This window comes from Telopea speciosissima, chromosome 2 (assembly GCF_018873765.1).
Source record: "Telopea speciosissima isolate NSW1024214 ecotype Mountain lineage chromosome 2, Tspe_v1, whole genome shotgun sequence".
Taxonomy (NCBI): Eukaryota; Viridiplantae; Streptophyta; class Magnoliopsida; order Proteales; family Proteaceae; genus Telopea; species Telopea speciosissima.
In genome coordinates, this window is record NC_057917.1 from 26466378 (window position 1) to 26538466 (window position 72089).

At 42.5% G+C, this 72089-nt stretch overlaps 1 protein-coding gene and 1 long non-coding RNA gene across 3 annotated transcripts; one reads left to right on the forward strand and one right to left on the reverse strand.

Annotated features, from left to right (window-relative positions):
- Positions 1-9652: 9652 nt before the first annotated feature.
- On the reverse strand, positions 9653-12639 carry LOC122651297. Of its 2 annotated transcripts, none has more exons than XM_043844633.1 (5): positions 12523-12639; positions 11945-12202; positions 11309-11520; positions 10925-11195; positions 9653-9993 (listed from the first exon to the last, which is right to left on the reverse strand). In XM_043844633.1, exons 2-5 carry the CDS (start codon positions 12194-12196, stop codon positions 9673-9675), a joined length of 1056 nt encoding a protein of 351 aa, XP_043700568.1. In that variant the 5' UTR covers positions 12197-12202; positions 12523-12639; the 3' UTR covers positions 9653-9672. The 2 variants fall into 2 exon arrangements, with proteins under 2 accessions (XP_043700568.1, XP_043700569.1); XM_043844634.1 differs by having other exon boundaries at positions 11945-12198; positions 12531-12539.
- A 4644-nt stretch (positions 12640-17283) lies between these two features.
- Positions 17284-42979, forward strand: LOC122651298. The gene is made up of 3 exons (XR_006331432.1): positions 17284-17295; positions 32724-32727; positions 42888-42979. It is a non-coding gene; the product is annotated as an uncharacterized LOC122651298 (long non-coding RNA).
- The last annotated feature ends 29110 nt before the right edge of the window (positions 42980-72089 follow it).

Here is a 72089-nt window from a genome sequence, read left to right on the forward strand (position 1 = left end):
GGTAACCAGAGCACCTGATACCTGTGGAGAGTTAGAGAGGCCAGGTCAGGGGTAGTAATGGTTATAGGGGGTCTGTCTCTGGGTGGTGATAACTATGGCCAGTGCGGGCTCCAATGTGGTAATTGAGGTTACATTGTGGCATCGAAAGGAAGAACCCACAGTGTATTCCTGAATTACCATTGTAGCATATACCTATCAACTTAGCATTGTGTGTCAGGTGGAAATTTGATTAATAATGGTATACGTTATGGACTAGTTGTGTTGTTGTGTGTATGTGCATCCCCATCCCCTCACTAGCTTAGTGAAGCTAACCCCCATGCATACAATCTTTTTTTTAGATGATGATACAAGTACTGGCTATCTTGCTGGTCTCGAGGTAGAGCCCTCAAGATATGATGATATTGGCATTGAGGATCCAGAGACTGTGATCGAGGAACACGACGATGGGTGCCTATGTGATGAATGTGCCTATAGGCCTTGGTGATTCTTGGGACGTGGTCCCCCTTTTATTGATTTTTTGGGCCTCGGGCCTTGTATAAACATTCATGTTATACTATATTTTATGTAGTTATGTCATGGTCAGTTGGTGACGGTAACAGAACTGTATTATGTATCATTAGCCGGTTGAACATACTATAACTACTACCCTTTTTAAATGCTTCCGCTAATACATTTGATGATTGGGAATGTAATATTTAATTTCTTTCTGCACTCTGATATTGATGTGACATTGATGTTAGTTTATGACTGTGGATTAGGACACTGTATCTGTGATCCTGGTAGTGTTTGGGATGATGTGTATCGTCCCAGTCATCTCTTTATTTATTATTTTATTCCTTATTGGAATGGGGGCATGATAGCATGGTATCGGAGCGTGATGCTCTGCATCAACCACAATCTAGCATAGACTCTTGATTTACTCCACATAACTAAGGTTAATTTAAAAGCTTTCAAAGAAAATAATTGATGTGTGTGCGAACATAGGAAGAAGACTAGCTAGGTGCGAAAGCCGATAACTATAGCAGATAATAGGAGACTACATTGAGAATAAAAGACCATATATACATATCCATTCCATTTCAATCCAGCTGATTACATGAAAACCTCCCTTGGAGGTGAGTACATCAATCCCGAAACCAAAGCAAGATTACAAAATTTCAGCTGATATCATGAGCCCATACACAAACTAAGAAACAAAAGTTGAAAACAACCACAACACTAAAATAAGAAAAGAAAAAGATAACTCTAACCCTATGGAGCCTAATCCTCCATGTATTCATTGTACTCGTCGTCCTCCTCCTCATCATTGCCTTCGTAGTAGAGATAGGCATTAATGTCATGGATGTCCTTCTCGATCCTCTCAAATCTCCTATCATAAGCAGTGAACTGACCCCTAATGTCAGCAAGTTCCTGTGTCATGCTAGTGTTGAGTTGGGCCATACTGGTACCCAACTGATCGATAGCAGCAAGAAATGTACCCATGTTAGTACTCCCTGAGTTGGAAGCCCTCGTCCCTAAGCTGGAGGCCCTTGCAGTGGGCTGTATTGTCTCCACATGCTCTTCTTCATCATCCTCATGCTCTTCCTGATCATCCTCACCCTCTACCTCGGGGTAAACAGGCTCCCCATCACTGAAGACATCATACTGTATGTGCATCCTGGAGAGATCATTATAACCAGATGGCTCCTCAAAGCTATCAGATGCAGCCTCACTGCCCAGGTCCATTTTGACAGTTCACCTATACACAAGGAGACAAAAGAAATAGAGAATGTTGAGTTAGTATAGTAGACCATGAATCATTAACAAAGAGAGGATGAATTACAGGCTATATGGAGTATAATGAGACCTCAGAGGTTTAACATATAACCACTCCCAAGTATAACACAACCAAAGGGGATTCTAGATTCCTTAATAAGTTTAAACAAGAGTGAGGGGCAAGCATTGGGGGTAGACCAATATATGTGTTTATGCATACCCTCAACCCCCCAAAAGCTAGCACCTAACTTTAGGGTATAAACAAGTACTTTACACAAACAAGTAAGCAAGACCCCAATGACATACACTGTACTTGGGGGTATACCTAAAATGGAGAGAAGATTCACCCTCACATGTACATGTCAATCCAAGGCAATCAAAGAAGGAATTGCAATGGAAACACCCAATGCATTGTTGCTGTTTTCCCAAAATAGCGGGAGAATGTCAATTTGGGCTTGGTTCTTCCAAGCCCTAGATGATTCTGACATGGTGGAATTAGGGCAATGTGCACTTTGGATGACCATCAATTAAACTCAAACAATTATTTCATGAACACCCAAGAACATCAAGAAGAAAAGAGCAAACATTTAACCATCTTGATTATTTTCCCCAAAACAATCCTATGTTTCGGTTTTGGGACTTGGTTCACCCAACCCTAGAAGGGATTGTTAAGGATGATACCATTGGGGGTGAACACTTGATTTAACTCTAAATTGGACTAACTAATCATGCTTTTATCACCCATTCACACCCCTTGAGCATAGCATAAGAAAAGAAGCAAATGAATAAAAACCTAGACCTAAGAATAGTGAAAACAGAGAAGGAAGAAGGGAGGAATCATACCTGACAGATTTTGGAGGTGTAGGGCGATAAATTGAAGCTCCCAAGTGTAAGGATTTGGGAGTGGAAGCATGAATGGACACAGTGCTCCTCTCTTCCTCTACTCCCTGTTCAAACCCAAAAAGCCCCAAATGAGTTTGACAACTCACGACTGGGTAATTAGTAAAATTTTCTTGACGGACGATCGAACGGAACCAGTCATCGTGCTTCCATCCGATCATCCATCGAGTGTAATGGTTGAGCAAATCAAACTTTTGAATTGGGCATATGCTTAGAGACTCTCCACAGCCTCGATGGGGAGGCCCTACTGCTGCTCTTCCTTCCAAGGCTTCCCAGGGACTGTGAGTTATCCACATCTTGTTCCAACTGCAAGTCGGACTCAAGGACATATCTACTCAATCACTAATGAGGAGGCCCAGGCTGATCCGAACATCATTACAGGTATCACAACTCAACTCTTAACATGGTACACATACGGAGGTCTTATTGCTATGATTGGTTGATAATGTCATCTCAGGTGTAATTTATGTATAATCACAACCCGCATATGTGTTATTCAATTAGGGGGCTTCTCACTCATTCATCTCCCCATCATTGGTTGAGAAGGTAAGTACAAAACCAAGATAGTTATCTCAAGGCTTAAGGGTTAGTACGCCTACTTGCGGTGTCATCGAACCTCAACCGGATGTATGAATCCTGCCATGTTCGGGTAAATGATAGAGGGATGGTAGCCCGCTTGATAGAACTAGATATGAAAGATTTTGATGTAATTCTGGGGATGGATTGGTTGTCAGTGCATGGAGCCAACCTAATCTGTGTGGAGAGGAGGATACTGTTCGAACCAAGGAAGGGTGTAAGGTTTGAAATCAAGGGTGATGAACGCAAGAAACCCAAGATGTTCTCCACATTGCAAGTACAAAAATTAATAAATAAGGGATGCCAATGCTATTTAGCGTCAGTGATAGATATTGAGGCAAGGGTTAAACCACTCAAGGGGATCAGTGTGGTGAAAGAATCCCAGATGTCTTTTTGAAAGACCTCACACAGTTACCACCTGACCAAGAGACAAAATTCATGATTGATTTGGTGCTTGGTGCAGCTCCAGTGTCTAAAGCTCCCTACAAGATGGCACCATCTAAGTTGAAAGAACTGCAAGCACAACTTCAAGACTTGTTGAAGAAGGGCTTCATCAAACCCATTGTATCCCCGTGGGGAGCACCGGTGTTGTTTGTGAAGAAGAAGGATGGCAGTATGCGAATGTGCATCGACTACCGTGAGCTTAACAAGTTGACTATCAAGAATCGATACCCTTTACCTAGAATTGATGACTTGTTCGATCAATTGCAAGGTGCCAAGGTGTTTTCAAAGATTGAACTCCGATCGGGGTACCACCAGTTGAAAATCAGAAGTAGTGACATAAGCAAGACAGCGTTCAGATCTCACTATGGTCATTATGAATTCCTTGTCATGTCCTTCAGATTGACTAATGCCCCGATAGCTTTTATGGAGTTAATGAACCGAGTGTTTTATGATGTCCTAGACAAGTATGTCATCGTGTTCATTAATGACATCCTGGTTTACTCCAAGAGCAAAGAAGAGCACGCAGACCATCTTCACCTAGTACAGCAGAGATTGAGAGAGAAGCAATTGTATGCCAAGTTCAGTAAGTATGAATTTTGATTGCAACAAGTGGCTTTCTTGGGGCATCTAGTTTCCACTAAGGGTATTGAAGTAGACCCCGGTAAGGTGAAGTCGGTGGTTGATTAGGAGATACCCAAGAATGTAGCAGACATTCGCAGTTTCCTAGGCTTAGCCAGTTACTATAGAAGATTCATTAAAAACTTCTCGAGAATTTCAGCCTTTATGACTCGATTGACTCGAAAGGGAGTGAAGTTTGAGTGGTCTAGTGATTGTGAAAAGAGCTTCCAGGAATTGAAGCAAAGGCTAGTTTCCGCTCCAATACTCACCATTCCTAATGGTACTGGATGTATGGTGGTTTACAACAATGCGTCAGAAATGGGCCTTGGCTGTGTACTAATGCAAGACGGGAAAGTAGTAGCCTATGCCTCATGACAACTGAAGGATTATGAAAAGAATTACCTAACTCATGACTTGGAACTTGTGGCTGTAGTCTTTGCCTTGAAAATCTAGAGGCACTATCTATATGGAAAAAAGGGCGAGATCTACAGTGACCACAAGAGCCTCAAATACTTCTTCACACAGAAGGAGCTCAACATGAGACAAAGGTGATGGTTGGAGCTAATAAAAGATTATGGTTGCACTATCCACTACCACCCGGGTAAGGCGAATGTTGTAGTAGATGCCCTAAGCCAAAAATCTCAGACCTTGTCGCTGGCATCGGTGGCTGTCAGCGAGAAACTCATTGAAGAAGCAAGAAAGATGGACCTGGAGTTATCGGTAGAGGGTGTTACCCTATCCGTAGAAGCCCTATCAGTACAGTCAACATTGGTGGGAAGAATCCAGGCAGCCCAAGCATTCGATGAAGGCTTTCAAGAGATTATTGAAGCTATTCAAGAAGGCACACAACGGGAACTAGACTTCACACTGACCGAGGATGGCATTTTCATGTTCAGAGATCGATTGTGTGTACCTAAGGAGGAGTAGCTGCGAAAGGACATTATGGCAGAAATCGATAACTCTCCCTATTCAATCCATCCAGGTAGCAGCAAGATATATCAAGATTTGAAGGGGCACTACTGGTGGAGTGGAATGAAAAAAGATGTGGCTGAGTTTGTGGCAAAGTGCCTTACCTATCAAAAAGTAAAAGCTGATAGGCAGCGACAACATGGTCTACTGCAATCCTTACCTATTCTTGAGTGGAAATGGGTGCATGTTACCATGGACTTCATCACCGGGCTACCCCATATGCCTAGGGGTGTTGATGTCATATGGGTGGTCGTAGACATATTGACAAAGACAGCCCACTTCATTCTTATCAAGGTCACGTACTTGATGGACAAGTTGGCTCGCTTCTAAATCGATAATGTGGTTCGCCAGCATGGAGTACCTGTTAGCATCATCTCTAATTGGGATCCCAAGTTTACTTCAAAATTTTGGGGTGGCTTTCAGAAGGCCATAGAGACCCTGTTGAACTTCAACACCGCATTCCATCCTCAGACGGATGGACAGTTGGAGAGGACCATACAGACATTAGAGGACATGCTCCGTGCCTATGCCATAGACATGCAGGGTAGTTGAGATGAGCACCTCTCGCTCATCGAGTTCGCATATAATAATAGCTATCGGGCTACTATTGGGATGGCGCGGTTTGAAGCCCAGTATGGGAAGAAATGTAGGACACCATTGTATTGGGATGAAGTTGGAGAGCATCAGCTTTTGGGATCCGAATTGATTTAGGCAACTTGTGAGAAGGTTGATCTGATTCAGGAACGAATAAAGGCTGCTCAGTCCAGATAGAAGGTTTACGCAGACCAAAGGCGTAAGGACTTGGAATTCACTATTGGGGACAAAGTATTCCTCAAGGTATCTCCTACCAAGAGGGTGATGCGATTTAGCAAGAGAGGGAAGCTAAGTGCAAGGTTTATTGGCCCGTATGAGATTCTTACAAAGATCGGGCTGGTGGCGTACTGATTAGCTCTTCCTCCTTCCTTGGCAGGTGTACACAATGTGTTCCATGTCTCTATGTCGCAGAAGTATATTCATGATCCGGGCCACATCCTATCACAAGAACCATCGGAGCTTGCATCTGACATGACCTACCCGGAATAACCCAAAAGGATACTGGATAATAAGGTGCTTTACCTCCGCAACCATCCTCTCTCTCACTTGAAGATTAAGTGGTGCAATCACCCGATTGAGGAGGCGTCATGGGAATCCGAAGTGGAAATGCGGGCGAAGTATCCCTCCTTTCTTGATTTACAAGGTACATCAATTTTGAGGACAAAATTTCTTATAAGGTGTGGGGGATGTTATAACCGTACCCAGAACCCTAATATAAAATTGTAAAGGTGTGCCATGTAGGTGAGGTAGTAGCGTACGTCGGTGAATTATTTACGATGGTCGTCAAGCCAACTCATAAGATCGCTGACCAAAGCACCAAACTCCCGGTTGAAGAGAGGTTTCCTTAATTGAGACTTGGGAAGATTTATGGATGGTGATTTTCTAGATTACCCTCCTAGCACTTGTCCCAAAAGCAAAGAGGATCGCAAGGAGAACCCAGTGGCCGCTGCATCAACAAGTGGTGCCTCTGTGCTGTGTGCATCAAAAAGAGACTGTTGTTTGGGGTCTGAGAACTGACTTTGGATGAAAGGTGAGAAAATACCATGGGCGTGGTCCTTACCCCGACATTCACGGGGTTGGACCCTCCTCGAAGGCCTTGAAGTGCAGGTCAAAGCCCATGACATTTCTTGGCTTATTCAGCCTTGACAGCAGGAACAGAACAACAAATGGAACCACTTTTGGTGAGTCCGTTCGATCGTCCGTTTGAGTTGTCAGGGTTGTTTTGGGAATTTAAGTGTGTGGGACCCACAACCCTGCACTTTGGACATAGTGTCCATGCGCCCGAGTGTGGTAGGCTCCACCATTGGCCTTCACTTACTTTGTTGGGTCACATAGGTGGGCCCATAAGGCTTAACTTAGACAATAAGTGAGCTTCATGACTTGGGGCAGCCAAATAGGGCCTTAGGGCCATTTAGTTGAGTAATAATTAAAGGCATGCCTTAATGGCTCATTCATTGCTACACCAACCAAAAATGTGGAAGGCTTGGGTTTGGGAAGAATAAGGTGGAGAAGGAAAAGGGAAGGCCAAGGCTTGATCGATCGGTGGTGGCTGCCCTCAACTCCCACATTGATTGAGGTAGGCCCTCATCCCATCTCTTTCTTTCCATTTACTTTATTTTGGGTTTTGGGATCTTCTAGGGAGTGGGTTTCACCTAGAGTTCCACTTGGAACCCAAGGATATGAACTTAGATGTGCAATGGGTTCCACTAATGGGTTCTACACCCCAACTACAACTCTATGAAGTCCCATTTCAACCTAATTGTTGTCCAATGGCTTCCCCAACTCTAAAACCCTAGAAATAGACAAAGGGAGTCGAATGCTTGTGAGCCCTAGAATCAATTGAAGGTTAGGATCATTGAGACCCTAGGAAGGCTTATGACACCCTGTCCTAGCCCTTATGGCTGATGGACCCAAGGAAAAAGGTTGGGAGATGGAAGCCTACGAAATCCCTGTGTTGCCTCGCACGAAACAACGAACAGAACCAGTTATCGTGCTTCCGTTCGTGGTTCTTTTCCATATAATTGGGTAACATGGTTGGGTGGAACAACGAACGTATCCAAGGAGTGATTCCCTCCGTGGTTCCGTTCCTCCCGGCTAGGCCTCAGTCCTGGGTGGAACAACGAACGGAACCATAAGAGTGCTTCCGTCTGATGTTCCATTCCCCTATGTTTGGTCTCAGTCATGGGCGGACGGACGAATGGAACCAGTGGTAAGCTCCGTCCGATGTTTCGTTCCACCTATTTGAGCCCAAATGCCTGGGCAGATCCAAGGACAGACTCACCCTACTGCCTCCGCCCCTAAATCTGTTCGTGCTTGCATTATTGCATCTATCTCTTTTTGGATACTGATGATATGGATTATGGAATGCATGTGATGTGACTTGAATTACACTGGTATGTGGGTTTCGATGTCGGGTCAAACCGACACTGGGATCCAGGGTTGAGAACTATTATTGCATCTCATGATGGCCTGTATGCACTATGTTGTGCTGGTGCCCAGATGTTAGATGGAATGGGATGTTGATACACCCGGAATCTCTCTCGACACGATCGAAAGCATGTAGTATAGGACTTCATTCCCTATGCTACGACCCTTACCGATAGGAGTTTAGGTGTTGGGTAACCAGAGCACCTGATACCTATGGAGAGTTAGAGAGGCCAAGTGAAGGGTAGTAATGGTTATCGGGGTCTGCCTCTGGGTGGTGATGACTACGGTCGGCGCAGGCTCCAATGTAGTAATTGAGGTTGCATTGTGGCATCGAAAGGAAGGACCCACAGTGTATTCCCGAATAACCATGGTAGCATATACCTATTGACTTAGCATTGTGTGTTAGGTGCAAATTTGATTAATAATGGCATACACCATGGACTATTTGTGTTGTTGTGTGTATGAGCATCCCCATCCCCTCACAGACTCAGTGGAGCTAACCTCCGTGTACACAATCTTTTTTTTAGATGATGATATAGGTACTGGCTATCTTGCTGGTCTTGAGGTAGAGCCCTCGGGATATGATGATATTGGCACTGGGGATCCTGAGACTGTGATCGAGAAACACGATGATGAATGCCCGTGTGACAATTGTGCCTACTGGCCTTGTTGATTATTGGGACATGGCCCCCCTTTTGTTGGTTTTTGGGGCCTCGGGCCTTGTATAAACATTCATGTTATACTATATTTTGTGTAGTTATGTCTTGGTCAGTCGGTGACGGTAACAGAACTGTATTATGTATCATTAGCCGGTTGAACATACTGTAACTACTACCCTTTTTAAATGCTTCCACTTATATACATTTGATGATTGGGAATGTAATATTTAATTCCTTTCTGCACTCTGATATTGATGTGACATTGATGTTAGTTTAGGACTGTGGATTGGGACAGTGTATGTGTGATCTTGGTAGTGTTTGGGATGACATGTATCGTCCCAGTCACCCCTTTATTTATTATTATATTCTTTATTGGAATGGGGGCGTGACACATTCACCTCGGGGTAGGAGAGGGCAGGAAAGTGTATCGGGAGGGTATTTTGGAACATACTAAAACCCTAGGAGGGGTTTGTGCACCCTAGGATGGTGGATAAACCATCCTCTATGGGTGGAGGAAAACTTCGTCCACCTTTTTTTTAACAAAAAAATAAAAAATAAAAAATAAAATAAAATACAAGAATCACAGGGGGCAAAAAAAGTTCCTCTTCCAACAAGCTAGGATGGTTGTACCAGGCAGAGTCTGCAGACAGAGAGGGAAAATTGAACTTCCTTACTGCCATGAATAACCTGCTTAACTTCCTTTCTTAATGAAGCAAGGATTACTAGTTAACTAGGCATTTATGGTGGAGGGTTCTTCTCTTCCAAGGACAAGTGCCCTCAGGATATCATCGGAAAAGCTTGTGTTTAAGAAAAAGAAATGTCCATGATCTGGAAGCTCATGATACCTGATCCAAGGCAACCTTTTAGCGACATAGCGCTGCAGCGGAAATGGAATGAGCCTATCTTCGTATCCCTGCCAGATGTGAACAGAAGAGCCCTCTTCCAGAGGGAATGGGTTATTTAGATCCATCAGATCAAAGTCCCAAGAACCAAAACCAACCATTAAGTCTCGGTGCAGAGATTCGAATACACCCTGCTGTGTTACTTTGTCCTGAAAATTACAAACATAAAATCTTAACCTTGAATCTTTAAAATTCTTTTATTAAGGGAAATTTTTTAGAACTAGGTGGTGGGTATATAACTATAGGATTTTCTTTCCCATCACTAAGTCTAGTGAAGTATAATGCTTCAACATTTGTCACATGGTAGTACATGGATTAATCCATGTGATAGAGGACTAGGAATGTATCTCATTGATACAATTTCAGCTTAAAATGAGTAGAAGAAGTAGCTAAAATTGCAAAAGATGCTCTTTAATTTATATATTCATCTCCACTTGATAGCATTTTGGTAATTTTATTTCAACTTTGAATCAGAGTTTGTGCAACTTTCCTTGCTAACTTTGTACTAAAATTTGACCATTGAGATGTATTTGAAGTCCTCTATCACATAGACTAACTCATGTATTGCCAAGTGTTAAATATTGCAAAGTTATATTTCACTAGGTACAATGACGCATAAAAGGACCCCATTACTATAAATCAATTCAACTGAAGAAAAAGGTGCAGCACAAGTTTTCAGTTTTCATATGAGACTTTGGGTACTACTTAAATTTTAGAGTGGTTGAACATATTTGGCATCCATTTATCTATATATCAATATAATAAGCATCAAAGTGAATTAGTAATAACAGCAGATTTTTTTTGGAACTTTGCTAATTGGTTAAGGCGATGCTGATTTCTGTATCTACTATCGGTTGTAACTTTCTTGTTTTTAGCACTTTGGTTGATGCGGGGCCTATCCCATATTAGTTAGGGGCCTCACATTTCCCTCTTTAAGCCTATTTTAAAGGGGTTCTAAGTGACTTCCTTTTTTTTTTTTTATATTTATTTTTTCCTTTTTTTTTTTTTTAATATAATTTACTTGTCCAAAAAAAATAATTAAATAACAGCAGAATTAAATTAAGACAAAACCGAACTTACTTTGAACTGCGGTTCAAAGGCTTTAGACATCTGGCTTAAGATCTCTAGGTCTTTGCTACTGAGAATCCCTGGGTTCCCCTCCACTAGACTTGATGAAGGGAACCGTTTCTGAGTCATCCACCAGTATAGCAGCCGAGGGGCGTAATGTGCGATCCCAAGTGTCCATTGGTCCTGCAACAGCTGCTTCCTATAGGTCTCTATTGATAGTTTGGCAGGAAAAGAAGACCACCAGTAGTTGATTACAGGAGCTACTAAGGATACACCTGCCAGCCTGAAAACATGATAATTTATTTTAGTTTTGATTTTGAAGTATAGAAAAGAATTAAGAATGCACTTCCAGTGTGAATGAGCCCATAAATAGAAATCAAAGGATCATAATCATGCCTGTGTGGTATGTATTTAAGGCAACTCCAAGCCGGGTAACCTCCCATAGAGACACCAATCACATAGAACTTTGATCCAATCTCCAACTGGTCCGCGAGTTCTTGAATATCAAATGCTTCACTTTTTACTGACCTCTTTGGGTTTGGATCACTTTCTCCATACCCAGCTCTATCAAATGACAGAAAATATATTCTCAGCTCTTCTATAAGTTCCTGCATACAATTTCATTTAAAATTCAATCTGATATACCAAAAATTAACCCATTTATTGCAAGCTAGAACTCGGCACTCAATTATTGCTATATAGATTCACTAGGTCAACACTGTAGACACGCCACCCACATACAGAAAAGTCTAAGCACACCACCCACAGTTAGAAAGGCCTATAAACTCCACCGCTATGCTAAGAAGTCAGATTAATCCAATACTCTTATCCTGTTGCTCAGATTCTGACATAAGAATCTTCTGCGGAGTCCAACTGCGTCCCTCTCTTAAGCTCACTCTCTGGTTTAAGGTGTGTGTGTGTGTTCGATTTCTGGAGAGGATTTAATCCGGAGGGATTAAATGAACGAAAAACCAAAATTTGAATCATCAAGACCTAAACAATCACGACGACCAAATAACAAACCAATATTACTTGAGATGAAGGTAAACTGAAATCTTTGGAGACGCCAAAGCCATGAACGAATAAGATTCTGTATTTCGCCTTGTCCTTGGGGACTCCACTCTCTCTGTAGGCCAGATGCCTTCCATCACTGAGCTTAATTCTGGGTGATGTAACAGAAGGACCACCTGGGGATCCACATATCTTAGGAGGGGGAGGTTGTGTGGTCTGATAAGCCCATCCCAGAAGACCCACCAGCAACACCACTGCTATCCTTGTTAGCATCCCTGAGAACAGCAAGACATTATTTGACATCTAGTACCTGGAATTAACGAAGTGAGTCTATGATTGAAATCAAAGGAAGGGAGAGTTGGAAGAATGGAATTTTTCTCCACTCAAGTTCCTTGCCCAGTCAGGTGCGCAAGTTCCTCTCATAGGAGGGACAGAAATGACGACCTCACCACACCCGGGCAGTGTGTTTGGGCAGGGGTTAGGTCATCATTTTTGCCCCTCCTATGAAAGGAACTTGCGCACCTGACCGGGCAGGGAACCTGAGAAGAGCACGATCAATTGGAATGGGGGTTTTATATGTTGGAAAATTATAGATTTGAAAGCTCACCTGAAGAATCACCTTTGAGACATTGAGGTCTCAGATCCTCACAAAAGCATCCATAAGAAATCAATCTTCTTCTCCTTCTAATGGTTCGAGTTGGAGCCTGGAGGTCAGGATTTAAGCTCCCCACCGGGAGAGGGAAGGTGAGGTTTGTTTGGGTTTGTTTGGCATTTTGACTTTCTGGTAGACACTTGAAGCGTGGTCTTCCAGAGAAGAGGAACTGTATAAGGTTTAAAATTGATAATTGTCAGATTTTTAATGAGCCCAATGACAGAATTGCATAAAAAGTAACAATGTTCTTGTGCTCACATGGTTTAAAAAATTGTATGGTATTCGGGTGAATCGGTTAATTTGAATCGAATATATGGATATAGGAATCGGTATTGCTGGATACTAATACCTAGTCGATACGAGGTCAAAATACTTTAAAAAAAAAAAATAGACATAAGTACTTTGACCTCCCCTGACCTTTTTGACAAATACACGAACCTCTGCTGCCTTTCTGACAAATAATCAAATCTCCCCAACTTTACAAACTTAGTGTTTTGTATTTGGCTCTCCTCCAGCCGTGATGGGAGCTGGAGGATCCAACCCAGCAAAAACAAGGGTGTTTTATGAAATGACCAAAACCCTCCTATTTTTGCTGGGCTAGATCCTCCAGCTCCCGTCATGGTTGGAGGAGAGCCAAGTCCTAGTATTTTAAGGTTAAGTAATGGCTTAATTTAAAAATTAGATTTTTATTGAACATACTACCCTTGATAAGGTTGAAGTTACCGTTTTACCCCTTAAGGAAGTTATCCTTTTGCCCTTATGTTTACCCTTACCTCCTCCACCTTCTTCTTAGAACACTACCGCCCACCCATCCTCTGCAAAACTGTAATCCCACCTCCACTCTTGCAACCCAGCCCCACCCCCAACCCGTGTTCTTCATCCCAATCCACGGCCCCACTTCCACCCCCACAACTCGGCCTCACCCCAACCCTTGTGTTACACCCATACCCCAATCCATACTAATCTACGCTTGTGAATGTTGTAGTCTAGTATGGGAAGCTCCCTTCGCTGGCGAACTATTCAAGTTGACAATCAAACCAATACATAAGATATATCACCCAAGAACGGGAGAGCTGGTAGAAGAGAGATTCCTCAACCGAAAGTGGGGAAGGTTCGTTCATCGTAAGTTCGTAGATTATCCTCCTAGCACTAGCCCTCGAAGTGAGGAGCACCGAAGGAGAAGCCCGGTGTCGTGTAATATTGACACTTGGTGTCTTTGTGAGGTTTGCATTGAAATGAGAAAGTTATTCGAAGTCCCAGAAGAAGACTTTGACTAGGTGAGTACTAACCCTAGAAATCCCATAAATTATATACTTGTTTGTATGACCAATTAATCAACACCTTGATTCATGATATGTACGATGAAACATGCCATTTATGTCTATTAATATCCCCCACATGTGCATAGTCATCCCCGAGAAAACCCCTCCCCATTTGACCCTCAAAATTTGCAGGATTAGCTCCTGCGGATCATGCTTGGCAAGCCTGTAGATTATGTAGCAACATGAGTCGCAACATGATCTGCAGAGACTAAAATGGCCCAGATCCAATTGGATTTGCCTTCGACCACTTGGGCTTGCACCTTGGGCTCCACCCTGGGTTAATCCAACTTATTTAAGACCTAAAGGGTCCAGCTAAACCCTAAGATCTAAACCCTAAGTTCTACTTAGGATTCCATGAGTTTTAAAACCCATTTCATTCCCAAAAACACCCCCAACCAAACACACCCCAAGCCACTTACCTAAACTAAGCCGAAACCCTATCCCTCCCATCATTTTTCTCATTTCCAAACCTTAGAGAAGAAAGCAAACGTGGAGAGTTGAGCTTGAAGGGAGAAAGAGGGAAAAGAAGAAGAAGAGAAGGAAGGGAGGATCCCAACCTCCATTTGAGCTACCCTTGAACTCACATCACTTCCCCAGCTAGATATAAACTGACCTTGGACTTGGATCTCATGGAAAAGGTGGATTGGAGCTTAAATCTAGCTGAGAATCTCACCCTCTTGCTGTCCTAGCTGAATCCCATTGTAAGCTATCACCTCTACTTGATTTCTATGCAAACCTTTGTAGATTTTAAGTAATGGTTTCCCAATTCATATTCAAACCCTAGGATTTCTTTATTCATCTAATTGGATGCTAGAAGCATCAAAAGGTAGCTTGAGATGACCCTTTCCTAGTCTAATGGCTTAGTTGCCATGAAACCCCATTGAAGAACCCCAAATGGAGGATTCTAGGCAATGAACCCTATCCTCTTTGATCAGATTCCAAATAGGATGACCCCATGGGTTAATTAGCTTCAGCTGGGGATAAAAGTACTCTCCATTCAATCTCCCACAAGCCCCATTGGTCTAGACCAAGAATTGGCTTGGCCATTGCTGAGAAATAGCAATTTTGGCTTAGCGGACGATTCACAGTCCACAAGATTGTTCGCTCCAATCCAAGCAACCTTTTGCCTACATGATCTGCTAGCCTGCGGATGATGGTGCTTAGTCAGCAAGACATAGTCCACTGAGACTAAATTAGTGCTAACTTGGAGTTTTGAGTCTGGATTGGATACTTGGACCTTCTCTCACCTATTATACACTTGTGGACTGACATACGACATCATGTACCCTGTACAACACTGCCAGGCGACCCCGCAAGCATCCGATTCCCTTATCTCCATCTTTTCCGGCCCTATCATATGGTGCCGCACACTCCACCACGGTGCCGCAGAGCCCATTTTTGCTTATGAATAGCCCCCTCACCTCCACATTTGTAGATTCCAAGTTTTCAGGAGAGGGGACCCCCCAAAGCACCAACTTTCCAATCTTTCCCAGTTTCCCTACCCTGGGGCCCTTCTCCGACCTGTTTCCGAGCCTTCGATCCTTGTCCCCCTATCCGAGTCTAGATTACCCAAACCCAACTTCTTTGACTCCCCTTTTACACGAATCCCAGAAATCCATTATGACGTAGCAACTCTACCTAAGAATCGAGTACTTAGCTCCCTAAACCTCGTGACACCATTATTATGTCAAAGCCCCAAAAATCCGACACTTGTAAGCCGTTACTCTGTCCCATAGAGGACAAAGTTAGTCATTTGTCTCCATCTGAGCTGGGGGACGGTTTTCGTTTTACACTTCCCATAATTGCATTGGTTTAAAGTGTACAAGTATACATTTCTATCGTTAATCTTTTATTTTAGCTCAATGTAATCCTTTAAGTATTCATGTGTAGTGTGCATAGTAGTTAATATAATATAGTTTAATTTATTTAAGTAGTTTGTGAATCATTATTTAGCCATAACAAGCATTAGGTAGAAAGACCGATTTACCCAGACGAGGTGGGTGCCTAATACCTTCCCACTCACGTAACCTGACCACTTATCCCAAATCTCTGACAGACCAAACGGAATCGTGTACCCCTTCACAAGGCTACACTAATGGGTCCTAGGTCCTAATCCTAGGTGGTGAGTCCATTTCATATGAATTGCATGACCTCCATACCCTGATAATCATAACCTTGAGAAGACGCCTTCCTTCTCTCTTCATCGAGGAGCAACATATCCCCTGTCGCGGGAGCAGATCCTCACAGTGGCAACTTCACTGGGGATTGATGGTCAAGCTTTCAATACTAGATGCTACCGTTGAACGTAAGAATTTTCCCCCTCAAGGGTTGTTTGATTGATGACATGTTTGGCTAACCCCTTTTTCTATAGTAACTGCATCATACATTGTGTTCAAAGTGAAATCAAACAACGAGGGTACTCCCTGTTGTGCCTCTACCCCCAGGGAGGTGGGCCATATCATTCTAAATACTCTGAGATCGGATGATACCCGCTTCTTGCACCACTATCATGCACACACACACGACATGGGAACACACTTAGCCCCGTGGTTAGTCGTTGGACTCCATGTGTAGTCATGGGTAATTAATTCATAGCGAAGCCACAACCCTTGATATTTACTGTACAGGTCTAGAATCATCAGTGAGGGTATTCACTAGTGTGCCGTGGGGTACTTCGCTACTCAAAAAGGGCACTATAGCTTGTAGCTTGATTACTCTGAGATCGCATGACTTATTCCCCAGGTATATCAAAGGAACCATGTACTCACAATTCGCTATCATGAGCAATAGGTATATCAGTTCTGTCAATGGTGACCTTATTCTGTCCTATCAGCCCACCTATTGCATGCATCATGTAGGAAAGTAGACCATATACGACTAGGATACGCCACAAACAAACATATTCTATTCAGGGCTATAAGCGAGATTCTGAGTGGTATATCTCTCCTAATGTGGATTGCCTGCCATGGAAAAGAGTTCTATTTGTCCCTCGATAGTCTCTCATCAAAAGTGATGTATCTATCTGGATTAGTGCATAAAAAATGTAGCCTCAATTGTCCCTTGGAGAATGATACACTACCCAGTATAGCACGTCAATGATGGAGCTTTGATTGTCCCATAATGAAAGGCACTCTATATTAGCAAAGGGTAGACCGCCAAGAAATCCTCAATTAGGCCATTCTGTCTGTTGTTGTGTGACGATTCAAATTTAACCTTAAAAAACCATTGAACAACAAAGGGTTTATGGTGTCAGTACATCAATTTCGAGATTATAAGGGTATTCCCTGATTAATCCTGGGTGCCGGTGAAATTACACCATAAACTACCTGATTAAGATGGAATCAAGAGGTCAAGAGCGAATTGTTGCACGAACTAACCTTATTTGTATGTATTTGTTTGTATATATATTCTGGTGTAAATGATGACAAAAGATTGAAAAAATAAAAAAAATTTCTCAAATCCTAAAATAATTTTTGTAAAGTACAATTCACTTCAAGAAAAATTCATGTTACCCGTGTGGGCTCGTCATGACAATGGGCTAACCCGAGTTGGTCTGTCCTGATCCCAGAGGTCTTAAGTACTTCCATTCCTCCACTTAGGTAGAGTGCAGTAAGGTCATTACCAAGTGTGGGCACCATGGATCCATCAGATGTCGGCCCATCAGAAGAAGTATGGAGTCAGCAGATGAATCGCATACAGTAAGAGATAACAGAAATGAAGCAGTTAACGAAACAAATTTTGCAGAAAGTGCATGCCCAATCCCAAGGAAATGCAATGCACACTTTTGAACAGCTGAGGCACACTCAGCCTATGACCCCCAAGGTAGCCCTAGTAGTGTCTAGGGTATCCGCCAAGATTGGCTAGAAGAGAAGGAAGCCAGCACATCCCAGAGGAATCCTGAGACTAAAAAGGAGCTTAGACAGGAGAGCAAGTTGAGAAACCTGAAGTCACTATCAGGGTACGACTCGTGAGAAGCTTGGAGATGACTTGGTGTATTGTCCAGAAGAAAAGATACTAGAGGATTTTGAATGGGAGCATGCTCAGTTTGATGGGACTGGAGACCCTAAAGTCCATCTCGAGATTTTCACAACCATGGCCAAAACATGGAATCTTATAGAGAATCAGATGGGTCAAGCTTTTCACTATTCTTTGGCTGGGCTGGCTTTAAGATGGCTGACACAACTAGACCAGGCTCAAACTCAAACTTGGTCAGCAATTGTGGAAGCATTCATCAAGGAGTATTCATATAACACTGAAGTGGATGGCACACGGCAAGAGTTGGAGACAGTAAGGCAAGGGCCAAATGAAGTACTCTCCAATTTCATCACAAGGTTAGGAGAGAAGGCCACAAAAATGCAGAGCCACCTAATGGAAGCGAAACAGGTAAAAATGATCCTAGAAAATCTATATGAAGAATATCACGATTATCTCTACCCCTGGCCCCCCACGATTCTCAAAGCATCCACACGGAAGACGGCTCAAGGTGCAGTGAGAGAAGTTTCCAAGAGTCGCTCAGGCAGAGACTTTGAAGGAGGGAAAGAAAAAGGTCAAGAAGTGAACATGATTGGTTCCACCCGATGCACTAAAATTCAAGACAAAAGAGTCGTCACTCTCCCTCTAGTAATTCAAGATGGACGAAAACTCCCTCAAAGAGAATTCACTTTTAGCAATATTCCTCCTACCTCCTTTTCTTTAGATTAAAGAGGAAAGGATTGCTGAACACGGTACCACCTTGATATGTGGATATGGCTAATTTATCCACTAGGTACAAGCCCTGCGGCATATTACTGCTACCATGAACAAAATGGTTATTACACTAACAAGTGCATACACCTCAAGCATGCAATCTAAGACCCGATAGATGCGGGGCAAGTCGAGATTGAGACAAAGCCAAAATCTGATGATCAAACGATCAATGTCCTCGAAGAGGATGCAGAAGGGATTGTTTCCACCTTCTTGCTCCGAATTTTGCCGGTTCTTTCAGAAGAGGTCATAATAGAACAACCATCAATAATGGTCACCCAGGATGTGCAAGGGTTGTCAAAGGAAGTTCTCAAGATTTCTCAAATGGAACAAGGGTAGACACTAATTAAGGACATCACTATTGCCCGAAGGCATTAAAATATGGTCATTAATTTGATGCATATCAGTCTCACTGGTTAACTTAAAATGGATCCAGTACCCAGCTCTGGTTATAAGGGCACTTTTTGATGATACAAACTGCAAAGTCCGATGGCGGAGCAGCGACAATACTTTATTCTTGTGTAGACAGGAACACACTGAAAACCTCATTGGGTCCGCATCTCTTAGGTCTTTAGTTCTTTCATTCCGTCGAATTTCCTTCTATAATCTCATCCACAGTGTATTGTCCATTAGCTATCAATGAACATGTTTTCATTTTCATCTACCCAATCTCTTTCTTTTTACTTTCATTCAAATAGTAGTTTATGATGATCTCATGACAGCTAGTAAAAAAAAAAAAAATCCATTACCCCTTTTCCCAATGTCAAAGTCTTGATGATCAAAGATCTTGAGCTTTCCATACATCTGATCCCCTTCCAATGTGTCAAACCTGCCCCAAACTAACTAGGATTTTGAATGAAGGACAAGAACCTGTGACCAGTCACCCAAACACATTGTGGAGCATCACTCCAGTGGTTGAATTCAGTGGAGAACCTCCGAGGATGTCATCCTATATGCCTATTAGAAGGTGGGTCGCTGACCCATGCAACTGCACTACTCATAGTCTGATGTACAGCTCCAGCTCCAGGTACTCTCTCTCCTACCCAAATATATGGGGCCCACATCTATTTTGATGTGTGTTTGACCTTGCAAAAGGTGTTGGTGCAATGCCCAAGAGATAGGCTTAATACCTGTGCAAGCCTAAGGCTAAAACATTAAGGTTGCATTCTCTAGGCGATTGGCCCAAAGCCTAGTGAAATGCCCAGAGTGTCTGAAACTATTTTAATGGACTCCAGACACTAAGGGAGCATGCATACAGCCTATGAACACCCCCTAGAGGTAGATGAGAATTTTAAAAACTATTACCCACCTCTGGAATCATGTGGACCCCACCAGTGCAGCCAGAATGGCCCAGAATTCACTCTAAAATGCATTCTTGGGAAGTGGGACCTAAGGCAAAACAAGCCTTAGTCATCCTAAGGTTATAAATAGGGAGGGACCAACTCCCATTTTTGTTCCCTACTGCTATTACTGAAATAGGAAGAGAGAAAGAGAAGGAGAAGAAGAAGAGAAGGAAAGAGAAGGAAAGAGGAGGAATGTGAGATCTGAGTTATCTATGGCACTGAACTAGCCTGCATACAAGACCAAGGTAATGATCTCAGCCTCTGTATACTGCCGTTTACCATGATTGACCATAAATCTCGGGTCTGATTGGTGTGTCTCTGACCTATAATGCTCAGAACACCACTAGGATGCATAGGGAAACTTGGGATCTTGCATGCATGATCATTGCATGCAAGATCTAATCATCAAATAGGATAATATGTTGTTGTTTCTAAAGCTGAGGCTGAAGTCACTCTCTGTGCTAAGTTACACTACAAACTTGCACCCTGTGTATGCAATCTGGGCATGGATCCTTGCATGCAATGAGATCTTTGCATACCTTAGCATAGGATCAATGTTATTTCATGTAAATACATGTAAAACAAGCCATGCATGCAGCCAAAGTTGGATCCAACAGCCTGAGCTCAGCCTGGACAGCCTTTCCCTGTGCTGTCAGAGCTCCCCCAGCTTCCAGATGGGAAGACCAAACTTGAATCCACTTGGATCAATGAATTTTGCTTTATTTATAGTCCATGATCATCCCATTTGCATCCTTGATCGAAACCATGGCAGATCCTACTGTAAAATCCAAGAAAAAGAGCTTAAACTCGTGTTAAACAGGCTCTGAGCGATGCACTGGGCGATTGCCCAAACGCCCAATGAAATGCCCAGAGATGGCATTTGGGCTCAGATGTGAATTCTGCCTTTTGGACCCTCACCAATGAACCTAGGGCAGTGTGGGGAGGATGTAAATGACCAAAATATCCTTCTCTACTAGTCCTTGCTGTCATCCATACCTTGGATGCTCAACTGGGCCCCACAGGGCCAGGTAGCCATGCCTAGAGCTGGTTTCAGCTAGGCTGTGGACTTTTGTGTTGGTTTGAGGGGTTGATAAGGCCATGCATAGGCAGGCTATACCGTGGAAATTCCGAGGCAAGTGAATCCTTCATCTCTGGATGATGCACAGGGAGATAGATTCAAAAGCCCAGTGCAAGACCCAAAGGATCCTAGGTAACACCTGTATAAATATAAAGTCAGTGTAATTATGCCTAGACCAACTCTAGGACATTAATGTAATCTTAAACAATTTATGTTATTTTATAATTTATGGCAAGTGGCTTAAATGTCTTAAAACTAACACAAAAAACCAATAATTCTATTCAGATAATATTAGAATATTAATCTGTATAGGACTAAAATTCTAACAGTTTCTTCATGCCTTTTGATTTTATTCTTTGATTTTTTGATGTAAGGGCTTCGGGTTTTTTGAGTGTTTGAGAGAATTGTCTCCATTGGGATTGGGGTAAGGCGGCTATGTCCTCCCCTTGTATTGACTCTTATTTCCACTTTCATCAATAAAATTGTACGGACCTCCCTGGGTCCTAGATAATATTCGGGATAAAAAAAAAAAAAAAAAAGTGAAGATTAAACCACAAATCACTGCTAACAAATGAAAGATGTGAGATAACCTCACCAAAACATAGCAGTGCCAAAAATAGAGTAGAACTAGATACAAAGATCTCCAAAAAAGAAAATATACCAGTTCAGAATGTATAACCTAAAGTCCCGAACCTGCTGACAAAATTTCAACTTAATCGGACCACAGATCAACCTCCAATCACCTAGTTGATCGTTGCTACACAGAGCACATCAAAACTACAAACTTCTCTTTTTTGCTTTTCCTTAATCCTTCCGAAAAACACACCCACACCATTAGGATGTGGCTAGGGCTTGGGGGGAATAGCATACATTCGTAAAATTACCATTATGCCCACTCTACAAAGAAAAGAACCCCAAAAATTCTAAAAACTTGGGCTGACATGTTTATGGCCCAACAAAATTATATTTAGAATTTAAATAATAGCTCAGATGTTCTAGAGAAATAACCATTCTCTAGATATTGGTATATATCGAGAACTGATTGTTCCAACCTTAGTTATAAACAAAATGACAATTCTCTGGACCATCTTGTTCCCCTTGTTATTCGTCTTTTTTCACTTCACTCTCTTTATTATAATTTTTTTTTATGGACAAGAGATCACTGCATAGTCGCATAGCCTGCATAAGCATTGGGGCCAATGAGAGTGTGTACAGGGGCATATACATGGCGGGGATTTTTTATTTCATAGGGGGTGAGGTGGTAACTTTGTATGCTCATGTGTTTGGGCGTAGGGACTACCTGACCAGACAGCATTCTTTTTCTCTTTTTGGGAAAAAGATCATTACCTGATTGTGTGGCTCCTATGAAACCAAAAAATCCCACCACCGTTGATGCCCAATAGATAGTTTGTGGCATTCGAAAAACTAATATATCTCTCTTAATTAAGGTAATAATTCACCTTATAATACATGTCTACATAGTATATATGGGCTATAATTAGCTGAATGCCTTCTTTAATTAATCAAATCAAGTCCTTTCACTAATAAATGGAAATCTTTTTTCTCTAGGGTGTATTGTCTTGGAATGGTATCAGATCAGGCATCCAATCAAGCATTGTGATGAGCCCAAATTCTCACCAACCAATCAGGGGCCGCCACATGTCCAAATCCAATAAGGAAGATCGGTTCAGGACAAGAACCTAAAAATGAAGAACCAAGTAAGGATTTGACCCAACCCAGCATGGGCACCTCGGGTGAGGACCCGGACTTGGGCATGACGTCCCCGGCACACGTCAGGCCCACACACGTCAACTCCAAGCACAAGCTCCCTTGGATCGCCATCAACAAGACAACATCGCCAAGGACTCTAGGCCACCGCCTATCGAGTCATGTGGAGTGAACGGACTCATACACCATGAACTCCATCTACCACGTAGATGAGTCTATCCATCAAGATTACTATGGCCACTTGGACACTACGTCCCACAGGAAGGCAACCTCCAAAGACACCATGTCTCTAAGGAAGGCGACTACCTAGTCTACCAAGGACACTACATCTCCCGGGAAGACAACTACCTAGTCTATCAAGGACACTACATCTCTCGGGAAGACAACCAATCAGGATATGCCCTGCTACTCAGGGACTCTATCACCTACAGCAAACACTCTACATCAACTGGGGCTCTCCACACCGCCAGAGACTACTATAAAATGCAAGGTACATAGCCCCATTAGGGGACATCTTAACTCATATTGAATACTATTATTCATCTGTTTGCTCAGAGGGATCTAACTTAGGCATTGGAGAGTCCTAGGTCGGAACCACACTGGTTCTCCTTTGTCACCCAGGGTCTTTTGCAGGTTATGGCACTCGAAGGACCGCTGAACGATTTCTTGAAGCAACAGATTGGCGTCGTCTGTGGGAACGACGCTGGCCATTACCTTCACTAGCTTGTCTCCATACTTGTTCAACCATGGCACGCAGGAAGACCGTTCCCTCCACCAACAATTCCCCGAGGGAGGGGAACGGATCACCTCTTCCAAAGAGTTCACGTCGCAGGGTCAATGACCATGTCTCTCATGAGGAGGAGATCCCAGAGAACCAACAGGTTGAGGCAGCCAACTTCAACCCCGAAGCAACCGCTGAAGGAGCAGAGCCAATACTTGATCCCAATGCACCAGCCATTGTGGGTCAAATTAATGACCTGCAGCATCAGATCCTCGACGACCAATGACTCTTTCGCGAATACCTCAGGCAAAAGGCGGTCACCCACGGTCATAGGCAGGAGTAGAGACGGGAGCAAAGCCCTAGGAGATCACCTCCCAGGGGTGATATGTCCGAGAGGCACACTAGGCAACCGGGAGAACTCTCCCAACATCCAAGGAGAATGGCGGACCTCCCAGCACGGTCAGGCCGGGGGAGAACACCATCACACCGATCCATGGTACCTTACCCTGAAGGGTCCATTCGGAGGTCGGTGTTTGATGGTCGACTAGAAGGAAGTCATGTACCAGAGCGAAGTCGGACTTACCGTGAGGCAAGCTCCTCATGGTCAAGGCAAGATTCATCATGACATGACCCTTCCCCATCTCACCAGTAGTCGAGACGGGAGGGGACTTCCAGGAGAGGACTAGCTCATAGTGAACGACCAATAAGGCGTGAGGAACAAGCACAGGATGAAGAGTTAGACAAGAGACTCCAAGAGTTGGATGAGAAACTGGAAGGGTTGAAGAAGAAAACCAAGGGTGAGACACACTCAATCCCTGACCAACACCCTTTCTCAGAAGAGATCATGTCAGCCTCACTGCCCTCCAGGTTCAGGCTGCCTACCTTTGAACTCTACAGTGGCACCACCGACCCTAATGACCACATCAACTATTTCAATGGCATGATGACACTATATGGTGGATCGGACGTGGTGTCCTGTCGAGCATTCCCTGCATCCCTCAAGGGTGCGGCGACTTTATGGTTTTCCAGACTACGACCACAATCAATCGAATCGTTTACAGAGCTATGTGAGCAGTTCGTGACCTACTTCCAGAGCATCAAACAGAAGAAGATCACAGTCAATTTGCTGAATGTGATCCAAAACCCTAGGGAGTCCCTCAGGGAGTATGTCAACAGGTTCACCAAGGAATCCTTGGAAGTGAAAGACTTGGATGACCAGACCCAGCATGCAGCCCTAGCAGGGGGCATCAGAGACAAGGAACTAATCAAGGACTTGGCATGTCATGAGACTAAGACCATGAAAGAGCTCCTGGAACAATGTAATGAGTTCGTCAACATGGCCGAGATAGTACAGTCACAGACAAAGGCAATTGAAAGCAAGACCCAAGACAATAAGAGGTTAGCACTAGATGACCGCAAGGAGAATAAAAGATTAAGGACTGAGCGATAACAGGAGAAGGGCGATCGCCCATCGGGAAGAAGTGATCGTCGATCAGAGAGAGGTGAGAGGCCAAGCAGCCCAGAGTTCACACCCCTCAACACCACTAGGTCATAGATCCTCATGCAAATCTAAGACCATGACCTAGTCAAATGGCCACGATCCATGCTGGCAGGACCTGAGAAGCGCAACCCTAACAAGTACTGCTTCTTCCATAAGGACTATGGGCATGACACAGAGGAATGCTATCAACTCAAGAGAGAGATAGAAAACCTTATGAGGGCAGGGAGTCTGAACAAGTACGTGAAGGGGAGATGTGATGGCCGAGGAGATCGAGGACGTGACCGAGAAAGAGGACCAAGAAGGAAAGAAAGGAGAGCGGACCAAGATAGAGAAAGAGACCACACTGACGAGAGAAGAGATGCAATAGAGCCAAGTGGCACCAAGGGAGCCCCCATCCTCACCATACTTAGAGGATTGGGGCAAAAAGTCTACCAGAAAGGCCAAAGCCCATGCCAGGTTCGTGGGAGTAGCAGAGAAGCCAAACAAAATGGCGAAGACCGAGACGGTGATCTCCTTCTCAGATGATGACTTGGAAGGTGTGAGATTTCCACATGAGGATGCCCTGGTAGTACAGGTGGAGATAGCCAACCGACCCATGCATAGGGTACTGATAGACATAGGGGCATCCATGGATGCACTCTCACTGGACTCCTACCGTCAGTTCGAATTTGGAGACCATCAACTTAAGCCAGAGCCCACCTACCTCCATGGATTCTCGGGCGCCACCGCCTCCATCAGAGGCACTATAGAGCTACCCGTCACCTTCGGAGAACACCCTCGCCAGGTGACCATCATGGTGAACTTCATGGTGGTCAGGTCCATGGTGTCATTCAATGGCCTCCTAGGGCGACCATCACTGATGGCCCTCAGAGGCATCGTATCTCCATTCCACATGAAGATGAAGTTCCCCATCGACAATGGTGTGGGAGAAGTTCGAGGTGATCAGAAGAAGGCCAAAGAATGCTATGCCCCCTTTGTGAAGAAGAACAATGGCAACACATGAGGAATGGCACTATGCATAGAGAACCTGGTCAGTAATCAGAGAGACAAGCTGACATAGAAGAGAGGAAGAATGGTGGAGGACCTCATCCCCTGTCCACTCAGCAAAGATGACCCTTCCAAGGTCATACAGATGGGCTCACTACTGAGCAACAAGTAGAAAGAAGAACTGGGGTACCTCCTCTAGACTAACATGGATGTCTTCACATAGTCGATAGCAGACATGCCCAGCATTCCAAGATCCATAGCAGAGCACAAATTGCATGTAGACCCAACCAGGAAGCCTGTCCAGCAGAAGAGAAGAAATTTTACCCTCGACCGATAGGCAGCCATTAAAGAAGAGGTCGAGAAGTTGAGCCGAGCAGGGTTCATCAGAGAAGAAAAGTTCCCTACCTGGCTCGCAAACGTGGTCATGGTACCCAAGCCTAACAAGAAGTGGAGGATGTGCATCGACTACATTGACTTGAACAAGGCATGCCCCAAAGATGAGTACCCACTACCCAGGATCGATCTGTTGATCGACGCTACTACAAGACATGAGATGCTAAGTTTTATGGATGCCTACTCCGGCTACAACCAGATCCTCATGCATGAGGATGATGAGTCTTACACCACCTTTTGAATGGACAAGGAGAATTACTGCTACCGTGTCATGCCGTTCGGATTAATGAATGTAGGGGCCACCTACCAGAGGATGGTCAACAAGATGTTCGAGGAACAAATTGGGCACAACATGGAGGTGTACATGGATGACATGCTCGTCAAAAGCATCCAAGCCCATCAACACCTTGCCGACCTGGAAGAGGTATTCGCCATACTGAGAAGGAACCAGATGAAATTCAACCCTGTAAAGTGTGCTTTCGGGGTGACATCCGAAAAATTCCTAGGGTTCATGGTCTTAGTACGGGGAATAGAAGCCAACCCATCCAAGATCAAGGCCATCCAAGAGATGGCACCACCTCGGACAGTTAGAGAAGTACAGAGGTTGAATGGAAGGATCATCGCCCTATCAAGGTTCTTGTCACGGTCCGGAGACAAGTGTCTGCCATTCTTCAAGACGCTGAAGAACCTCCGAAGTCCTAAAGACTTTGCATGGATGGAGGAGTGCCAAAAAGCGTTTGAAGAATTGAAGGTATACCTAGAGAACCCACCATTGCTTGGACGCCCAGAGCCCAATGAAGAATTACAGATTTACCTGGCAGTGACCCCCGTCGCAGTGAGTGCAGTGCTGCTAAAAGAAGAGGACAACATACAGAGGCTCATCTACTATGTGAGTCATATCTTAATTGATGCAGAGACCAGGTACTCGAGAATAGAGAAGGTAGCATACGCACTGGTAATCGCCGCAAGGAAGCTCAGACCATACTTCCAAGCCCATACCATTACAGTCCTCACCAACCTACCACTGAAGAAGGTGTTGCACAAGCCCGAAGTCTCTGGATGCTTGTTCACCTGGGTGGTTGAGTTGAGTGAGCACGACATCAGGTTCCAACCCAAGACGGCCATCAAAGGCCAAGCCCTGGCGGACTTTGTAGCTAAGTGCACTCTGCCTAAGAACGGGACAGAAACACAAGAACCAGAGGAGCAGGATCGAGGATCGTGGGAGATGTTCGTGGATGGTTCGAGTAATGCCACAGGGAGCGGAGCTAGTTTCATGCTTACCAGTCCCGAAGGATTCCGAATACAATATGCTCTCCAGTTCGCCTTCCCAACATCTAACAACGAAGCAGAGTATGAAGCACTGTTGGCTGGACTTCGGGTGGCCAAAGCCATCCAAGTCACACATCTATCCATTCGGAGTGACTCTCAGCTTGTAATGAAGCCAGCGAATGGAGAGTATGAGGCGAAGGATGAGCACATGGCATCATACCTAGCATATGCTCGGGAATTGATCGGGCAGTTTGTGAAGTTCGAGATGGTTCGAGTACCCAGGATCGAGAATACTACTGTAGATGCACTGTCTAGGCTAGCCAACAATGAACTCAAGAACTTAGCTAGTGCAGTGTACGTGGAAATATTGTATGAACCGACATACCAGGAGAAGCTGGTCAATGAGATCGAGGAAGGGCCTAGCTGGATGGACCCTATACTTGACTACTTGCAGAACGACATCTTACCAGAAGACAAGATCGAGGCAAGGAAGGTAAGGATGAGAGCTGCAAAGTACACCTTCCTGGATGGAGTGCTATACAAGAACAAGAGGGGAGCCACAGCACCACTACTTTGATGCCTAGGACCCAAGGGGGCACAGTACCCCCTGGCAGAGGTACAAGAATGGATCGTCGGAAGCCACATGGGAGGAAGAGCCTTAGCATACACAATCCTCCGACAGGGACTCTATTGGTCAAGAATGCAAGAGGAAGCCATCCAGTATGTCAAAGCCTGCGAGCAATGTCAATTTTTTGCCCCAGTACCCCATCTACCCGCCACCAAGCTGACATCAATCCTCAACCCCATACCCTTTGCCATGTGGGGGGTGGACATCTTGGGGGACTTCATGGCAGAGTCAGGCAACCGCAAGTACCTGGTGGTCGCCATAAACTACTTCACCAAGTGGGTGGAAGCCAAGCCACTAGAAAAAATCATAGTCTCAGACAATGGGAAGCAGTTCAATAACCCCAAGTTCAGAACTTTCTGCCAAAGCTACAACAGTGACTATCGGCCTGTTTCGATAGCCTACGCACAAGCCAATGGTCCGGTGGAGGTCACCAATAGAACCCCAGTGGACGAAATAAAGAAATGACTAGAAGAGGCCAAAGGGAAGTGGGTTGAGGAATTACTAACTGTCCTGTGGGCATACCACACCATAATAAGGGCACCCACAAGAGAAAGACCATTCCGCTTGGCATATGGCATAGAAGCCCTGGCACCAGTAGAGGTCCTCACCATGATCCACAGAGTACTACACTTCAATGAAAGAACTTACACAGATGGACTGCGAGGGAACCTAGACTTCCTGGATGAGGTGCGTTAGAAAGCACTGCTAAGGAATGTAGCCTACCAACAGCGAACAGCCAAGTACTACAATGCCAGGGTACGTGAACAGTTATTCCATCAGGGGGACCTAGTCCTAAGGAGGGCAAGTGCATCACAACCAAGGAAAGAAGGGAAGCTATCAGCAAATTGGGAAGGACCCTATATAGTTTCCAAGCAGATACGCCCAGGGACATACCGCTTGAAAACTCCAGGGGGAAAGAAGGTAGCCCGCATCTGGAACTCAGAACACCTGAAGAAGTATTACTAGTAGAAGCAACAGCACCATTGATAGTAGCAGTCAAGTAGCAGCAGTAGTGGTAGTGGTAGCAGTAGTAGTAGCAGCAGTAGTAGCAGTAGACAACATCACTGTTTCAAGAAAAATTTGAAAATTTTCATTCAAAATAAAGAGGTGTTTCGGGAATACTTGTCTTCTTCTACCACTCAATCGAATCACTGCCACTACACAAAGGCGTTATGCCACCATCGAGGCTTTATGCCTAAGGCGTTATGCCACCACTGAGGCTTTATGCCTAAGGTGTTATGCCACCACCGAGGCTTTATGCCTAAGGCGTTATGCCACCACCAACGCTTTAAGCCTAAGACGTTATGCCACCACCGAGGCTTTATGCCTAAGACGTTATGCCACCACTAAGGCTTGATGCCTAAGGCGTTATGCCACCACCAAGGCTTTATGCCTAAGGCATTATGCCACCACCGAGGCTTTATGCCTAAGGTGTTATGCCACCACTGAGACTTTATGCCTAAGGAGTTATGACACCACCGAGGCTTTATGCCTAAGGCATTATGCCACCAAGGTCCATAAACCACCGAGATAAGACATCCCTATGGACCGCCAACTACATGGGGTTGCACAGATATAAGAACCATCGAAGCAACAAGGATCAAATGCATGTCATATCAACATCACCAGAAGAAAAAGTCAAGTACATACAAAAGGCAAAAAGCAAGCATCCCAATCTAAAAGTTCTCAACCAAAAAGTTATCATCCAATAAGTCAACATCTAGAAAGAGCATCTATAAAATCATGGGACATCCAATGGAGGAGCAGCCTCCGATCCAGAAGGAGACATCAAATCAGCATCAATAGGAGGAGCAGCGCCATCCTCAGGGGGGATACGAACCACTGCAACAGTATCGGATAGTAGTTTGGTAACCTCTGGGAACCCCTAGAAATCATAATCAGGGGTCCTCTCTAGGATGCGAACCGCTAAGTCCCTGATGCCTCCATTGTATATCTCCTGGTTGTACTGATGAAAGTACACAGTGATCTCAGGAGACTGCTAGTATGCCGCTACTGCCTGCTCCCCAGCCTCAGACAACTCTACCTCATGCCTCTGCCTCAAAGCACAGAGCTCCTCCTCCAAGGCCTAGACTCTAGAAAAACTATGAGCTGCTGCAGCGATAGGCACCTCGAGCTCCTCCGACACCTTCCGCTCACATGCTATAGCCTCTTCGCGGGCAGCCCTAAGCCCCTGGACCTCCCTCTCCACATTCTGCAGTGCACGCCTTATCTGAAGATCACGAAAAGTATGACACTCCAGTCGAAGCCCAGCCTCAGTAGCACGGTGCTGGACCTACAATCAACAGGGCAGACAATAAACATCCCAAGCACAAGAGAAGCAATGACATAAAGAGAGTGAGAAGAATAACTTACAGAAGCCGTGTCCTGATAGAGACACTGCGAGAGCATGGCATCACTGATCCCTCGGAGGGCTGAACGCTCTGCGGGAAGCCTACCCAGGTCCAACCACTCTCAACTCACACCACGAGTGGCCAAGGTTGCTCCCTCCAGAAGATCCCATGCCAACACCAAAGGAGAAGAGGTCGGCCGATCGGCGGCAGTGCCAGTAGGAGCAGAGGCTGCCCCTTTCCCCTTAGAAGGGGATGGAGTAGCAGACCCAGGAGTGGAAGCAGGAGGAGACGTTCGTGGAAGAATAACACGTGGCCCCATCCTCATCGAGCTCGGGGGATCAGGAGCCCCCTTCTTTTTGGTGCCAGTGATCGCAGGAGGAGAAGAAGAAGCTGGGGGTACCACACCAGAAGAAACACCCCCAGCAGCAGCAAGCTGAGCGATCTTCTTCAGCAGGTTGGAGCGGAAGAGGCTAAGATCCGGTCTGATGTCCACTGCACCACAACATCCCATCAGAGGCACAAGGCAGATCAAAACAGGAATACATAGAAGAAAAGTACATAAGCAAATATCAAAGACAAGTATCTTACCAGGACTCAACTTCCAAAGACATAAGAAAGCCTTAGAATCCAACTGATGGACATCGAACGGGTCGCATCCTTGACATCGCTGGAGGGAGTTGCGCTCGAAGTCGCTCAACTCAAGAGGGCGGTTGACCCTCTTGACATCAATAACCTCCCAGGTAGACCGCAAGGCACAGTGGGGGACCATGGCAAAAAAGAAGCGATCCCTCCAGTACTTCACCGCACTGGTGATCCCCATAAGAGGATCTAGCGCGATAAGAGATCCCCTAGGGAGACGACGGGCGAAGTGGTAACACCCCCCTTCCCCCTTCTTCAATACGTAGAAGTAAGAGAACAATGGAACAATGGCAGCACACCCCATCCGAGCAAAGAACACATAGAAGCCCAGTATGACCCGCCAAGAATTGGGCAATACCTGCCCAGGGGTAAGACACCAATGCTCCAACACCAGCTCCACAAAGCGGGAGATAGGAAAACAAAGACCATAGACGAAGAAAATGCGGTAAAGGCAGACCTCATCAGCTCGATGGGAGTAGGCACGATCGTCAGGCCAGGGGACACGGAGCACAACCTTAGAGGGTATATGGAACTCTCGACGAATAGACGCCAGATTAGAAGAAGTCAAGATACTAGCCATATGCGCCAGTTTACTCCTAGGGTCGCCAACAGAAATAGAAGCTCGGGGGGCCCTACGACCCCTATTAGGAACAGAGCCGCCAGAAACCTCCTCCTCCCCATCGCTACCAACAGGGGAGGACAGAGGGGAAGTATCTGCGGGGGAAGACAACCCTGAAGAAGACTCCTCAATAGATCCAACCATGACTATAGTCAGACCAGAGTCGTCAGATGAAGACATGAACAAACAAGGAAGCCAATGGGTTACTTAATCAGAATGAAGACCTCCCAAAGCCAAGCAACCGAGGAAAGAGAAAGGAGATAACCTGTAACCACCACTGCGGAACCGATCAATAAAAAAAAAATAAAACAAAAAAAAAAAGGAAGAAGAAGATGGTGAAGCAGAAATAGCACGCACTAGACATAATCCAAACCAAAAGGGGGTGCGAACCTTGGGACATCGACCGAGCGGGCGTCGATCGAAAGGACGCAGACCGAGTAGGCGTCAACCCAAGGGGGTGTGAACTGAAGCGGGCGTCGATCGAAAGGGAAAGGACCTAGCAGGCGCCGATCGAAAGGGCGCGGACCTTGGGGCATCGACCAAAGAGGGCACGGATCGAGTTGGGTATCGACCAAAGGGGCACGGACCGAGCAGGCACCGACTAAAAGGGGCGCAGACCAAGCAGGCATTGACCGAAAGGGCGCAGATCGGTCTGGGCATAGATCGCCAAGAAGCTAACCACGGACACGGAACTCCTAAAAACGTCACAGTTGACTGAACAAGAATGACTAGAGCGCACAAGCAGCGCGGGAGCACACACCTAGGAAGATGCAAGGCCATGGGCACCGCACCAAGCAAGCTACGGTGGGCAAGGATGATGTCTAAGAGTAGTCGATCAAAGCCAAGTGCACCCCATTAGGGCATAAGATCAAATACATGGGGGGCACAATGAAGAGACACAAAATCTAGAACTCAAGTAAAAAGTGGAAGATGAAAAAGCAAAAAGGAGAAAAAGTTAGAAAGAGAGAGAGAGAAGGTGAAAAGCAAAAAGTGAAAAGTGAAATGAAGGCAAGTGTACATATATCTACAAGAAGGAGAAAAAGACAAAAAATATGGGAGAGGAGAGGTTTGAACCCACAACCTCTCCCTCACCACACAACTCACAAGCAGATCCTCAGGTAATAAATTATTCACCGTGAACCCCTCAATTGATATAAGAATGCAGAGGTTACTCTCTTGAGCACTCCGTTCTAAGAGAGTGGGGGCAAATGATGAGCCCAATTTCTCACCAACCAATTAGGGGCCGCCACATGTCCAAATCCAATAAGGAAGACCGGTTCAGGATAAGAACCCAAAAATGAAGAACCAAGTAAGGATTTGACCCAACCTAGCATGGGCACCTCGGGCGCGGATCGTGGGCGCGGACCCGAACTTGGGCATGACGTCCCTGGCACACGTCGTGCCCACATAAGTCAACTCCAAGCACAAGCTCCCTCGGATCTCCATCAACAAGACAATGTCGCCAAGGACTCTAGGCCACCGCCTATCGAGTCACGTGGAATGAACGGACTCATACACCATGAACTCCATCTACCGCGTAGATGAGTCTATCCATCAAGATTACTAAGGCCACTCGGACACTACGTCCCACAGGAAGGCAACTTCCAAAGACACCACGTCTCTAAGGAAGGCAACTACCTAGTCTACCAAGGACACTACATCTCCCGGGAAGACAACTACTTAGTCTATCAAGGACACTACATCTCTTGGGAAGACAACCAATCAGGATAAGCCCTGCTACTCAGGGACTCTATCACCTACGGCAAACACTTTACATCAACTGGGACTCTCCACACCGCCAGAGACTACTATAAAATGCAAGGTACACAGCCCCATCAGGGGACATCTTAACTCATATTGAATACTATTATTCATCTGTTTGCTCAGAGAGATCTAACTTAGGCATCGGAGAGTCCTAGGTCGAAACCACACTGATTCTCCTTTGTCACCCAGGGTCTTTTGCAGGTTATGGCACTCAAAGGACCGTTGAGCGATTTCTTGACGCAACACATTGGTAGAACAGTTCTAACTAGGTATAAAATCTGTTCAAAAAATAATTTTTTTTTACCAAAATTTAGGGCAAAATCATCCAGGAAGGCTCGATATCATTTTTTAGAACCATGCTCTAGGGTGTTGCAAGATCTTTGAAGTTTAAACTCTTCCTATTTTCCCCTTTATAACTATTTTTTTTTTAAAAATTATCTAGTGGAATACAATAACATAACAAAGTTGTTGTAACACAAGAGAAGGGGCCGGAAGGGCTTCTTCCATGGACTGTATAAGAGATGAAAATGGGAATTGTTATTACCTGTACAAGCAACCAAAAATAGCATAAAAGCCATGGCCATAAGAAGAAATGCCGGTGGTGCCTTTTCATGGACTCTTGCAATCTCCATGGTCCTCTATGCCACAGTTTTTTGGGAAAGAGTAAATTGAGGATGGGAAAAGATTGGGGGGGGGGGGGGGGAGGGATTTGTGGGTTTGCAGCTCTCTAGAGGTGTCTGTAACGTATTCAAAAATGACTACAATACCTTTATATGTATAAATTATGGGTTCATGTTCTCTGCGCCGCTGTGCAGGCTACGCCCAGACACATGGGCCTGTCACTCAGGGGGGCAGGGTGGTTATTGCGCCCACCCCATGTGTCTGGGCGCAGCCTGTGCTGGGGGAAAAAGTTTTAATACACTGCTGTGTAAGCCGTGTATGTGAGAAGGTGGGAGTTTCAAGGCATTAATTAATGGGTGGGGGGTGTTTATTATTTTTTCAACTCTTTGTGAGAGGGAACATGACCGTGCATGCTTACACGGCCATGTATGAAAACTTACCCCTTCGAAAATAGTGATAAAAAGTTAAAAACATTCTCTCTCTATCTATCTATTTTAAAATGGGAAAACGTTTGGGCTGATGTGAGAGCACACATAAGCATCATCAGAGGTAACATTTCCGCCTTTCATGAGGGTGGGGTGGTTATTTTGCCCCCTATGTTTGGGTGCAGCACACACACACTTCTTGACCGTTCTTTTACCCTTATAAAATATATTAACCAAAAAGGATGATTTTAAAAAAATAAGGGTAGGAGAACTAGGGTTTTATAAAACCCTCGCCCAACCTTGAGTCCCCTTAGCTAGTCCTAGGCCCAACCCATCCCTGACCAAGGCCTAAAAAATCCAACCTTGACCCGCCCTTAGGATCAGGTCAAGCTGATCCTTATCAGCCCTAATCATGGGGAGGGGTAAAGGAGATGCGTCGGCTGGGGAGAAAATTATCAATTTTAGGTAAATTAAAACTATAATAAAATGTTTATATCACTTATTATCTCCATATATAATATATTTATAACAAAACTTGGGTGACATTTAAAGTTTATAACGTATAGTATATCAATATATATGTTTTAGTATAATTTAAAACAGGGTCGGGGCTGGCCGAGCCAAGCTCAGCCCGAGGCTTCAACCCTGGCCCGACCCGACCTTGACTTAGGGTTAGAAATTTCCAGCCTTGACCCGCCCTCAGAGCCAAGATATCTCAGCCCAGGCCCTGTTCGGGCTCAAGGCAAGCTAAGGGTGTCAATTTGGGACTGGAACCGGGAACCGTCCCAATACCGTCCCATTAAAACCCGGTACCGGACCGTCCCATTAGTAAATGGGATGGTACTGGTATCTGATTTTGGTACCGAATGATAAATGGGATGAGACGGTTCTGGGACGGGATTCCCAACGGTACCAGTACCGAAATACCAATTAGGTACCGGATGGTACCAAAACTACTAGTACTGTTTAAAAAGAAAGAGTATATAAGATCTTTTTAAAAAAAAAAGGATTCTTTTGAATACGAAGAGGAACAACAGGTCAACAGCCGTAGCTTGAAGTCTCTCCTCACAGAACCTACTACAGTGCTACTCCCTCCTCCCTCGACCAACTACATCTACCAGGTTCTTCCTTTTTGCACTTCGTACTTCGTACCATACTACCGTGTGACATGTGTGATAAATAGAGTTTTGTTTGGGAAAATCAAAGAGGAAACACAGTGGGATTCTTCCATTTTGTAGGACTTCTCTAGATTTAAAAAAATGAGAAGCTTATTACATATGATCTTAGGGAGTTTGAAGAAGTAAAACTATGATTTCATAATTTAAGTTGCTTTATAAAAAATAGTAGACAATTTAGATTTCATGATAGTGAAAAAATTCCACAACACTAATAAATCCGCCTTGTTAGAAACAATTAAACTTCTTCTTCCTTTTTCTACAGTGCCTAGAACCGTTTAAGAACCGGTACCTTCCCGTCCCGCTAGTAATCGGGACTGGGATCTAGGTTTGGTCCCGTTAACTAAATGGGACGGTACTGGGATTGGCACTTTTAGTACCGGTACCGGTACCATCCCGTCCCAATTGACACCCTTAGGGCAAGCTAGGACAGGTTCGGGCCGACAGAGCCAAACTTGCACCCCTAGGTAGGACTGTTGGATCATTGATTCGGACCAGCAGGCCCACCACAATGGGAGAGGTTTTATCTTAGAGTTTATATTGTACGTGCTCGTCAAAACCAGAGTGAACCACCCAGCTGATGAGTTTTGGACGCCACGGTGAGTGGAGATGTTGCAATTCCGACATAAAAAAAACGTACCAATTTTTATTATAAAAGAAGTTTGATGACCCATTATTGGCCCTTGTTAGATACACGATATTAGCGTATTAGGTATCAGTATCGGCCGATTTATATTGGTATAGGTCATAACTAATACCGTTTTTTTGATCAGAGGTCGTAACTAATACCAAAACAGTGATATCTAAGGGTGTCAATCAGTCGATTTGGTTTGGTTTCACCAGGTTTCGGTGTGAGTGGGTGAATCTGAAACAACCAACAACGGAAAGTTCGATTTTATTCGGTTTGGGTTTGGTTTTTCTTATTGGTTTAATATGGGTTCGATAGGCCGGTTTATACAAAAGCCTAGGATAAAACAGGGTTTTTTTTTCTAATGATTTCGGATTGATACCAATTTCTTAGTGGTTTTATATCGATTTGGGTTAGGTTTGTCATGTTTGTTTCAGTTTTGATGTGGTCCAGATTTTAATTTGTTTCACAGTACTCCAATCTGAAGCCAATCCAATTCTAAGGTTCATTTTGGTTCGGTTCGGGCTGGTTCAGGTTGATTCGGTTTACATTTTGACACCTCTAGTGGTATTCAAACAAATAGTAAATCGATCTAAAAAACAATCGATATTATGAGCAATAAACGGTCAGATCCAGCCTGATATTGCCGATCCATATCAGTATCAATACCAATATCGGCCGATCAAGACCAATACGGGTACCAAATACCTTAAATGGTTCGATAACAGAATGCTTGGGACTCTGTTTACACCCCTTAATAAGAGATTCTTATAATCCAAACTGTGGAAATTGTAGTTGAATCAAGCATGTAACTTTATACTTTAACCCTTTCAATTTCTCTGTTTCCACTTTCCAGTCCTCAACTTTATTAAAGGGATTGTCGGACTGAAACACCTCTATGGGTTGGGGGGGTCTTTGGTTACAGATATTAATTTAACCATTAATGTTGCTTAAATTTAGCCTAACATTCTATTAATGGAGGGGCCCAAGGTGGAATATCTGTAACGTGGGGAGAACCCTGAACAAAGTTTTAAAACTCGGAATTGGAAACAGAATCGGTATAAGGGCGTGTTTGGTTCGGTGAACCAATTGGTGCTGCACTAATAGATTCATGATTCCCAATTAAAAAAACCGTTTGGTTAAAAATGATGGTGAACTGATCCAGGTTCATGAATCTACCTGATTCACATTTTTTCATGTAAGTGTGAATTATATTTTGGTCCACCTCCATATTTGATCAAGGAAAATAAGCCCTAGTATACATACCCCTCTTATTTTGTGCACCAATCTTGATTCCTACCCATCGAGCTAAAGAACGAAAACCGCGACAGTCGCTGTTCGTCGTTGCCGAAGGGAGAAGAAGGCGAAGGGAGAAGAAGCTCGTCGTTTGCCGAAGGGAGAAGAAGCTCGTTTTGCCGAAGGAAGAAGAAGGCGAAGGGAGAAGAAGGCCGTGGAACCTGCAACTAGAACCTGCAACTGGAGAAGAAGGCTTTTTCTTGCGATCAACCTGTGATTTCTCAAGGGTTTGAAGTTGAGAACAAGGCTTTTTCTTGCGATCAAGTGGGGAAGAGGAGACCTGCAACTCCACAGGAGATTCAAGGTGATTTCTCTCATCTATCCCATCTCTTTCATCTCTCTCTCGCTATCTCTCTCTCTCTCTCTCTCTCTCTCTCTCTCTCTCTCTCTGTTCGCAACCCTTACAACTAAAACCATTTACCTGCGATTTTGCAAACCTAGGTCCCCCTCTCGCCCTCTCCCTCCCTCTCCCGATTTTTACAAAATTGATTTCGAGTTTAGGATCTAAAATCTATTCTAAATCCTAAAATGTCAAATGCCTATTTGCACCCTCTCATTTGAGTTGCGATGGGAACAGGAAAACCTAGACACGCTGGGGGTCTAATGTCTCTTCTCAGTGGAAGTCTGAGGAACCCCATTTTTAGGTTGGCATATTTTAGACTTTGAAAATGTTGTTCTATTTGTCATTTATAAGGGAAGGTATAACTGTAGACTTTAGATTAAAAAAGGACTTTGTTTCGATTTGGTTCATCCTCTGTGATTGAGTGGGGATTATTGTTGCTACAATTGCCAAGCAGCTGCGTAATAGCCTCATATTCTTTCAAAAATTTTCCAATTTGAAGATTTTGGGAGATGGATGGGAATGTTTGTACATTTTACGGCCTGTGTATGTAAATAAAAGTTGATTAATTGCAGCTCTATCTTTTCGATTTTCTATACCTTGCTTTAAATTTGTTAGAATTCATGGAATGTAGCTTCATTTTGATCCTCAATTTCCATTGGTTTGCTTGTGTTAATTAAAAATTGTAATTGAAATTTATATGCAATCTTTCCTAACTACTCATCATCATCACCTACTTGGTCAAATAACAACCAGTTTATCTTCATCACTAATGGGTAGGAATGACTTATTTAAGTGGTGAGTCAATGGCATGGACAGATCCATGCATGTCATCAGCTTATAACCCACTTCAAAACTAACAAAAATGTCGTTTGTAATATTTGTGTGGCTGATGAGATGGGATTTTCAGATTTGAAGAGGGCTCTCAGCTTTGGGTTTCACTGTTCAAGCACTGCAATATTATAGATAAGGTGGGCCACATTGCCTCCATTATTGTGTGGCTAATGAGATGGATTTCTCCTCTCAATCTCCTGTGTCCCCCAATAATGGTAGTTAGGTTACTATTTCTGGCTTATTATAAGTGGGATTATTATGATGGACTTCTTCAAGTTCCTTACTAATTTTGGGAAGTAAGTTTCAGTCTGCACATCTCTTTTCTACCCTTCCATCAATTAGGTTAGATTTGGACAACGAGAACATCTACATCAAATAAATGAGTGTTGGAAATTTGGAATTGAATTCATGAGTTTGATTCTGAATGCCTCCTTTAACCCCCACGAATGTCTAGCTAAAAGTTTAAGCATTTGGGCTTTTGGCATTGTAATTCTTTATGAAAGGGAAAGAAACTGGACTAAAGAAGAAATAATTATATGATAGATTTGATTGAGCTTATTGAGCAAGAGAGAGAGAGAGAGATGTGGTTCTTTGTCTCCACTGCTTGAATGGTAGATGTAGGGAGGGTTGGTTGATGAGATCTTGAGGTTGTTCGATCCATGCTAGAGATGTGGTTCTTTGTCTCAATGTGAATGTTAATGTGATTTGATTATGTTAGTCAATGTGAATGTGAATGGGCGTATGCAGGGGGGAAGTATGTGAATGGATTATACTATTGTTTAACCTAATATTTGCAGGACAAGTCAATACTTTTCTTTATATTTTCTAACAAGTAAATGGGTGTGCTGCTCATTATTTACTTGAATCATTTTCCCATCATATTGTTATCTCAATTCATCTGTTGTGTGCTTCTTTGATTTGTTGTGTGCTTAGAACGTAAAGCCAAATAATTCGATCTGTTGTAAGCTTAGAACTTAAAGTGTTTTTTGCTAGTAATACCTTATGACAGCTATAACAATGGATCCATGCACCAAATCCTTTTGAGAAAGTTAATTGAGTGTTAGTATCTTTGTAGGCCTAGTTTAGTTTACTCAGTTTGAGAAAAAACTCATTTGGACAAATATATTTCCTTATTTCATCTTAGTTGCTGAAATACCCTTTTGTCTCCACTGATTGAATACTACTTGATGGGTCTTTAGCTCAAATTCGTAGAGCACTTGAAACATGAGCATGTTCCAAGGGGATGGTGGTTCGAATCCGCCAAGACCCTTTTTATTCAAATGTTTATAGCATAGTCAGTTATGGCACTAATCCACACAAGAACCCAATTTTTAATGGCATCTTTGAAATTTGACATATTTTTATAATTACTTTAGTTATATTAATGAGATATTTTAATTTTATGCTAAGGTTGGTAAAAGAGAAAATGATTTTACAAGTATTTTTTGGTATAATTTAGAAGGACTCAGGGTAATCAAACAGTTTTTCATATAAATCCAAATAAAATCCAACTGACAGACTTAGGGTAACCAAACAGTTTTTCAGGATGATTCAACTAACAGACTCAGGGTAACCAAACAGTTTAATCTGTTAGGACAATGGATCCATTGGTGCAACACCAATTGGTTCCTCACCAATATCAATGCAACCACCAATTGGTTCACCGAACCAAACACGCCCTAAGATATTTCGATCCAAATCAGCCTGAATCAGTTCAAGAATCGAGAATCTAAACTATTTTATTGTGAAAATCGAATCAATTAAAGTTAAATTCAGCCCATGAACAGGTAAGATTTAAGATGGATTATAAAAAAAAAAATGACTATGAATAGGTCGATCCAATTCTAATTTAGGAAGCAACGATCAGGAGCAGTGGAAATTGAGATAGGTGTCAGCTGATTTCAATCCAAATCGACCGATTCACTGCTCCGATTCCCAATTTTTAAAACCACGAACATGAGAGACTTGGGGTAACTTGCCCATTACTCAATTTGTCTGATCAAACTCAATTGCTTAGTCAACTAATTTAAGCTAATTCTATGGCCGGAACTATCTTATCATAGTTATCCTTCAGTTGCATCTTGAATGGGTGGGCAAATGAAAATTTTCTGGTTGAACATCTTGGCAACTCGGGTTTTGCTCATATTGATTTGAACCCGGTTGTGATTCACACGGGCCCTCCATTCCCAAACCGGTTTTCCTAATCTGGTTGACCCATGATGTGGCCAGCAAATCAGAACCATCAAGCTTTGATTATTGGAATCCCCTTTTAAATGGACCGTACTTAGATCAAATAATTTACATCTCTCTCTCTCTCTCTTTTCTCATGCAAGGAAGATGCATGTCTTCAATAGACCGATTTAAAGGCATCACAAATGAGACGCAAAGAATTATTCTTGTAAAATCATAAGAGATGCAAAGAGTTATTCTTAAAAGTAAAAATTGATTCGAGAGATGAACCAATTTGAAACTCCATTCAAGCAAGGGAGAAAAGAAATATTTTTTATTGATATTCTAAGCTTGCATGTTAAAAAAATGTTAATGCTGCTGACTTTGCTCTTATTAGAAGAAACCATAAAGAAGTACCAAGCTAGATTCCCCCAGAACCCACATTAAGTATTTCAAGCTATTTTCTGTTTTTTTGGTATATTTATGTAACTAAGATCACTTATGCCTTGCTTCTTTAATAGGAAATAGAAAATTTCTAGAAGCTGTTATCAAGCTAGAAGGATCCAAACTCTATAAATTGAGGTGGAGAGGAGGGAAGGAGGACAATTTAATTTGCTAGCTGATCATAAGACCTAATTACCTCCTAGTTGGTTTTGGGTGCTCTCTGCTCCTCTCTTATCTTCTTTTATACTTTAAATTTGATTCTCCACAATACTAAGCAAATTGTCCACCTCTCATCTAGAGTTTGTAGTTGTCTAGTTTCTTCAACACTAGGACGGTGTGTGAACAAGCTAGAGGTTCTCACAATTGTAAAAGTTTGAGGTATGTACATCTATGTTTCCCCGCTAGTTGATAGTTTACAGACATGAATAAGTCATTTCATGGGATATAGAAAATATATATTTTTTCTTATGTTAGAAAAGATCTCATATAGAAAAAATGATTAATTCAGTAAATATATATATATAATCTTATCTCTTGAAGAAAGTAGTTGTTTTCATATTTTTTCCATCTTATAAAAACAGGTGAATTAATTCATAGTTTTGACATGGACCGGTAATCCAACCCCAGGGAGGTCCTCATTTTTCTGGTTTGGTCTTAAACTCAAAATCCCTATTAGTAAGAATCAGAGTCTAACAAAGCTCATATGGTCTCTAGAAAAGCCATCACTTTTTACTGTTCTAAAATTCTTTGAAAAGTTTAAAAAAAATCCAAGTAGCTTTTCTTTTAATAATTGTTTTTCAAAATATGAACGATGGTGTCGGTGTTCAAATCCCTCTTCACCCGTAACCGGTCCAAAAGGGGGAGGATTTTTTTTTCCCCCCTTTTGGGGGTAGGAAATCATGATCGGATAGCGGACCCAAATTAATGGAACTTGGGTGTGAGTCTTTTATCGAAATGGAATGGCCTTACCATTTGTTTTTTTCCATTTTACCATTGATTATCCTACTCTCTTTTTCTTTAAATAATAACTTTTTGTAAGTTTCCTCTTCCTCTCGTCTCCTCCGACTCTCCCTCTCTCTCCCATCTGATTCTCCCTCAATTACTTTCCAAACCCAGACCAGCAAAACAAAATCTGCAACAAAAACAAGGAATGAAAGAGCAGGGAGAGAAAGAAATCGGAACCTCTATAATTTCAAGAAAGAAGAGAAGAGAAGCAACGGAAGCAATGACTTTTGGTGGATTCCCAATTCTCTTGCCATAAATTGGATGAAACAAATATATTTCTTTGTTGGAGAGATTTCTATGGCAATATATATTTTTTTGTTGCGCCAGAATCACTTGATTGTATTTAATCGGCAGAATACAGGTATATAAACAGAACTTCTTTTAATTATTCGGATGCACCAAATAATTTTTTTTTTGGTAAGACTATGGCAATAGGGTCGGAATCATCTGAGGAGAGAAAGAGAGAGAGAAGAACAGGGGATATCCAAAGCCAGCATGCATGATTTGGGAAATAAATTTACACTTTTAGCCCCTTTTAAGTAATTGAGACATCAACTTGCAAGGGCAAAAATAAATGATTACAAATTAACCAAACAAATGAACCCTAAAATAAAATTTAAATCATTGATACAAATAATATCTAAATATTGAAGCCATTCTCTATATAACCCCAGAAAAGGAGAAGAGGCTTTTGGGAAGATCAAAGAAAGAACTTAAAACCATAATTTGATAGGTCAAATTGTAATCAATTTTTTTTTAATCATATTAACTTGCAATTTAGAATTAAAACCTTGTATTAATAAAAATGAGAATCAGGGCTGCTTTGATGGTAATATTATAGTCATTCTTTGGGATTTGTTTTTTTAAATCTGTGATTGCCTTAAAATTAGTTCATAATTGATATCGTATATGCATTGAAAAAAATAAAAATGTAGAATAATGTTTAGTGAATTTTATGTGTAGGGAGACACTTTACAGTTACATCGTGTGCAGATCTAACATATAATAAGGATTGTTTGCATTAAGGTATGTTCTAGCCTTTGACATCTCATTCTCTTATAGACCTTCGAGTAGGTGATGGGAAAACTTCCATCAATGGCGATCATGTAACTTGAAGCCCATTTGAGAGTTTTGGAAGAAATATATTTTTTTTGAAGAATTTCAATTGGTTTCACATTTCTTTCTCATAATTTATGATAAATGTTGCTTTATTTATCCGATGGAAGGATTGGAAGCCCATAAATATTGTCCCTCAAGTTCTGAAGTAGTTAAAATTTTGTGCTCTGATCCACTAGTCCATTGAATAAAAAAATATAATTTAGAACACATATTGATAAATTTTTTTTTTGGTAATAGCACTTTATTTAGTAACGTAGAAACTCATGGTTGAAGATCACAAAACTCCTGGATCCATGGAGTCCCCAAGCTATTAACTTCCCTTGGAATAAAAAGAAAACTACACATTTCCGAACAAGAAGAAAGATAAAACAATTTCTTCCAAAATAGGTCTCAGGATAAGTGGTGAAGAAGATAAACCTCCCTCAAGATATTTGAAGATGCCCTTATTATCGGACTCCAATTGCACACGATCAAAACCCTCCAAAATAGTGTCCAATAGTGATGCTCTTATTGCAAATAGCTCCCCAATTGCTGAATCATTGAAAGCCATGAGAATAGACAAAACATGAAGATGTTTTCATGACAGTCACGACATATAATACCAATTCCACCAGTTGATGTATCTGGTGGTAAACTGGCATCACAATTGATCTTCACCACACCTAGAGGAGGAGTGATCCAGGATGGCACCATGTTGGAGAGAATAGATGTACCCACTTAGGTAGATGCAGTAGGTTGAGCATTAGAAAACTCATTGAAAGCCAAAAGGGACACTTGAATTACTTCTGCTAGTGTCCAATTCCAATGCCCAAACACCACATCATTCCTTGCTTTCCATAGATTCCAGCAAATAAAAGTACAATGAGAAATCAACGATTTCCTTATCTTCTTATCATATGGAGAAAAAGAATCCCAATTTTGAATCCATTGATGCAAGGAAGGATCATCTCCATCTGGAATAACAATATCATGTGCACATCCAAACCAAGTTGCCCAAGCAAAAGAGCTTCCCAATAAAATATGGGAGACAGTCTCATTCCGACCACAATGTTTACAGCAACCATCAACAGGTATATTCTGTCTGCGAAGTGCATCTAAAGATGCAACACCAGAGGCACAAGCTCTCCACAGAAATCATTGTACCTTAGGAGGTGATACGGTATTCCAGATTTTTCACCATACATCATCTGGTATACCTGCAACCAAGAATGAGATCAGGATGTAGAAGCAACCAGGTTCCGTTCATCAAGTAAAGAGTTTGAAGCGAGATGGTAAGCACTCTAGACAGATGAGGGAATAAAGGAATCCGGATTTTAAGAATCTCCTCCACATCACTTGTGCAAAATATCGAATTCAACAGATCAACATCTCATCTACTATTTTCATGGTTCATAAGATCTCCCACCTTATGGACAATACAAAAACCAGGCGGTGGTGTGGTGACCATAAAACCTTTTTTTGTGGGTAATCATCTATCCCTCCAGATCATATCAACAAGTTCGCCACTACCAATATGCCAACAAAGTCTTTTTCCAATAATTTGCATCCTACTAGAATACTTCTCCAATCCCAACTCGGCCCTTTCCTTTTCTTTGCCTTAAGTATTGAAGAGTTTAGATAGTAATTTGACTTAAAAAAATAGGCTAACATACTCCCATCATTAGACCATAGCCACAAAGCAATTTTTGATAGTAAGGCACTATTATGACACGATGGACCATGGAAACTCAAACCACCCTTTTCTTTGGATTGGCAGAGATGATCCCAAGAGATCCAATGCATCTTAGGCTTTCCATTCTTCTCACCCCAAAAAAAATTTTGATGCAACTTGTCTAAAATGTTTATGGTATGAGGCCGGCAACTTAAAATGCATATAAGCATAATTTGACATGGAGAAGACAAATGACTTCCATAGAACTTCTTTACTTGCATGAGAACGAAGCTTGGATTTCCAGCCCTGAAGTTTACTATCCACCATAGCTGTAATATCTTGAAAGAGTAAGGATTTAGAAATCCCAAAATCAACACCCAAACCAAGATATTTTTTTGGACCATCACCATAATGTATATGTAACACTCTAGATAACCACCTCTTCCACTTTGTATGGGTGTTTGGAGAAAAAGTTAAAGTTAAACAAGACTTTTGTATATTAATTGCTTGACCTGATGCCTTGCAATAAGTAGATAACCAATCCCTTTTGGTGTCTCCTTTGGGTAGTGGATGCATGAAAAAACTTGGTATTTTTATCACCGTCCTTCAACTAGTTAAACCTTGACTTTTGTTTCCAAAGTTCTTCATTTGCAAGCTCCAAATCTAAGGATTTCTTTAGCAAACCAATTTGAGACTGGATATTCTCTGTTAAAGGCAACTGTTGAAGACCATGTATATCTTGAATTAAGGACTTGATTTTTTTTTTGGACATTCCCCAAAACCTCCTTATTCCATCTTGTAAAGTCCATCCTACATGTCTCCAATTTATGGTGTAAAACATGAGAGGGAGGACCCGAACAAGAGGATGACCATGCATCAAAAGCAATGGCCTTGCAACTAGGGTGGTTAAACCACATAGACTCAAACCTGAAGAGTTAGTTACCTTTAAACTGACGATCATCAGTGTCAATTAAGAGTGGAGAATGATATGAACCAGTAGCAGGTTTGGCAAACACTACAGCATTTGTAAATTTAACCCTCCAAGATTGTCTTGAAAGTGCACAGTCCAACCTGATTTTCATATTTGCACGTCTCAAACGTCTATTGGACCAAGTGTAAGTAGGGTCATTACAACCAAGTTCCACCAATCTACAAGCATCCATCATAGATTTGAAATTCCCCATGTCTGTAGTGAAATTCTGATTCCCATCTTGTTTTTCCTGCCAAGTAAGATTCGAATTGAAATCTCCAAAAAGCAACCAATCATGAGTACGATTAGAACCAAAAGAGACAAGCTTATCCCACACAAGCTGCCTTTGAGATTTCACAGGGTCACCATTAACACAACTAAGAAAGAAACTCCCATTTTCATCATAAGTTATTGTTTCCCTATTTTTCTCGGCCAATGCTGACCGTTCAACCTCGGGATAAAACACGAGATATCAGGCGAAGAGGATTCACCTCCGGCCTTGGTTCTCCAAGGACTTTAAGTGTAACCGATGCAACAAAGAAAAAGATTGACACAAAGGGATTATTGGGCAAACCTTCTTGACTTCGTTAAGTAGTACACAGTACATTGCAAACCTCACAAGAGGCTGTTTACAGAGACGAAAAGAAATCTAGATTAAGTTACTTTACTCCTACTCCTAGAAAAGATAAAATTTGTAGAGTTTGATCGATTGGTGGATCGTTATCACTTTGTCGGCCTCCCTTTTATGCAGGGGTAGCCGGTTACAACTTCCTGGCATCGTGGGTATGTCCAACTCCCTCAACTGCCAGCACTAAACAAGAGTGGACCAATTTGGTTGAAGACTTACGTGGGCTGGAGAGAGCGAACCAACCCGGGACTTGTCTAGCCCGAAAAGTAGGGAGTAAACAATGCCCCTCACAAACGTATTTGAATGGGATCGAAGGTCCCTAGTTCGGATGGGTTTGTGACACATGGGAAAAGAAAATAAGCTGATCGTTACCTCAAACCCTTAAAAGGGTTTTTCCCTTGTCTCGAGATCCACGTGGCCACACACGTTTGGCACGTATGGTTCCCATGTCAATTGAAACTTGCGATGGGTCATATCAAAGGTCGAATTGGAAAACTCTCTTTAAAAACCCTTCTTGCATCTCAGCCTTTTCAAAAAAACCAGCCTTCGTTCCCATTTCATTAACCTCTGCAACTCAACTACAACAAAACCTTTACTTGCGATCATGAGCAGAACTCAACCAGTTGACAAGGGGCAAGCGATAATGAAAGAGGATCAAGAAAAGCGGGACTCTCTTCAGGTTACAGTCAACGTAGAGGTACTTGTTCCTCATCTTTCTCATTTCTCTTTATGTCCAAATCTTAAAAACCTGCTGACCTCTGTTCTTAAATTTCCAACTAACTCGAAAGAGACTCTCTTCATTCGTAATGGATATTCGCCTTCCCCAAAAGGCAAGGTCGATCCATTCTCCCAGCATTAGCCCTCTCGATTTGACGAATGGGAAGCCTGGGTTAATAGAATGTCTGAATCTAAAGCAGAGACTTGGAGGGAATTAGGGATTTACAACCTAATTCAGATGTCCACCACTCACATCCCCTGTAATGAGAGTCTTCTGCTAGGAGCCCTTAGCTTTTGGTCTCGATCAACCAATTCCTTCCATTTTGGTTACGGAATGACGAGTCCCACTCTATTCGATGTGGTTGCTCTCACCGGTCTCAAACCCTTAGGAGAGGAGTTTAATAGAGCATCCATTGACAGTCATGAGGAGTGGAACTTAGACTTCACCAAACGCTCCAGCTACTCCTTGTACTTGTGTCAATACCGCAAGAGAGAGTACGTGGCCTTTCTTCTGACCTAGGTTTGTCGGTCCCTGATATGCACCTATGCTGATAAGATTACAAAAGCGTACCTTGGTTTGGTCAATGCGCTTGCGGATGACCGACCGATCAACCTAGTAGCCTTTGTTCTTTCACCCCTCTATCGGGGTTGTAATGACCTTGTTCGGTCTGGGTATACCAACGGAGCCGGGCCCCTGTGTCTTTTGCAGATATGGCTCTGAGCGTACTTCTCTGACTTCAGCTCTCCACCTTGTGACAGAGACTATCCCATTGCGAGTCTCAAATTTATCAGGAATCGAATCTTTTGGCCTCTGCCAGAGTGTTTTCTGTTCTTTTTCCAACTTTCTGTAGACCGTCCTGATGAGCTTTTCACCCTTACTAGTATTTTGATGTGGATGACTTCCACCATACATGACCCTTTAGCGTGCACTGATCGTTGGGCATCCTTCTTGGTCTGTAGAGACCTCCAGTACTAGGTATACTTAGAAACCTCCAAAAACAACATGTGCAGTGTAGAGTCGTATAACCTCCAATTTTGGGAGCCAATTCGGCCTTCAACAGGAGATCCCTTTCCCTTGTTACTTATCTTACGCCAAAGGTTTGATCGAAAGGACGACCATCAAGAAAAAGGAAGAAATTGGAAGGATTTCCCTTTTGGGCCAACTGGCTTTGTCAAGATTCACACCACACTTCTTTTAGCCTTAGCCATCCACTTTTGAAGACTTCAAAACATGGTGGTCTGAATATTACTTCAAGCAAGCTATTTTAATCTCAGCACTTGATGATTGTCAATCGACTACTTCGGGTCGTGACCCATATTCTAATTTTGACATCATTTCTCTATTGGCGCAGAAGAAGAAGAAGCCAAAACCAAAACATCTATAGGTAGATCCACTCTCTCCTACTGGGCAATTGTAGAGTATGAAATTTTTTTTCAAAACAAATACTTTCCTGACCCCGACCAAGTAGAAAAGAGTCATTTAGAAGCTATTACTCGATTGAAAGAAATGCATCGAAAGGAATTCCTTGCCCGGCCAGAGAATGTTGTCAAGGGCCCTTTTGGGCTTCTCAACATGCAGGACTTCAACTGAGAGTTTGAGGAACTCTTGAGCAATCGACCCACAAGGCCGAGAGCTCCTTTTGCTATTGCAGACGTAGTTCATCCAAAGGCTTATTCGAACTCGCATGATGTATCATTTATAGACTTCTACAACCTTGAACACCAACTCTCACGGACCAAGAGATACATTTCTTCAATCGAATACAGGTCGTATCTAGGTATCATTTCTTCTTCTGCTTTACAAACCGCAAACAATTGATTTTTCATTTTTAACCGATCTGCAGTTGCTCTTCCTCCGTGCCCTACCAACGTCCATCTCAAGGTAGCAGATAAAAGGGGGAAAGTAGCAATTGAAGTGAGCAAAGAATCTGATCCGGAAACCCTCCAAAAACATCCAAAGAAAACTGTGACTACGACTCTGGTCGGACGGACAAGGTCAAGGGCAATCAAGAAGAAAGAGAACCCCAAGGCTAACGAGGCAAAAATTTTCAAGCTATCCACCTCCGGGTCATCTGAGAAGACTCTTTCCTTGCCAATGGCCGAATAAGTTCCTCTCCATCCAATCAAAGAGATTGGAGTAAGCTCATCCAAGTCCGTCCATCTTCCACTTGCCAGTCTGACCAAAACAATGGCGGACATTGAAATCCTCGAGGAAACCTTGTCTGAGCAAACTCCGGTGAGTCCTTATTGTTTATTTTCTAAAGTCAGGTTTCCTCCCCTAAGAAGACTAACTTTTCTTCAAAACACAGATTGATGAAGACATGGATTACTTGGCATTCTTTGAAGAAACAATCGTGTCAGTAGAGTCTCCCAAATCAGCCATTCTTTCTGCAAGCCCATCTGCAAAAATCCCTGACATCTCCGCCCTAGAACATGCGACCAAGCTGGTCGAATCAGTCAAGGATTGGACCGCGGTGAGGATGGTCGAGGAAACAAAAGTTCCTGAACTTCAGACTGCACTTGAGGTGCTTATCGCCGACCCATCCAACACCCCAAATCGGGTCGAGTTTTACCACACCTTTCAGACTTTGCTCAATTTGATTGAAAAGGAAGCCCCTACCGCAATTGAAGCGATCGCGGATGCGGAGAAGGTAGCCCAACACAAAGTTAACTCGACCAAGTTTACCAGCAAAGTACACGAGGATTTGAAGAGGATCAAGGCAGAGGAGGATGTCCTAAAGGAAAGAGGCCAAATATTGCAGGAAGAAATCGACCGACTTCAGAAGGAAAGAGACTCTGTTTTGCAGAAGCTCACGGCCAAAAGGATTGAAGGTAGAGACCTAGCCATAGAAGGGCGAAAGATAAACCAAGATTTGAAGGAATCAATTAACTTGGAGAAAATCCTGATCCCGAAGCGTGAGAAGGCAGAGAAGATTTTAAACAAGATTGACAACAACCTACAAGAAGCATGGCTTCGTTTCTAAAACAATCTTTTGACTGGCCGTCTCTTGGCCGTTATGTTTTTTTCCTTTTTCTTTTAGAACAATTCCTATTTAGCCAGAGAATGGCCTTTTGATAACCCTTTATTTCATCTTTAACTTGACTCCCCTTTTGTTATGCACTCCCATATGGTTGGATGATAGATTTGTAAGAACGTACCATTAATTGGCCTAATCATCCAAGCTCCTCAGCCTATAAACACCTCCTAGCATAGTTTGATGGATAAAAAAAGGCCCCTCCCAAGTGGGTGACCATTTGCCATAAGTTCGGTCTTTTGAACCTACAGGCAATATGGTCTTAAGGACTTGATCCCCTACTTGAAAGGTTTTCAACTTTACCTTCTTATTGTATGCTTTTGCTATCTTCGCCTTTTTAGCAAGCAGGCAGTCCAAGGCCCATAACCGCTCCTCATTGACATTTTCCAACTCTGAGAGCGTAGCCTCTGCGTACCTCTCAGGGGTCAGCTTTTGTTGCTGAGCAACCCTTGCTGACTTCACAGTAACTTCTAATGGTTAGACCGCGTCATGCCCATACGTCAAGGCATACACCGTAGTCCCAATGGCTAACCGTTTCAACGTTCTAAAAGCTCAAAGGACCTCAGACAACAAGTCTGCCCAACTTCTAGGGTTTTGATCGATAACTTTGGACAAGATCCCCTTCAGAACTTTGTTACTAGACTCCACCTAGCTGTTTCCTTACGCATAGTAAGGTGTTGAGAAGGTGATGGTTATCCCATGTTCAGAAGCAAAATGGTCAATATCCCCTCTTGAAAAGACTCCTCCATTGTCGTAGGTGAGGTTTTTGGAAGGCCAAATTGGTAGATAATATGTTACTTTAAGAATTGGATAATGTCGGCTTGACTAACCGACTTCATTGGGACTGCCTCTACCCATTTAGTGAAATAGGCTGTAGCTACTATGACAAAATAATTCCCCTTGGTGGCGGTTGGACTAATTTTTTTGATCAGGTCCATGGCCCATCCCCTGAATGGCCACGGCTTGACGACCGGGTTGAACTGGATTGTAGGCACCCACTGAACTGGACCGTGCTTCTGGCGTGCTTGACACCCTTTAGCATATCTAATGCAGTCTTCCAATATCGTAGGCCAATAAAACCCATATCGTCTAATCAGCCATCTCATCTTTTGTCCAACCTGATGTGACCCACAAATACCTTCATGACTTTCAGCCATAATCAACATTGATTTATTTAGGCCGACGCACTTCAACAGGAGGTCATCGAAACCCCTCTTAAACAACTCGTCTTCGAGCATAACATAGTTTCAGGCTCTAAACCTTTTTTTTAGTTAATGTTTAGGCTTAGGTCTTTCAAGAAAGAAATTATCGCAGTCCTCCAATTTGGCTGTACCTCATCAAAACAATTCACCTCTAGTAATTCCTCTTGCATGACCGAGGAAAACATCCTACGCTCAACTTTGATAATCCTTTCCATCATGCCTTTTGGGATCTCACTCCCAGACGCAGCCTAGGACTGCATCAGGTATGCAAAGGAGTGCCAAGCTTGTCAAATGCACGCACCTATGCAAGGAGTGCCTGCAACACAACTCCACCCTATAGTAAAGCCGTGACCGTTCAGAGGATGGGCTCTTGATTTGATTGGAAAAGTAACTCCCCCCTTGGCTCAAGGGCACACGTTCATCATCGTGGCCACTGACTACTTCACTAAATGGGTGGAAGCTATGCCGATGAAGTTGGTCAGCTAGGCCGATGTGATAAAGTTCTTAAAATGCAAGATAATACACCATTTCGGTCTGCCTAAGACCCTCACCTGTGATAATGGGTCAGTCTTCTCTGGGGGAGAAGTATCTCAATTTGCACAGGAGTATGGTATGACCGTCACCTTCTCGACACCTTACTATGCATAAGGTAATGGTTAGGCCGAGGCGAGCAACAAGGTTATCAAGGCAAATTTGTCTAAGGTCATTGACGATAACCCAAAATCTGGGCAGAAATGTTATCAGAGGTTCTTTGGGCCTTTAGGGCCTCAAAGAGGAAAGCAACGGGAACTACCCCTTATGCACTAACTTTTGGTCACAATGCCATTTTACCTATGGAATTGACTGTAAAGTCTTTACGAATAGCAAGGCAATATGAGCTGACCCTCGGGGAATATTCTGACTCCATGATGGTTGAACTTGAAGATTTGGATAAGGAGCGTTGTTGGCCCTAGACCAGGTTCAGGCTCAAAAAGTCAAGGTGGCTAAGGCCTACAGCAAGAAGGTCAGGCCTAAGGCATTTGCTGAGTTAGATCTGGTACTTAAGGCCATTCTGCCAATTGGCCGTAAGGATCCCAGATAATGGAAATGGTCACCTACTTGGGAGGGGCCATTTGTGGTGCATCAGGTCCTAAAGGGTAGAGCTTAGCGTTTAAGAACAGTGGACAGCTAAGTACAATTGAGACCGATAAATGGCAAATACTTAAAATGGTACCACCCAACAATGTGGGAGGCAAAATGATGAGCTTCCAGGTTGAGAAACAACCACACAAACAAAAGGAAGAAAGATTGTTCTAGCCGAAAGAAGATCAGCCACAGAATAACACAGCCAAGGGCTAGATCACGATAGATCGGCCATAGTAGGAGTTCTTAAAACAAAAAAAAAACCTCAAAGACTTCATGCTTTCCCGGGTTTGCCCTCTAGGTCTTCCTGGACTTGTTCAAGCAGTTTCTGAACTCTGGCTATCTCTGCCTGATTACAAGTTACTTGGCGCGAAAGTTTTTCTTCTATAGTCAGGATTGTGTGGTACACCTTCTTTTCAACAGCAGCCAAGGTGGCCCTAGTTGCCAGAGCACCTCTGGTCTAGTCTAACTCTTCCAACATAGTCTTCCTCTGGTGCTCCAGATCAGCCAGTTAAGCCTTGAATCGCTTCATCTCCAGCTGGAACCCACGCAGCTCAGATGTGATGGTCACAAGTTGTTTCTTTTTTGCAGCTTTCAACCTGGAATTCTCCCATTCGTCCTTTATGGCCTGAAAAGCAGGGGGAAGGCTATTAACCATCAAGTGAAGTAATTCAATAAAACTCTGGGCTGCATTGTGTTGGTTGAGGCTGGAACTCGGGTAGGCCACAATGGTCTGGAGGGCGTCGATCATAGGTTCAGCCTGGTTTTGGTCGAGGATCTATTCAACTTAGAGTTTGTTGCTCTCGCCCAGGATTTCCACGCTACTGCTATGTCAGGAGAGCCCGGCAGCAAAAGTTCAGCCTCTTCAAGGGTAAGGGCGGCAGGCGAACCCACGGCAAGAAGATTATCCAAGAGTCAAGCAGCATGGCCACCGAGTCTTTTTCCTCTTGCAACAAATTTTTGAAGGTCAGGACGGTTATTACTTTGACTACCAAGATAAAGACAGTAGAGGTACCTGTGGCGTGGGCCCCATCAGAGGCATGACTTGACCTTCCTCTTCTTCTCGAATTGGAGGCAACTTGGGCGGCTGATTCATTTCTAGAGCAAAGGGCATTTGGTGAATCACATTACATACTGCATCAAGGGGGGTTGGCTTGGCGGCGCTATGCACAACAATGGCAAGCTGAACATTGGATTCACCAGGAGCGGCGATAGGCAGCTCTGGTTTTGGTAGGACTCGCTTCAATGGACTTTCCTCCCCAACAGATTTCATAGGGGAGGCCACACTAAGGTCTAGTTTGATTGATGGAGAGAGAGGGGCGGGCGGCCCAAGAAGCCCTTTAGGAACACCAGACTTAAGAGTAGATGACATGGATTTGCTTGAGCTTGATCGAGAGAGCTTGGATAGGATGGCTTTATCAGTCTCGTCATCTTATTGCTTTCTTACCTTCGTCTGACTTGGCTGAGAGTTAGGCCTGAATGACGAGCGACGCGTCATCACAACTTTCAAAGGGAACAAGATCTTCACTGTCAACGACCTCTATGCTCTCGGCCTTCTTGGAACTATTGGCCATTCCCCAGCGTTGTCGTTTGAGGGGCAACTGTTTCTCTTCTTTTTCTTTGCTTTCTAAATCCACGGTCACAGTCGGTTGAGCCCTAATGGGTGGCACATCTGTAGCAGAAAATCAGGCAACAAAGGCAAAAATCAGGCAGCGGAAGTAAAAGGAGTCCCATACTTAAAGACTCATGATAACAAAGGGTTATGCCCTTGACTCATCCTTCAGTTGGCAGTCAGCCTATGTGGTGTTCGGTCTTGAACAACTCCTCATATGTCACAATCGTTTGGAAGAGATAGAGATCGGCATTACCTTCACCAGCTACTGACCGCTTCTTCAACTTCTGCGGCAAGCCATAAAACTTGTTAGAAGAATCAACCCGGCCAGAGGTAGAAGACTGGCGGTCTTCAAAAGAGTCAGCATCGTCATCGCTGGACCGGAGTAATACTGGGGGCCACCAAGCATCGAAACTCTCAGTAGTGGCAGGCAGAGGAAAGAAGTAATAGGGCCGGAAGGCAGAAAGGGCTATGCGGCTCATAAGGGACACATCCCCGATACTGTCATAATCTTTTAGGAGCTGTCGGTCAAGCCTACCATTAGAAAGTGAAAAGAAGCAAGGGACTGGAATAGCCTACACCAAAACAAACTGGTGAGCCAGGAACTGGGGATTGTAAGGTTTTGTGCTGCACATATTATTTTTGTTGTGCTCAAGAAACACCCTAGAGTGAAGGTCTCGGCATGTAAGGAAAGAGGCCCAAAGATCTCAGTGCTTGAGTGGATCAGTAATGGCCTCATCCAGCCAGTCGAGTAAACTTTTGGAAGAATGAAATGGAGTAAAAGAAGCTGAAGGACGAATATTCTTGAGGGTAAAGAAAAATGTGAAACAATCTGTGAGAGATCGAGCCACCGGTGGGCGAAGTAACTTAAAGCCAATGGCGGGGAAATCATTGGTCAATGGAGAAGGACTTATTTCAGGAAAGTAAGCGCTCAACCACAATTACAAAACCCAAAAAGGGCCTCTGTCGTGAGCAAAACCAAACTCCATGAGGTCATTACAACCCCGGTACAGGGAAGAGAGTGCAAAAGCAGTAAGATTGACAGGTCGATCAGCAGCTAGGGTATTCGTAAGACCGAGGTAACCTTTGGTGATCTTGTCGGGCTGGGTACAGATAAGGCAACGACAGATCCAAGACAGCAGGAAGGCTATATACTCTTACTTATTCACCGGACCACTCTGTCTCTGGTATTGAGAAAGATAGGAGGTGTAGTTGGCATTTTTGGTAAGGTTCAAATCCCAGTCCACTCAAGAATAGTCAGAGCTACCATTGATCTCCACCCCTGCGGCCTTAAGGCCTAGGAGAGCCCCCATGTCAAGAAGAGTAGGGCTCATCATCCCACACCTGAAGTGGAAGGAGTTGGTCGAACGGGACCAGAAATGGAGAACGACATGAAGGAGATCAGCGTCGCAGGGATAGTGGATGGTTGACATATGAATGGCATCATAAATGCCAAGCTCCCTCCAGGACTCTTCCTTAATGAAGGACATCCTTTTCACCCAGTCATTCCACTCAGAATAGCTGCCAGCCCAATGTCGTTTTACAGTGGCGGGTTTATACTTCAGGGTGGTAGGAATGCCACGTCGGAATAAAGGGTGGTCAACTGGGTGAGATGGGAAGTCTTTGATAGATTAACTGGCTGAGGGGTCTTTGAGGATAGGACCTAAAACAAACTGACTGGAGCGAGGAATAAGTACCTTCAAGTTCACAGCAGGATACAGACCAGCACGCCTCTCCTGGAGACGGTCAGCTATAGTCTGGGAGCCACCAGCACCTTCCTTTGGGCTCATCTTTCCCTTCAAGTTGTAGAGGATCAAAGCATAAGTCGTGATGGTCCAAGAAAGAAGATGATAGGTTGTCTCGCAACTGGAGACGTAGAGGGGTTTAAGAAGGGGTTTTTGGAACTCAAAAGGAGTGATGGCTGCCTTAGGAAATGGTGAGATTAACTCAAAGGGCGCAAGCACGGGATCACGATTGGGCCGCGTGTCCTAGCTAGCATTTTTTTAGGAGTTTCAATCACATCAGTTTACGACACGTCAGAAGATATTTTTGATGAGCGAAACTGGAGCAGACACAAGTCCCGAGGGCTCCCTCAATCTACCTCCCGACTCGTGAGGATCATTGTTTACACACAGATTTCGCTCAACTCCTTCACGGCCGAATAAAGGCACTCGGCCATAGGATGACTAGACCAAGCGGCTTGACCGAAGCACCATGGCGCCTTCCTGTCAAGGTTGGGCTCATCGGCCAAGAGGCAGTCGGTTAACATCAATGACGATTTTCTTTTAGCAGTTAAGACTTGGATGATGTGCTAACCCAAACATGGCGGGGATAGTGACCGATGAATAAGAAGACCGTTTCTTATGGTCATCTTTATCGTATAAAATAAGTAGGAGGAGCAAGAAAGAATGGATCAATCAAACACATACCAAAACTTGCATTTACTTATGTTTACTTTTCTGTACTGTTTTCTTTCCTTCACCACGATGGTGTGAACCTAAGGTTTTTACTTCTTTTGCTTTATGCATCCCTATGTCTTGCACTGTAGATTGTTCACTATAAGTGAAGAAGTGCAATTACAGTCCATTTCCAAGTCTCCTTGTTCTATTATCTTTGAGAAGTCCTCAACATACCAAGGCACGAGTAGAACTCTAAATCGTCGTGACGTAATAGGATGTCCTATTCTCATTCTGGCCACCCCTTGCTGGCCCAAGGATATTTTGGCACAACACTATGACGAAAGTAGTCATTTTTCTCAGTACGCCACTCAGGGGGATATTTGTGGATCCATCCCTCCATTTTCCGATTGGATGATTATTTTGTTGGAACGATCAGAAGGGCTAATGCTAAAGCAATGTCATGGTGTTAAGTACGTTCATGTTCTTATATGCCATGGTGGTCCTCCAATAAGGTTTTGGAATAACTTTCGGATTCTCCATGTCGGCAAATGTTATGATGTGGAATATCTTTTGAGTATTACCATTTGATGAGATGGAAGATCATCAGGTTCCGCAACAGCAAATCGTAATATTTAGCTACTTGGAAAAGCTATACTTGCTATCCCTACCGAAATTGAAGGCAATCTGCTGCCGCAGCCAATATGATGGGTCTCTTCTTCGGCCAGGTCCAAGTGGAGCAGGAGGAGGGGGATGCTACGGCTTCTTCTTCTTCTTCAACAATCTAAGATTTCTACGATTGGAGCATTGTGAAACTATAATTACTATCATACTCTCTGATCTGTTGGCAAATCTACCAAATTTAGAAGAACTCAAAGTATGCTATTGTCCTAATACGACTGAGGTATTCAACTCCAAGGCAAATCTATCAAATTTCGAAGAACTCGAAGTCGAAGGGCATCATCATCATCATCAGCAGCAGTAGCAGCAGCAAGAGGAGGAGGAGGCTACATTAACAATATTAAAGAAACTAAAACGATTGAAGCTACAAGTCCTTCCTTTCTCTAAGGACCATATGGGAGGGGGCGTTGATGTTAATGTTTCACCTAATTTAAGCCTCCTCCTGAATGTAAAGGAGATTGATGTGGATGATTTGGGATTGAAATTCATGTTCTCACTACCCATGGCGCAGAGGCTTCAACAACTACAGCGGCTTAAGATTTGGAATTGTTCAAAAATGGTGGAAATAATCTCATTATTAATGGATGAGGGAGATGATGATGATGATGATGAGATTAATACATAAAGAAGAATTAGTTCGTCATCAACAAGACAACTGCCAAGTAATAGTACTCCTCCAATTTTTGGCAACCTAAGGATCCTACACATCTATAAATGTAAGAGGTTGAAGCACATCCTTGCAATGAGTTTGGCCCAAGCTGCTGCAGGTCTCGGTCTCCTACAACAACTCGAAGAATTGGATATTCAGAGGTGCTCTAATCTGGAGGAAATAGTTGTGAATGACCATCATCATCATCATCATCAGGACATAGCAGATGAAAATAAGGAGGAGGAAGCCATCATCATGTGCAAAACGGTACTATTTCCTCGACTAAGGTCTCTATGGTTAGAGAATTTGCCAAATCTCTCGATGGTGGTGAGCAAGATCAAGATCAAAGGGGTGTTACTGTTACCCAGCAGCAGTAGCAGTCATGACTATTATTATTCTTATTGGCCTTCCTTGGAAACATTGACAGTTCTGGAATGCCCCAACCTGAAAAGCTTCCCTGTGAGTCCAAACACGATAACCACGGCAACAAAACTGAAGGCGATTACGGTAGAAGAAGAATGGTTCAATGCGTTGGAGTGGGATGATGATGATCATGACATTAATAATAAGTTGCAGCACCTACAACAAAGTGGAGTCAAGGGAATTAAAGAGGGCCGGTCCCCTTCTTCTTTAATTAGAGTATTTTTTTTTTTCTTTGCTAATTATCTTGACGCAACTAATTAAAGATTCATATGCTGCATAATTAACTGAAACCATTCAACAGGTGACATTGAGGGAATAAGCGAGTCCTTCTTACTGTGGTAAGTTAATTAGCTTTTGATCGATCTGGGATTTCTGCATTCTTCTACTGTGGTAAGTTAATTAGCTTTTAAAGAACATTCCGCAATTTGCCCCCGCCACATTCATTTATTCATTTATTCAGAGACCACTACTACTTCCCATTAAATGAAATAACTCATCACGTACACCAAATAAATTTTATCTCCAAATTAATTAAAATTTTTCATACAGAATTACAAAAAGAAATATATACGACACTCTGTTATTATTCTTCAATTCCAGCCCCATTCAGAGTATTCGATCGGAAATCCCTCATAATAAAACTCTTAATTTTCTCTCTACTTCTTTGTCCTGATCATCTTCCCCACACATACAAATTGCCACAACTCATTATGCCGGCCTATTCCTCTGAGCCGCTTCATTCCATCTCAAGAACACCCTTAGTCCCTAATCGGATCTCAATTGGTGCTCATCATCATTTGGTTTAAATATTAATTTTTCAGTAGGTGATCAAAAATTCATTGCATCTTCCAGTAGATTTTCATTTACTAGAGGAAAGAAGTTATTATAATTAATAGGTGGAGTAATTCATCCTCTGACTCATTAATCTAGTTTCTTTCTTTCGTTGCAGCTGAGGAAGAAGATGAAGAGGGAGATGTCACAATGGGAGATGAAGATTAGCACCTGTTGTGGCCTAGTATTGCTGAATAGTTTAATTGCATGTGCATATATGCCATAGAACCTATAAATTGCGTCATTCTTTAATTTTGTGTTTATGTATTGTTAGCATATAAGCATTCCATTAATCACAGAGATTTAGGGATTACCTGAACCGAATGGAATCGCAGCGGAAGGGACGATCGAAGGTGACTTGTAGTTACGAGTACAACGTGATCTCTACAGGCTTCTCCACAAAGAACTCCACACCACAAAACCCTAGGCAACAATGGAAACCCTAGGATAACACAGAACTTGAAAGAGAGGGAGAGATACGACTTTTCAAAAGATATGAAAAATTAATGTGCTAGGGTTTAAGCCTAATAGTTTTTTATAGACAAAACCCTGGGCGCCCCTCTCACTTGGTCGACTTCCACTAGAGGTCTAGACCGATTAGAAAAGGGGAGGGGTTGGTCACTCAAGTGACCGACCCCTCTAGAGCTTGGGTCTCGCGCGGCCAGCCCCTTATGGGCGCATAAATTGGGCCCAACCCATTAACGTTTTACATCTCCCACTCACCCACACAGGGCACATAAATTTAATTATGCATTCAAGTTTCTCTCATTCCGCGTTATCCTCCATATAGGTAATGGGGCGTGCGACCTGTCGAGATGGTACAAGGTAGGAGTACTATATCAAACTTCCATCTAGCCAACATAGTACATCACTCTCAAAAGTCTCGAAATACCCCAAACAATCCACTTACACCCGATCTAACACTCTCGACCCCTTATGATGAGCAGTGTTAATCCTTGCTATGTAATGTACTCATGACTGCGTCGATCACAAATACAACATGTCGCCCAGGCAATGAGTCACATAGCAAAGGTGTAACGTCCAATGATTTTCCCTAAGCCCCTCATGTCAATCCAAATATCCCCAACAGCTTTCCCAATCACTTCCCGCTGGACCGCATCATGCATGGTCCTAAGGAGAACGTCAAAGTAGCGGCATTGGGTGTCTTTTTCATGACATCGTCTCAGGTAATAAGGGTATTGTAGGATTAATATAATGCACGTGGCTCACACAGTGCCGAAGCAGGGATCCATTCGGTCACTCTCACAATCGGTCGATATAAGCACATGCAGTATGACGTGCATGCTATGGCGTAAATCCCACTAGGGTGGGCATGTCACTTGCAATAAATAAACGCCATATAGATCTTAGTCTAGTCGCTACTCTAAGTGCCTAACCTGAGTCTCTAGCGCAGTCACCCTCAAGGTTTCTGCCTAGAACCTCACATTTGGCTTCTAACAGGCTACTTGGAAGTGTGGTGTCTTTCAAGTTAGACCAAGTAAAGGTCTCATCTTAGCTCTAACTAAGGCGCCATAGAGCACACATGCTCATGGGCTCATCTCGCTCGCTACACCCCAGCGTCGAGGAGAATCACCCGTGTGAGTGGGTCGATTCTAAGCCTGGTGACATCTTTACAAACAATGAATGTATACACACAAGATTACTCAAACAAATATATGCTCATCAATAAATTTAAGAGAAATACAGATAAATGTCCATCACAAATAAAGTGCTCTCAAAGCAAATACATATCAGATCCGCCTGAGTCCCAAGTTCCTAACGTGAACTAAGAAAACATCTCTGGCAATGGGCTTAATCAATGGATCAGCCAACATATTGCCAGTGGAGATATGTTGTAGAACCACTTCACCTCGCGCTACCATGTCTCGAATGTAGTGATACCGTATGTCAATGTGCTTGGATCTACCATGGAACTTGGGGTCCTTCGCAAATGCAAACGCTGTCGTGCTGTCATAGTGTATAAGCACAGCATCATTTGAGTGAGCAGAAATGCTAAGTCTCTACAAGAACCTCCTGAGCCAAACGGCCTCCTGAATTGTTGTCAAACATGCGACATACTCCGACTCCATCGTGGACAAGGCGATGTAGGTCTGTTTCTTGCTACTCCAAGTGACAGCCCCGCCTCCTAGGAAAAACGCATATCCCGAAGTGGACTTACTCTCGTCTCTATCACTAGCCCAATTAGCATCACTGTAGCCTCTTAGTCTCAAGTCTGAACCACAGAAGGTGAGTGAGAGGTCCACAGTGCCACTTAGGTATCGAAGTATCCTCTTTATTGCCTACCAATGAGCTGGCCCTAGGTTACTCTGGTAATGGCTCACCATGCCAACGACAAAGCAAATATCTGGACGCGTGCACATCATTGCATACATCAGACTGCCTACTGTCGCTGTAAAGGGTATTTTGGACATTTGGTTTCTATTTGAGTTAAAATAATACCGCAAGCGTACGGGTCAATCGTAGCTACGAGTCGAACACGAGGAGATATACGCCACTCTATTTAATTAACTTAAAAGTAATGCAAAGTGAACCAAATTAAAGTGTTAAATTAAACTAATTAAACTAATGAAAATTAATGCATCCTAACTCATAAGCATCTAACAAAATTAAGGTATTAAATTGGCGTCCTAACACATAAGCATCTAACCTATCAAACTAAAGCGAATTGAAAGAAATAACAAAAACGCAGCCACACTTCGTAATCACATAAAAAGAAATAAGGGAATAAAAGTGCATCCACATATCACAACCATATAAAAAAAATAGAGGGAGAAGAAGAAGAAGATAGAGAGAGATAGAGGAAAGGGAAAATGAGATTAAGGGTTTAGAGAATGAGATACCTTGATGTGCTTGAATACTTGAATAAACTCACCATGGCTTCCTCTTCTAAATCTCCATGTCTTTTCATCAACATAGGAACTTAGACTAGGAAGCTTTAAACTAAAACTATTACAACCATTAAACTAGACTTATGAAATCAAAACTAAGAACTTGAAATCAAAACTAAGAACTTAAGCCAAAAATAGGAAAAGAAGAGAAAATTTCACTAAGTGAATGAAATAAAAATTACACTAAAAAACTGAATTAAAATTGAACTAGAAACTAACTAAAAACTGAACTAAAAAACTACTTCTTACAACTCAAAGGGCAAGGGATATTTATAGGGGGAAGAGAGGAGAAGAGAGAAGAGGGAAATGTAGGAGAAATATTCCCTAAGAAAAGAGAATATTCTCTTCTCCTTCCTCTTTTACAATGCCTTGAATCCTAAGAAGAAAAAAAAAAAAAAAGAAAGAAGAAGAAGAGAAGATTGTTTACATAGACCTTCTATTTCTAGAAAAGTAAACTTTCAATTCTAACAAGTGCTTCCTTTTCTTTGTAGATATCTTCTCCAAGCAATAAAATCAAAGCATATTTGATTTTTCAACTTTTCATAGGTGAGAGAATATCTTTCAAAATAAATCTATCCCAAGTAGAATTCCAGAAGTGCCCTTGAGAAGTTGGAGGAGAGAGAGAGTAAGAGTGATGGTTAGGATTCCTTCAAGAATAAATAAAATACCCATTCAGTCCTTCAGAAAACTTGGAGCATGGGGTGCTTATATAGGCCTCACCATTGTGTTCCTTGCGAAAAATCACCCAAAATAGACCCAAATTTCGTCCAATTTGGAGTTCGGGAGCCCAAGATATCTCAAGTTGAAGTTGGACTGTCCAGAGCCCTCCAAATAGAATCTTTCGGGTACAAGAAATATAACTTCTAGTTATTGTGTTAAGGCCCCTGGAATCCGAACTTTCGCTTCACTTTGTCTCCGGCCGACTGTCAATAATTACAAATAAACCCCTATAGACCATTTTCGTGCTTTGTTACGGAAACGACTGTAACTTCTTCATTTCAACTCGGAATCAAGTATCGTTTGAACAGTTGCGAAGCTGACTCGATGGGCTACGTATCCAAGCCATTAACACCTCTAAGCAGCTTAAAAACATTTCCTTAGCATCATCTCCTCCATTTCACAAGAATTCACCTAAACCCTGAAAAGCACAAGAAAACACCGAGTAACTCTGTCCAATGTGGTAAAATATATGCTTTATGCCCTAAGATTTCACACATAAATGTGCTCATCAGATTCCCCCACACTTGAACGTTACTTGTCCTCAAGTAAAGCAAAAGAAAAACTAACCTAGAATGCAGAAAATCCTAACTCACTTTCGTAGGAATCACGGTTGCACTTAGCATGTGCAACAAGCCTTTGAACCCCTAGGTTACCCCTAATGGACGAGTTGTGTCTTGTGGGTGTTTGCAGTGAATATACTCCCAAAATTCAATTGTAAATGAATACTGTAAATTTTAATCATGGCATAAGCAGGACAGTGCACATAATCCCAAAAAGTGTTCAACTAAAGATCAAGGAGCCAAAGGTTCCCCCACACTTGAATTTTATCACCCCACATCAATTCAAATAACAAGCATGCATCAAGTTCAAGGGATCTCCTCATATTTTCTGAACACTACTCACCTTCAAGTAAACCCCCCATAGCATCGATGGAACCAAAGACTTAGGCATTGAGTATTGTTGACCATACTTTTTTTTTTTTTCAGGCATTAAGGCAAAAGTTTTTTTCTTTTTTTTCTCAATTACAAACTCTATTTCTACTCCACTACTGTTCTCTGAATGACATGGTGGAGCATACACTAGACACCCAAATACTTGGTAGCTTCGCTTTTTGCATATATCCATAAGACATTGAGACATTGATGCAAGAGTTTTTTTTTTTTGAGTTTCCTTCCAAGGAATTTCGATCAAGTCACCCTGATTCATGAGGCACAGTACCCTGTCTAGTCCCTAGGAATTCCACTTTCTTTTCTATTTCTTATTTTTTTTCTTTTTCTTTTTTTCATTCACTTCCACTTTCATGCCTTGCCTTGCCACAAATAAATTGGTCTCAACTACTAGCCAAAAGATCAAAGGGTCCATAAAACACATAGAGGAATCTAGCCATCAAATGAAATAACGCTCATATTTTTCAATTCAATCCCTCTCACCAGATACAAACCAATTACCGTCCTTGAAAAGGGATTTTTTATTATTTCGCATGCTAGGACACCTAATTTCCTCTTTCTCTCGCTTTGCAATCAAAGAGACATATGCATAAAACCAAACTATTGTCACAATCAAAATTTACCAATTAAGCCCAACATCCCCCCCCCCCCCCCACACTTAATTCATGCAGTGTCCTCAATGCATGCATAAAAGAAAGAATAAGGACAAGGGAGGAGATGAAGGGGCTTACCAGATATAATCAACAAAGAGGATTATGAAGAGTGATGAGCTCTACAAAAAGTGCTAGGAGCAGCAACAGAAATCTCAATCCATGGCCGGTAAATGGAGAAATAGCTTCAGACCCAGAAAACACTCGACCATGAATTTTAGTAAAATAAGAAATAATATAAAAATTAAGCACAACTGAGAAATATCCAATAGAAAAAACTGTCCTCATGGGACAGTGGAAAATGAAGGCACTAAAACTCAGGCCATAAATCCTTCCCTTCTCTCCCATTTGCAATGTAGAACACCTGTCATTCTTTGAAAAATCAACCAAAAATGGATCACAATAAGTATAAAAAGGATTATGAATAACCTCATCTAAATAATCATCAAAAATTGGAGGTTTACTCAAATCAATCCTAGCAATACAACTATCCGCTATTTGCAGAACTTGGTTTGCTAAATAAAGATCATAGAAATTTGCTTGAAAAGCATCATGACTAACATTGTCCTCCTCAATAAAATCGTTAAACCTAGGAGGTTTGGACAAATCAACATATGAGACAATGGAATCCTCAAAATGACAATTATCTAAGTTTTCCAAAGAGAGAGGGGGAGATCGAATTTCCTGGGTTTCTATGTTATCATGAAAATCTGATTCTAAATCAATAAAAACACTAGGCTCACTAAAATTAGAAATTTCAGAAAAAAGTTGGACTTCTCCAGGTAGCTCATCAAATCTCGCTTCACTAATATCCTGAGGAGACTCAATCTCAACAAATAAATCATCTTGAAAAGCAGCTTGTTGGGAATGACTCTCATTAACCTCAAACTGGGGTGGTGGACTTTCAATATCATTAAACTGGGGATGGGGCGGTTCAGGCTGACTAGGTAATGTACCTATTTCCTCCTCTTGCACCATGGTTATCAGTTGAGAGAGTTGCTTCTCCATGGTATTTTGGCTTATTGTGAGAAGGTCTATGTATTTCTCAAGCTCATTCAGTCTAGCCTCCTCACCCATGTTTTGAAACTCAAGGGGTTGGTGATATGGTTCAAGGAGAGGTGGCCCATTGAGATTTAATGGAGGGTTGGGCATTGGAGGACCAAACTGACCATGATATTGGAAATTGGGTGGTCCAGCTTGGTTATTCCATTGATCCCACAAGAAATCGGGATGATCACTCCACCCCTGATTGTAAGAGTCAAAAGAATTGTATTGAAATTGAGGACTCACATTCTCATCACCATAGCTACCCCCATAAAGATTAGGGCATCCTTCCATAACATGGATTGCCTGGGGAAGTGACCAATCAAAATTTTCCGAAAGCCCATAGTTGGGTTGGGGAGCAAAATTGTACTGGGGTGGTGCAAAATTGTTCTCTATCTCACTACTTTTGGCTTCCCTAACCTGTTTAAATATTTTCTCCAAAATCATGGTTGCCTTAGCATAGGTCCATCTTTCCCCCAAAGTCTTATATGAAAGTGTATCTCCCATTATTCTAAATTAACCACCTATCCCAAATTGAGGTCTCCCATAAAAAAAAAGTTTAAAGAAAAATAAAAGACTAGAAAAAAAAAATACTAAAAACAAGAAGAAGCCCAAGGTAGATAGTGCATCTATCCCTCAGAAATCGAAACAATGGTTCCAAAGCTGTAAGGTTGCCATATAGGTTGACAGCAAGGGAACCCGTATAGTCTTCACGAGCCACCTACGGGCGACTCCAAATGGATTCTGATGTAGGGTGGAGGACTACTATACGTTTATGTTTCCAACGCTCTCACTATGTCGCTTTCCTGTTATCAAGAGTGGCCACCTCCAAAGATAAGTCACATGCCAATCCAAACTACCCAATGAATCAAGAGGCACCAAGATTGGCTGGGTTTGAGCATATGAAGGACTTTAGATTGGGCGCACACTATTTGAAACAGAAGATAAACAAGAAGAGGTTTTCAAAAACTTTTTTTTTAATAAAGAAAGAGGAGAAAGAGAAGAAACTAAAGCACTTCGAATTACTTAAAAATCAAAAAAATAAAGTGGTCAATAATCTCTTCGGCAATGGCGCCAAAAACTTTTTTGAGTTAAAATAATACCGCAAGCGTACGGGTCAATCGTAGCTACGGGTCGAACACGAGGAGATATACGCCACTCTATTTAATTAACTTAAAAGTAATGCAAAGTGAACCAAATTAAAGTGTTAAATTAAACTAATTAAACTAATGAAAATTAATGCATCCTAACTCATAAGCATCTAACAAAATTAAGGTATTAAATTGGCGTCCTAACACATAAGCATCTAACCTATCAAACTAAAGCGAATTGAAAGAAATAACAAAAACGCAGCCACACTTCGTAATCACATAAAAAGAAATAAGGGAATAAAAGTGCATCCACATATCACAACCATATAAAAAAAATAGAGGGAGAAGAAGAAGAAGATAGAGAGAGATAGAGGAAAGGGAGAATGAGATTAAGGGTTTAGAGAATGAGATACCTTGATGTGCTTGAATACTTGAATAAACTCACCATGGCTTCCTCTTCTAAATCTCCATGTCTTGTCATCAACATAGGAACTTAGACTAGGAAGCTTTAAACTAAAACTATTACAATCATTAAACTAGACTTATGAAATCAAAACTAAGAACTTGAAATCAAAACTAAGAACTTAAGCCAAAAATAGGAAAAGAAGAGAAAATTTCACTAAGTGAATGAAATAAAAATTACACTAAAAAACTGAATTAAAATTGAACTAGAAACTAACTAAAAACTGAACTAAAAAACTACTTCTTACAACCCAAAGGGCAAGGGGTATTTATAGGGGGAAGAGAGGAGAAGAGAGAAGAGGGAAATGTAGGAGAAATATTCCCTAAGAAAAGAGAATATTCTCTTCTCCTTCCTCTTTTACAATGCCTTGAATCCTAAGAAGAAAAAAAAAAATAGAAAGAAGAAGAAGAGAAGATTGTTTACATAGACCTTCTATTTCTAGAAAAGTAAACTTCCAATTCTAACAAATGCTTCCTTTTCTTTGTAGATATCTTCTCCAAGCAATAAAATCAAAGCATATTTGATTTTTCAACTTTCCATAGGTGAGAGAATATCTTTCAAAATAAATCTATCCTGAGTAGAATTCCAGAAGTGCCCTTGAGAAGTTGGAGGAGAGAGAGAGTAAGAGTGATGACTAGGATTCCTTCAAGAATAAATAAAATACCCATTCAGTCCTTCAGAAAACTTGGAGCATGGGGTGCTTATATAGGCCTCACCATTGTGTTCCTTGCGAAAAATCACCCAAAATAGACCCAAATTTTGTCCAATTTGAAGTTCGGGAGCCCAAGATATCTCAAGTTGAAGTTGGACTGTCCAGAGCCCTCCAAATGGAATCTTTCGGGTACAGGAAATATAACTTCTAGTTATTGCGTTAAGGCCCCTAGAATCCGAACTTTCGCTTCACTTTGTCTCCGGCCGACTGTCAATAATTACAAATAAATCCCTATAGACCATTTTCGTGTTTCGTTACGGAAACGACTGTAACTTCTTCATTTCAACTCGGAATCAAGTATCGTTTGAACAGTTGCGAAGCTGACTCGATGGGCTACATATCTAAGCCATTAACACCTCTAAACAGCTTAAAAAACATTTTCTTAGCATCATCTCCTCCATTTCACAAGAATTCACCTAAACCCTGAAAAGCACAAGAAAGCATCGAGTAACTCTGTCCAATGTGATAAAATATATGCTTTATGCCCTAAGATTTCACACATAAATGTGTTCATCAGTGGTTTCTCTCTTCATCACTCTTAGGGCATTGGTCTAGACTCAAAGTGCATTCCTTGTCCATTGGAGTGTTAATGGGTTTTGAGTTGCTTATTTGGAACCGCTCTAGGACTTTCTTTATGTAAGTCTCTGGAGACAAACTAAGAAGTCTCCTAGTGTGATCCTTCACAATCTTCACGCCCAACACAAAGTTGGCCTCACCCATGTCCTTCATCTTGAAATTGGAGGACAACCACTCTTTAGTGGCGACAATCATTTCAATGTCATTCCCAGCCAACAAGATGTCGTCAACATACAATGATAGGATAAGGAACCCTGCCTTAGACCGTTTAACATACACACAGTGGTCCTCTTCAATCATGTCAAAACCCGCAGTGGTAATGGCATGGTAAAATCTAATGTACCACTGCTTGGACGATTGCTTAAGGCCATAGATGGAACATTTAAGACTGCATACTTTGCGCTCATATCCCTTCTTCTCAAACCCCCCAGGCTGAGCCATAAAGATCTCCTCGTCCAGTTCTCCATTGAGAAAAGCAGTTTTAACGTCCATTTGGTAGAGCTCCAAATCCAACTTTGTTACAATGGCTAGAATGAGGCGTAGTGAGGCTATTCTCACCACAGGGGAGAACGTCTCATCATAGTCTATACCCTCCTTTTGGGTATATCCCTTTGCCACAAAACGTATCTTATACTTGTTAATTGATCCATCTGCCTTTCGCTTGACCTTCAGGACCCACTTGTTCCCGATGATCTTGCGCCCAGGTGGAAGATCAACGAACTCCTAGACTTGGTTCTTACTCATAGAACTCAACTCATCTTCCATAGCAGTGATGAGCACATTTATGTGTGAAATCTTAGGGCATAAAGCATACATTTTACCACATTGGACAGAGTTACTCAGTGCTTTCTTGAGCTTTTCAGGGTTTAGGTGAATTATTGTGAAAATGGAGGAGATGATGCTAAGGAGATGTTTATAAGCTTTCTATAGGTGTTAATAGTATGGATGCATAGCCCATCGAGTCAGCTTCGCAACGGTTCAAACGGCACTTGATTTCGAGTTGAAACGAAGAAGTTATGGCCGTTTCCGTAACGACGCGCGAAAATGGTCTGCAGGGGTTTATTTATAATTATTGACAGTTGGACGGAGACAAAGTGAAGCAAAAGTTTGGATTCTAGGGGCCTTAACGCAATTATCAGAAGTTACTTTACTGTACCCGAAAGATTCCATTTGGAAGGCTCTGGACAGTCCAACTTCAACTTGAGATATCTTGGGCTCCCCAACTCCGAATTGGACGAAATTTGGGTCTATTTTGGGTGATTTTTCGCAAGGAACACAATGGTGAGGCCTATATAAGCACCCCATGCTCCACGTTTTCTGAAGGACAGAATGGGTATTTTATTTATTCTTGAAGAATCCTAGTCATCACCCTTACTCTCTCTCTCTCCTCCAACTTCTCAAGGGCATTTCTGAAATTCTACTTGGGATAGATTTATATTTTCTCATCTATGGAAAGTTGAAAAATCAAAGATGCTTTGATGTTATTGCTTGGAGAAGATATCTACAAAGAAAATGAAGCACTTGTTAGAATTGGGAGTTTACTTTTCTAGAAATAGAAGGTCTATGTAAATAATCTTCTCTTCTTCTTCTTTTTATTTTTTTTCTTAGGATTCAAGGCATTTTAAAAGAGGAAAGAGAAGAGAATATTCTCTTTTCTTAGGGAATATTTCTCCTACACTTCCATCTTCTCTCTTCTCCTCTCTTCCACCTATAAATACCCCCTACCTCTCTTGTAAAAAGTGTTCATTCACTTAGTGAAATTTCTTCTTTTCTTCTCCTTCTAGTTTGTGATTTTTGACTTTTCTAAGTTCTAGTTTGCTTTTTTTATTTTCATTTAATGGTTATAATAGGTTTAGTTTATGCTTTAATTTCAATTTAAGTCTTCAATTGGGTTGTAATTTCTTAATTCTAGTTTAGGTTTTAAGCCTTCTAGTCTAAGTTCTTAAGTTGATGACAAGACTTGAAGATTTAGAAGAGGAGGCAATGGTAAGTTTATGCAAGTATTCAAGCTTTTCAATTACATTCATGCAAACACATCCATGTTTTACTATCTAAACTCTCAATCTCATACGCCATCTCCTCTATCTCTCTCTATCTTCTTCTTCTTCCCCCTCTATTTCTTTTATTTTAATTTTATATGGTTGTGGTTTATGGATACATTTTTATTCCCTTTTTTCTTTTTATGTGGTTAGTATGTGTGGCTGCATTTTTATTCCTTTCAATTCTCTTTAGTTTGATAGGTTAGATGCTCATGTGTTAGGACGCCGATTTAATCCCTTAATTTTGTTAGATGTTTATGAGTTAGGATGCATTGATTTTCGTTAGTTTAATTACTTTAATTTAACACTTTAATTTGGTTCACTTTGCATTACTTTTAAGTTAGTTAAATAGAGTGGCGTATATCTCCTCGTGTTCGACCCGTAGCTACGATTGACCCATACGCTTGCTGTTTTATTTTAACTTAAACAAGCAGCTTGCCACATTTCCTTAGCTGGAGAAGAGAGCGCCTCACTCACTGAGGCTAGCTCATCCTCATCCCTTGGGGCATAGATGAGGGCAGCGTCCCCTTTAATCTCAAAACGATGTCGGGGAACGTGTCCATGTGCGCTCTTACGCGCAGAGGGTTCTTGACCTGCGGGTTATGCGCTTTCATTAGGTAGCGCACTCCCATTGGGCTGATGATCACTCTCACCCTCTCTGGCGATCTCTTGATGAGTGTTTAATTCCTCACCCTTGCCAAGAGTAGGTGAGATGCTTTCATCAGTCTCCATCTCAAAATGATCAAGGTCTCTGCCAGCGTCACTGATGCTAGGGAAATTGGTCTTAAGAAAATCCACATCGCGGGACAAACTCTCTATCATTCCTCCATCTTGATGTTCACCGTACACTACATAGCCTTTCAAGGTATCGAAATATCTTATAAAAATACTCTTTTTAACTCTAGGGCCAAGTTTCCCAAACTTATGGAAGGTACTATGAACATATCATGCACATCCCCATGGTCGCATATGCCCTAAAGTGGGTTTTGCGCCTTTACACAGTTCATAGGGAGTGGAGGAAACTGACTGTGATGGCACGCGGTTAAGGACGTAGGCAGCGATCAACATAGCACCATCCTCCCAAAAAGATATTGGGAGGTTGGCCTGCGCCATCATCAATCTAACCATATCTAAAAGCGTCCTATTCCTCCGCTCTGCTACACCATTTTGCTGTGGAGTGTGGGGAATAGTGAGCTGCCTAGTGATTTCTTTTTCCTCACACATCTCTTTAAATTGATTGGACAAATACTCGCGTCCCCTGTCAGTACGTAGAGTTTTTAACCTCTTGCCTTGCTGATTCTCAA

Excerpts from the sequence above, each read along its gene's own strand:
- LOC122651297 (XM_043844633.1), bottom strand. The coding sequence starts at position 12,196 with ATGCTAACAAGGATAGCAGTGGTGTTGCTGGTGGGTCTTCTGGGATGG. Across the intron at positions 11,521-11,944 it reads TCAGTTTACCTTCATCTCAA|GAACTTATAGAAGAGCTGAG; the intron begins GTAATATTGGTT and ends AATTGTATGCAG. Across the intron at positions 11,196-11,308 it reads CTTAAATACATACCACACAG|GCTGGCAGGTGTATCCTTAG; the intron begins GCATGATTATGA and ends TCATGTTTTCAG.